At 39.6% G+C, this 67,056-nt stretch overlaps 1 protein-coding gene across 1 annotated transcript; it reads left to right on the top strand.

The window, feature by feature from the left end:
* The first annotated feature begins 26,469 nt into the window (after positions 1 to 26,469).
* Positions 26,470 to 58,818, top strand: ELOVL4 (ELOVL fatty acid elongase 4). The gene is made up of 6 exons (XM_030447456.1): positions 26,470 to 26,832; positions 44,559 to 44,746; positions 48,454 to 48,534; positions 55,120 to 55,291; positions 57,330 to 57,457; positions 57,926 to 58,818. Exons 1-6 carry the CDS (start codon positions 26,733 to 26,735, stop codon positions 58,199 to 58,201), a joined length of 945 nt encoding a protein of 314 aa, XP_030303316.1. The 5' UTR covers positions 26,470 to 26,732; the 3' UTR covers positions 58,202 to 58,818.
* Positions 58,819 to 67,056: the final 8,238 nt, after the last annotated feature.

Raw genomic sequence — 67,056 nt, 5'->3', positions numbered from 1 at the left:
TCTGAGAAGCTGTTGAAAGCTACAGAGCACATTATGAAAGGTGGCTGGATCTCACCTGTGGTTATAGGGATGTTACAGGAGGAACAGCCAAACTTCACAGGTGTTTGATTTGAAGTGAAATGCCCAGTAAAGGGCATCTTTTTTAGAGTAATTGTACAACACCTACCTAACCACATCAGGAGTACCACCACCACAGAAGTAAGAGATCACTTTGGTTATGGTGCCAGACATACAGTGGAGAGAAACTAATTGGAAGTAGGTTCTGTGTTTGGGAGGAGACTGGGACAGAGAAAGGGGGGCACTGGGCAGGAAACAACAGCTGAGAAGTGGGAAAAGGGATGATAAGTTCTGGGAAAGTGCACAATTTGTTGCTTTTCACAGTTCAGCTAAGGCTTGTAGTACAATTTGTTTAGTGTAACTTACTCTGATCATTAGTAGAGATACTACATGAACATTTCTAAACTGTGCTAAAAAGAGATCAGGCTGGATGATCCAATAGTCCTTTCCACTTCGAACTCCATGAATCTACAGGACAGGGGAGAGACATACCCCTAGTGTTCAAGATTTGATCAGCATTCTTCATCATTTGGAAAGTCTGGATCTCCTCCTACAAACTTTCTTTTAGTCTAATTTGTTTCTTCACAGCGTTTGTTTCCTGGGAAATTAGAGAAATAATTTCTGATTAATCTCCACACCCCTTATATTTTTCTTTTTCTTCTGCTTTCTGTTCTTTTTCTCTCTTTGTTTTTCTGCTTCGCTGCTTAAGGAACACTAGTCTTAAATAACATTCAAAATCTAGCAAACAAGCGTTGCTTAATCTGTATATAAACTTCTGCTATTTGCAAATAAAAAGCCAGCAGTTGCACAAGAGCGAGCTATGGAGAAGATAGAGTCAATTATACTTCATGCACAATAAGGACAGAGCTTTACTCATGGTGGTGCAATGTCTTCCTTACTGCAGTGCCAGGTAACTGCTAGCATTAAGCTTTTGGCTACTGTTGAAAAATACCAAAACAGGAGAGTAGGGTTAGTTTTACCTCCTGAACTATCTGAAAGTTAGATAGCCAGACAAAGCCAGTGATCCATGTTCCCTTTGCACCCACAACAGGGGATATCTCTAACCCTATGTCTTACCATGCTACAGATGAGGTGAGGGACTCTCTGGAGGTGTCTTCTGTCCCCTCGGGTGACTGTCGATCACATTTTGTACTCTAAATGCTTAACTTGCAAGCTAATAAGGTAAAGTGAATTCTTTCTAAACTGCTGCCTTCCACAAGCAACACCATTTCTCCTCATCCTGTCCTCTGCTGTATTTCCTAGCCTCATTTGTTACTAGCTTCCTGCCTTTGTGGATATACTTTTCCACTGGATATTGTGTATTTTTTATTTTTAAAACTGAATGGTTTTAATTCAGCTGATTGCCTGCTTTCCAGATTTTATTTTACTCCCCTTGAAAGTAACAAGGCAGTCTGTATTTCTCCATGATGAACGACTACATGATCCATACATCTATTTTCATTCTGCCAGTGCCTTTTCATTTTCAAGTACTTTTCTGTACATTGTCATCTCACCAAAATACTTTGAAAATATGTGAGAACTTTGTTTGCAGCACCTGAGAAAGACTAAAAAGTATTATTCACATCTAGTAGTGGAAAAGACATGGAAAAGTGAGTGGCATCCCCAAGTCACACAGAATGCCCAAAATAGATCTTGGAATCAACCCCAGAGATCCTGATAACAGTTCCATCTCATTAAGGACTTTCTTTGAGGATTTCTTTGGCACTTACTAGCTGCAGTAATCTTTGAGGAAAAGTGTATTATTATATATACACACTTCGAACAGTGATAATTGTAGACCTATTATAGTGTCAGCCTCTACAGGTTGGCACTGAGTACAACAAACAGTGATTGCTCACCTGGATAATTACTAATCTGCCATGGATGACTTTTGAACTGGAGTTCTCCTGTGATTTGTTCTGTTACCTGGCCAGTACAATGAATGTATGAGGCCACACAGGAAATCCACAATGATATGAGAGTTGTGGTACCTTCAGTAGGAGGATAATACCCAGCTGCACATGTTGATTTCAACAGATCCAGCTGGTGCTGTTTAGCAGCTTATTTTATATATGGACAAACTGAGTTACAGATTCATGTGGACTGGAAATAACTAGAAAAGATCAGAGCTGAGAAATTATCTGAATTGTGCAGGTTCACAGCTTCAGGTCAGGTTGGATCCATAGTGTCTGTTGGATATCCATGTAAGAACAGACAAAAATATATTTTGTAGATAATATCTATCAGAAGCTTTCTTCTGAATGTCCATCTTACAGCAGTTAAGCATGGTGCACTTGCAATGGTTACTGCAGTACATTTTATATAAGTGCATTCCAAAATATTTCTTAAAATGTCAGGTATAACATATTAACTGCAATAAAACCTATTGAATTTGTTACACTGGCTTCTACTCAGGTCCTTAGTGAAATCTGAAATCTGAGTTTTGACCTGTAAAAAATACTGACTACAACTTCTGTGATCACAGCGCTGGCAGAAGTGATCAGCTAAGGGCAATTAGTCATACAGCTACAAGCTACAATCTTTTTTGCCCGCATTTTGGCCCAATTGGATATGGACTGGGCCCAGTTCAGAAGAAACATAATTGTGTTTCTGAAATCTGAAAGCTGCCTGAGAAGCAGCACATGATCGTTTGTGCAGAGCATCCCTCTGTACAGCCCTCAGACTGCATTTGGTTTCTATGTGAATAGCTTAAGCTTGGATTTATTTTCACCTCCCTTAGAAAGCCCTCAGAGGCTGCAATTTACTTTTTAATGAAAATAAGAGGTGTGAGCAGGAGGATATCATCTGTGAATGCTTTCATTTTAAGAAATCTGAGACGAGTTTTCTCAACATCTATTCTTGACGTTTCCTCATAAATCACTGGCTGGAGACTGTATTATTGCTAGGTTTTGGAGAAAATACTTAATCTATCAGAAAGAACCAAGTAAAACTAGTTTTACTTGGGCAGCTCAAGGTAGTAAATTTAAGAACGTGCATGGGTGAAAGATGCACTCGTTCATTATGCTAGATCAAGGCCTAAAGTGATTACAACATGTTACCATTGTTCCCTGCATTATTACAGTATTTCATAGAGTAGGTGGCCATAACGCAATGATGTTCATCAGTCATTTTAACATATACCTTTCAAAAGAGGTGTAACAGACATCTAAACAGCAATCACCATTATAGTTTTAATATGACATGCAGCTATGGTATCAGACAATTCTTGCTTCAGTGTCTTAAAATAAAAATAAATAAATAGTGAACCGCATTTGTTTATTGTCAGATCATAAGACTCTTTAGGGAAAACAGGGTATGGATTTGGTTCTGTTCATTCACCAGTCTATGCAACTGTGTGGGGTCTTTACAAGATTGGGAGATCTATACAATACATGGAGTGTGCTGCCCCACAGACTGCATTAAGCTGAGACCATTGCAACTCTCCCTTGAACACTCCTTCACCAGTGAAAGCAAGAAAAGATACAGCATGTAGTCATGAATTCAGTCCTGAGGAAGTGACTACAAAAGCTGGGTTTGGGTAATTAAAAAACCACTCTTAACCAAAAGGACACCAAAAGTGTTAACCAAAAGTGACTTCTAAACATTTAACCACAAGGACAGTTCTTACCAGACTGGTTTCATATGCAGCTTCTTTAAACCTATGGGTCTATGATATTTTGGAACAGGGAATAAAAAAGAACAACAGATGGGCTGATATTCCAGAAGTCATCTGCTAGGAAAAAGAGCAGACCTGGAGAAACAGAAGGTCTTAGAGGATGATTAAATCCAAGAAGACACAATCAAGGTCCAACAAGCCTAGACAGTGCCAGGCCTACACACACTAAATCCAACAAATGGCAACACTTCCTTTGCCCCTCAGAGGGACAAAGGACTAAGTACAGTCCCACATCTACAGCACCTCTTACTTGCCAGGTACTTCTTTTCCTAGCATTCCTTTTCAGCAATTTTATAAAAACTGAGGTGATGAGAAGTTAATAGGGAAGAGAGACGTGTTTTCTTCTTGGGTCTTCCACATCTTACAGACATTGAGCTAAGGCTTAGGGCTTTGGTTTTTTTTCCTTATATATGGAAAGTGATGATAATAATGGATTTGTAATCGTTGCAGTTCCTCATGTGGAAGATACCATTATAAGAATATAAATATAGGTATTGTTATTATTGCATAAATAATAATATATTTGTACTGGAATGAAGTGTCCGGACATGACTAGAAGCAGTAGGGTTCAAAAGTTATTTAAGTAGCCAATCATTAATACTCCACCCTTTGAATTATCAATGCATCCAAACAATGTATCATTATGCCACGGAGATTGCATTTCTGACCCATCTTTACCTTTATTAATGACCTTAAGAAGGAAGTAAATAAAATATTAGTGAAATTGATAAGTGAATGGGAGGAGCTACAGTAGACATGAGTAATGTATAAGAACCTTGGGAGAATAAAAAACAGAACAAAAAACAAAATTTGAAAAAAAAATCCTACAAGTGTTCCAAAAGGTTGACTAAATGGGCCTTCAGTAATGCTGCAAGAGAAGTACAAAGGATGTTACACAAGGACATCCATATGTTGCAACTGCCCCCAAAAGCCATTGCCATTTTAAGTACTTGATGATTCTGACAGAGTTCTCATAAATCTTGCTTTTCACACTTTACCTGTTTTCCCCCTTTTTTGCTGGAAACTACTACTTCCATAATATAGATAATGGCTGCAGCATTAACCCAAGTGAAAAACAGGATGCTTGACTGAAATGGTGCAGGGCAAATACATGGGGAGTTTTCATGCATTTTGTTAGAGGGAAGGCAATGTCAGGCAGTGGGATGAAGGGAATGTCTCAAACTGGTTCACTTATTTTCTCAGCAATATGATCAAAACGTTCAGGCCAATTACTCTGAAAATCATCTCCTACCCATGGAAATGCAAAAAATAATTTCTACCTTGAAAATTCTCACTGGTTTTGTGAAAATTGCAAGGAAACTTAATGTTAATAACATGCAATCTTTGACACTTGTCTCACAGGTGGTATTAGTGGAAGATTCCAGCAACACGAGGCATTCATCTGCTCACTTCAACAGGAGATTTTGATGCAGTAGATGAAGTGTGAGCATGCACAGATCACAGCTATACAACTAATTGATGATCTGCTAACAAAGAAACTTGTCAGTTCTGCCAGCATAGCAGGGACATGAATTCAAATACCTTTGCTGACAGAATTAGCAGAGAGATCAGACTCAGACTTTCCTATCTTCTCAATAGCTCTGGACCGACTGCATTAAAAGCATCACTGTTATCCCAGGTTACTACGTTGTCACAAAGTCACTGTGTTACTACAGAGCTATTTATTAATTGGAAAGATTTTGGAAAAGCAATGACATGGGGAGAAAACTGAATGAATTATTTGTGAAGCTGGACAAGAAGTAACGATGTATCACACTATAATACTCAGTCGGACTGATAATTTAAATTACACACATAAGCAACAGATTCTAGTACCGTAGGTACTAGCTTAGTGTTGCATCATCTTGATGTTAATGGCTTGAGAACTCTTTGGAGGTACATTGTAATTATTATTCATCATTATTGTTGAGAAAGCAGACCCTGTTATTTCTAATCATATTGGAAACAGGGATTATTCAGACCTTGTCGGAGAAGAAGATAGAACCTGAGATACAAACTGTTTGCTGCAGTTTCAGAAAAATATCTGGTTATGGATGCTGCTTAAACTGAAGTTTGTATGAAGTAGATTGTATTTTGATTAAGAATAAAAACATGTAATCCAATCAACACTCTGCACCAAATGCACAAGAGTGCAGAAACTGTTTTCTTTCATTTTCTCTGCTGTGAAGTTATTTTCCTCAATTTATTTTCATCTGTATTTTTTAGTCAGTCGTTTCCTTGAGAGAAGTTAGTGGGTTGATTTTTAATTTATCAAGAAAATCAATAAATATTTTCTCTGCAAGTTTTTAAGTGTGATTGATTTTAAATCAAGGCTCATTTTCCTAGATCTTTTTAATGAAAAAAGAAAGCATTGGTCAACTGAAGAATAAGCATTTAAGTGAACTGAATATTTCTTTGGCTATATTTGGGATACCTTCCAGAACATGCAAATAAAGTACTTTTTTGTTTTCGTAATGTAAACATACATATATGTATACATACATACATATAGCATATATACATATAAACACATGTTTATGTCACACAAACAGTGAAGGATTATAAGATTTGAAATATCAGGGATTGTTACCACTGCTGGAATTAAAAAACTGATTCTGAACTTCATCAAAGGAGAAGCAAATTGAAATTTTAGAATAGACATAAAGTTGATTGAAATTATGTTTCTGTAAAACAAGAAGGAAATTAAAATTGAAGCTAAAGGAAAGCATGGTTTACAGTGCTAAGTTATTAAAAGGGGTTAAAATAATTACACTGGATGATGTTTTCCCACAAAAAGAGCTCACTTTTTGAGCTGAAAATGTGATTCAAGATGACACAATGAAGCAAAGCCAGTGGAAGCTGTTACCAGGCACATTGCCCAGCACAGAGCCTCAGGAGCCATTTAGAAGAAAAAAAAAAAATAAAAAATTGATCTAAGCCTGCCAAACATGAAATGCATTTAAAGATCTTATTACTAGGAATAAATATGTAACTGATTTTTATCACAGCTGTAAATAGCAGCACGAGAGCCAAAAGATCTACTTCAGGACATCCTCGTTAGAGCTCTTAATTTTAGCTCATCTTAGATGAGCTAACCTGGTTACTGAAAGCAGCCCTAGGGAGAATGTGGTCTCCCAGGTACTGCTGAGAACTGTGAAGCTGAGAAGCAGGGCTCTGTCCTGCACAGTTCTCCATGCTGTCACTGTTGTTTCTGGTACCCAAGTAGCACTTTTTAAGGAATACCCATAATGTGTAGCGGGATACCAACTATTGCCTGATGTAGCAGAGGCAAATTGTGATTTGTACAGAGCCAGTTCCTCTCTTCTGACCCCACAGGCTTGCCAGAAAGTTGATAATGAAAAATCAGGTTGCTTTCTTTGGAATCAGACCTTGCATGCCAAGCTGCTCACTATTTTAATTGATGGGGTATGAAAGGAGCAGAAAATTAGGAAAGGAACCTTGGCTTGGGTAGCAAAATGTGCTTGTGTTCACTCACTGCAGCAATGCCTCTTCACTAGGTTTCTCAAGGAAGGAGGTTACTCAAAAAGAAACCCAAAAGATAATGGCATAAAGGAGCTAACCACTGAGACAGATGAGGTACAAGAGTTGAAATTAGCAAATGTCCAGACAGGTGATGCTGATAAAAAAAGAGATTAGAAGGCTTTGTCCACCCTACTTTCCATTGGGTGTGTGACCAGCATGAACAGACATGCCCAACTTAGCTTTAACCCAGTAAGCAGAGGTAACACAGCAGGGAAGACGTGGCAGCATGGCCAGTACCCAGTGTATTCTGTAGTCACTGTTTAGCCTCAGCTACTGCTGATGTTACTATTATCAATGCTGCAGTTACCTGCAGAAGTCAGATTACAGCCCGCACAGTAGTGTTTACCAATGCTGCTGCTGCTATGCATCCCATTTGTAGGGAGGCAGCAGGGTATGCTACCCAGAGGCCTGAACTTGCCCTTCTGGAAGAGCTGATCTATTTGCTGTAGTCTTGCAGTAACACTTGGTTTCACCACACATGAAATAGGTACCCACATGTAAGACAAAACCAAACTTTTTGTAACAGCAAAGGCACAAGAATAACCAGCTATTGGATGCTTAAAATGTATCACAGCAGGACTTGCTCCCAGGGAGAACAAATCATAGAATCAGTCATAGAATCATAGAATCATAGAATCATAGAATCATAGAATCATAGAATCATAGAATTGGGTTGGAAGGGACCTTAAAGATCATCCAGTTCCAATCCCCGTGCATGGGCAGGGACACCTCCCACCAGACCAGGTTGCTCAAGGCCCCATCCAGCCTGGCCCTGAACACTTCCAGGGAGGGGGCAGCCACAACTTCCCTGGGCAGCCTGTTCCAGTGTCTCACCACACTCACAGGAAATAATTTCTCCCTAATGTCTAACCTAAATCTCCCCTCTTCAAATTTTAAACCATTTCCCATTGTCCTTTCTCTACACACCTCTCTTCTTTACCAATGTAAAAAGCCCTACTCTAGCAAAGTCATCAAGGCAGTGCATATTTCTGAAGCTGTCTAGGGGAAAAACTACTCCAGTTGTTTGTTTATTCCTTTTTGCCCTTGGGAAGCTGAAATTCAGATTTTGACATCTTAGAAGACCTTAAGACTGTTGTGCTAAGTGAACAAATTATCTTAAAACTGCTGATATTAAACGCTTCACAAGTGAAATAGAGTCACAAGCACATAAAGTCGTTGATATTTTGACCCTACCTATTCTGACCAGTTCATATATAATAGGAAAACTTGATTGTTGGCTACAGTAATCACTCTGTAGGATATTGTCACTTAGCCTCATTCTCAGTGAATTGTTCCTTATGCTGATGTGACCAAAGGGTGCTCCAGTGTATGCTTATGTAAATTAGTTTGAAAAGCTTGTGCCTGTTTTCATTAGCAAGAAGGGAATTTAGTTATGACCAAATTAAATATCTTGACTGTCAAAAAGGAAGATTCTGTATGATCAAGAAAGCACTGAAAGGATTGCTTTCCAAAGAGAGAAGCCTGCCAGGAACCCTTCAAGCTTAACATTGTGTTGGAATCTTCAAGCCATTAGCATCTGAAATCCCAATGGATGTTTAGAAAGTACTGGACCCGTAGAAGATGGACTGAGTGTTGAACAAGGTAGGAGCAAAGATCAAGGAGCTGAGCTAGTGTGGAGGAGAAGTGTGCAGAGGAGATGACTGGGATATGTTTGAATTAGCAATTAGTTTGACTTAACAATGAGTGATGCAAAGGAAAACTACCCTACAGATGTTGAAAGTGGTTTCAGTGCATGATCTCTATCATTTCTGTAAAGGGAACTGAGGTAAAGGCTCATCCTGAGTGTTTACAAGTACTCCCACCTACCCAGTCACTAACCAATACACTCAGGTCTCATGTCCCAAATCTTTCATATGAAAATGTAAACTAGTACTTTCAAGAGGCCTTAGAAATTACAGATTAGAGCAAAAGAAAGAAGAAAGTAAGGTACATTACAGAACTACTCAGAGCTGGAAGAACTCCCTAAAGACTTCCAAAGGTATACACAGCATATTCAGTCCCTTTTCTAACATACTTCTAGGAAAGTTGGGTATTGCACTCATAAGAGAAGCTACAGTCAGATTTCCTCTGCCCTCCTCTTAGATGACAGAACAGCTCAAAAGAGCACGGCTATTGTGACAGGGGAACAATGCTGAAGAGACTCAATGTCATTATGACCCACACAGGCAAACATTCTTCATTGTTTTAACAAGATTCTAAAAGTCATCAAAGTGGGAGTTTTATGGCATACCTTTTCCTTTCCTCCAGGAAAAGAACATGCACATGTCTGTAATAACACTTTTAATACTGGAGCCTGGTTCAACAATGTTACCATTAGTTCACCTTTTTTTCCTTTTTCCACACTGAATTCTCATCAAGTTTCTATGCACACTCCTATCTGATGCCCCAGCAGCTTGCAATGTTTTGACAATTTCTTCTCAAACATATCCTATTTGGAGGATCCCTTCCCAACCCCCCATCATAAAATTATGGTCGTATTATCTCTTTCTTCAAATAATTTTTCCCAAACAAGAAGTTCTATTCATTTCCTTATGTTCATCTGTCTTTGCATAAAGATCCAGCTCTGCTACCACATGCTTCACTCCTATTCCCTTTTCTGATTAATTGGTTAAAGTAGTGCCATACAAAGTCAGGCATTGAAATGCCACCTCTGGGTTATAGGACAGTTCCTCAAATACCCCTGAAATAGTAGCTGTCTGGGTTTTGGCTTTCCCAAATGTCAGTAAGGTGATCAGTGGTCCTCACATGCACATAAGTCACCCATTAAATGAGCAGGTGGAAAGTGAATTGCTGAGGCTGCTATTCCATCACTCTCAAGTGGTACTCAACATGTGTCTATGTGTTTCTATAAAAATACTGGAAAAAGTAGATCTTGTCACACTGTTGAAGAAATCTGATGTTTCCTGTTTGGGACAAGAGAGACTTTATTCTCTTACTGACAAGGTAATTGAAAAAATGTGATTTCACTGTTGCTCCAAAGAATCCCATTAACCTGCTCCTACCATGATGCACAGTGGATGATGGAAGGGATGTGCAGGCTTGCAGTGAAAATGTCACTGTTTAGGGAAATACCTGGATGTGGTCCTGGCCATGCTGTAGCTTCCATAGTGAACTCTTCCATGTTTCTCATGTTATCATCTTATCTGAGAAGATAATTACAGGATCTGGTCAGAGACATTATCCCAATACACACTCAGCTTGTAGATTTGGCACACACAGACAGAAATCCTGTCTCCTTCCTCTGAGGCAAAGGGGAGGCAATCAGGGAAAATGAGGGATGCTTCCTGCCCCCACATCCCTTATTTCAGGGTGACGTGGGTTAGGAATGAAGGAATGCCAGGTGACCGTGGGTCATGCCATGTGTTATGTGATGGTGTGGCATGCATATCCACTCTCATGTTATGAACTGATTTGATATTGTGCATCAGAGACTTTTGATTTTAAAGAATCTTAAAAAACTACCTACAATAAAAGTTTTGGGTGCAGCAGCATGTTTCTCCATCACTTTCCAAGCATGTAATCCCATTTTTATGGTACTCAGCCCATATATACCAAAATCAATTGTATGCGCAGAAAAAAACTATGTGTGAAACAAGTGAAAATATTTTTAATAGAAGAGGGGAAAAAAAGCAAAAACTAAATCCCAGTTAGGATTTGTTATCAACATGACGTAGGTTTATTCCCATTTGAAATAGTGTATAAGTCTTTAAAGCTGAAGAAATCTGGGCCAAAATAAATAAACAGAAATGATGTTAAGAATTTCTTTTTCTTTTCTAACTTGTAAAAACTTTTAATAACAGGAAAAGTGAAAGGAAGATTTTCTAGGGAAAATAATTATATCATATACTATGGCACCATGATCTTATTACCAGAAATGCCATCACAGTTGCTTTATACTCAGGAGGTTCTTCAAGGCATAAGTATTGGAGACTGAAAAAAGAGACAAACTGTGGAAAGATAAGCATAATTCCACCTGTTTGTGCAAAGAACATTTTTTCATTACCAAGTGACTCAGCAGAGTATTATGGACTGTAATACATGCTAGTTACAGAGGTTGCCATTGAAAACATTCACTCAGAAGCATCTCATTGACCACCTACAACTTTTCTCATCTGAAGTGTTCTGAGGTGCCACCTGCCAGCTAAAGGGAAGCTTTAGGCAAACATGAAAAGAAGCTGGACTCTGAAGGGAATTCCAAAAAGCAATTTGTTTCATGTGCCTTTCCCCAAACCTCTCAATCAGAAAAAGCTAACCAAGAAATAACACAGGTTGAAGAATATAACTGTGCTGGGATCCACAGTGCATCTGTTTGAACAATTCTTGCACGTTTATTAATTTGTCTCAATCTGCTGCTGGGATAGATCTACAAAAATATAGGAAGAGATGGGCAGTCTTGCTTACTATACCTATATTTCTTATATTTCTGCACATTGCAAAGATAGTTTAAAACCATCCCTAGTTCTGTGTTTGAATCACTTCTACCCTCCACTGGAAAAAAGTCATGTAAGAGAAATACTTTTTCTCCCATGCAAACTCTCAGTTAATTTCACCTGCATCCTCCAGGAAAAGGATGAGGAGCCTCCATTCAAATTTGTGTCATAGCAGATGATGTTGTATGAAGGAGCTGGCTGTCGGATGACCACACCAGCAGTTGACCCAAACCATACCATAACCAAGACAGCAGCAAGAAAGGTGACCTGGCATTTTGTTGGCTGGAATAACTGAGCTGAACTGTGTAGAACACAAAGGGAGACATATGGAAATGGAGAGTGAACTGTTGTACTAATATCAATACATCAGGAAGAGTAGTAAGGAGAAAAGAAGGGAAAATAAAAACACTAATGGGACTGATTTAACAGCATCTGAAGTATCTGTGTGTTTGTTGCTTCTATATGGCAATGTTTCCTGTACTCAGCTCTGGTAAGGCTGCACCTTGAGTACTGTGTACAGTTTTTGGGCCCCACTACAAGAAAGACATAGAGGTGCTGGAGCAAGTCCAGAGAAGGGCAATGAAGCTGGTGAAGGGTCTTAAGTTGCACCAAGGGAGGTTTAGATTAGATATTAGAAGAAAATTCTTCACTGAAAGGATTAATAAATACTGGCATAGGCTGCCCAGTGAAGTAGTTGAATCACTATCCCCAGAGGTGTTTAAAAGACCTGTAGATGTGATACTTAAGAACATGGTTTAGCACTGGACTTGTGAGTATTATACAGTTAATGGTTAGACTCAATGATCTTAAAGGTCTTTTACAACTATAACAGTTCTGTGATTCTGTGAAAGTAGGGAGGTAACCTCATCATGCAATTTGTCCTGCAGCTCTGGAAATGCACACACTGATGATGGTAGGTTTAGACACACACACGAGAGGTGTTGGGCAAGAATAGCTTTCAGGGGATGAATCCAGGAAGGGAGAAAGGTGGCGTGGAGAAAAATCTGCAGCAAATTCATAGTGACTATGACTTTGGAAATCATGATGTGAAGCCTACTGAAGTTGTGAACAACATCTGGCATTAGTAGTGCCTGTGTCCCACTTACAAATTGGGGTCAGGGAACATTTGACAGTCCTGAACCGAAATAATCTATGCTAGCAAGCTCCCAAATTCTATTTCTTTGCTGAATGGTTGGATTATGCAGAAAAGCATGGACATACAAATGTCTCAAGTATGTGGAATAGGTCTTTGACCCTTGCCCTGTCATTCTGTCCTTAGACTGGCTATATCTGTACGAAGCTGAATGTATGACTGATGCGAACACATCAGGAATTACCCTGTTCACACCACACCACACCTCAACCTGTTTACTTTGAGTGGAGCGGAAGCAAGTGCCACGTTACACTGTTTATACAGATTTGGGAGCCACACCTTATGATTACCTTATCTTTGGGCTATGATTGTGAGGCATCCTCTGGTAGTTACATTTATGCCACCGCTTTTCTCTGCAATCTTGGACAACTTATTTAAACGTGCTATGGCTTCCTTTCTTCATCTCTAAATAGGGGGAAATTCTTTCCTCATGAGATTGTTATGAAGGCACATTAATTAATGTTTATAAAGCACACAGGTTTTCCTGGGGTGAATGAGTTAGACACATGAAAAATATTCTTCTTATTCATAACAGGACAGCACATTCTGTTTGTATACATATAAACAGAGAATGCACACACTGGCTCAAAAGAGATGAAGTTTATGTAAACTATGTATAAGGGTATATATGTATAAAATTCCTTCCCTTTAGCCATCTAAATCTTAGATATCCCACCTTGGTCACCACTCTAGGCTCTTAATATTATTGGTAGAGACAGAAAACCTCAGGCAATGTTTTTTTTTATCTAAGTGTGGTAGGATGCACCTTCCTCTGCCAGTGTCAGTTTCTCCCCATGGCTATGAAACCTGAAGTTCATACAAGATACCCAGCTCCCAGGTGCACTAAGTAAAGTGAGATAGATCACAGACCATTTTGCTCAACCAACTACTGCTGTGTATTATTTATTCATAAGAATGATATGGGTAATGATACGGCTGTATGATTATAATAGGCATTCTTCCTTTAAGTCAGGTTGGACAGCCACATAATAAAAATTATACAAGCATGCACCCAGCTCTATTATTGCACACGTGGGTTGTTATTACACTGTGTTGTTAGTGTACAGACATGACACAGGAGAATCACCTGGAAACTCCAAGTCCTGCAGGCATGAGCTCAGGTTTCTTTGAATGCATGGCAAGCTCTAGCCATGGAAATCAAATACGTGGCAAGAATCTATTTAAATTTAACATCAAAGCTGAGCTCATGTTTAGAAGAAAGAAAGGAGGTGTAGAAAGAGGTGAAGGGAATGGAATCACCTCAGGTACCCACTGAAACATCAGTAAGATCAGATAATCATTATTATAGGACACTATACCTATTTAGGAATATTTTCTTGTCAGTCTCTACCCGTAGCATGGACCAGACGCCATTTTCCCAGCCTCTCCTCCTATGGCCAAAGCATTTTTCATGCAAGCACGTCACAGTGTTTTGAAACCGCCAGTAGCCAACTTGTCTACAAGATATTCTTATTGAAGACTCTGCTGTTACCCTTTCTGTTAAGGGCAGTGTCCTTGCTGTAGGTGCAAGTTCCAGAGTTTATTCATCATAGACTCAGAATACCAGATTGGAAGGGACCTCAAGGATCGTCTGGCCCAACTTTTCCTGGTAAAAGCATAGTCTAGACAATATGGCCCAACACCCTGTCCTGTTGAATCTTAAAAATGGCCAATATCAGGGAACCTACATCTTTTCTGGGAAGATTATTCCAACGGCTAATAGTTATCATTGTGAAAATTTTTCCTCTTCTGTGCAATCAAAATATCCCCAGGAGTAACTTGTAGCCCTTACGCTTCGTCTTTTCTATGTGACTCCTTTTAAAAGGGGATTCTCCATCTTTTTTGTAGCCACCCTTTAAGTACTGCAACCTGGTGATGAGGTCTCCCCTAAGCCTTTTTTCCCATGGCTGAACAAACCATATTTTCTCAGCCTTTCCCCATATAGAAGACTTCCCAGGCCTTTGATCATCTTCATGGCCTGAGTTTCCCATTGTATGGCATTACAGATAAACTGTTATTATTTGCAATTAATAGGATATTTTTAAAACATCCTATAATCCATAGCTGTTATACACTGGATGCATTCCACTCATGGATGAAATTCCATTCATACATGTTCTAGACATACTGATTATTTACATTTTAGGATATACTGAAAGATAGTCTGACTCATCTAATATTGTCATGCAAGGAAAAACCCTATATATTCATAGGGAATCTGAACTCAAGTGGCAGTAACAGTTCATATATACACTGCATATGGTTTAGTGACAAGGATACTTTTGCACATATCAGAAAAAAAAGATAAGACACAGCTAGGAATAGATTTCAGTTTTAGTTGCCATACAAAAACTTTCCTGTAATTTATGACACATTAAATGGAATACACATGAAACAATATAATTTGCATCCCACCCAGCTACTTCACAAGTCACCAAGTAAAGTTATCACACTTGAAACACTGGAAGTAATATAATAATCTACTGGGCACAGATCTGTAATTATGTTGGCAATATTTTTAAAAACATAGGATTTACATATTTGGTTAAATAGTTTTCTTAAATATTCAAGTTGTTGTTTCTTTAATCTTGAAACACTCGTGAATTTCAAGTGCATTAGGGAAAACGTCCAAGTCCATTGGTTGATTTCAGACACTTAAAACTCATTAACATGGCATGGATTCAGGACTCAATTAAAAGGGTAGAAATAGGATTCCCTAAGAAAGAAAATGAAATGTGTAAGCAAAAATGTCAATCAACCTGGTATTATGAAATACAGATGTATAGATAGACTTGCTATCTGAAGATTAGAAATCTGACCAATAAAGGTAATTATATCAGCATTAAAAAAAAGCTTCTGTAGGCACCTGAACTGCATGAAAAAAAGTAGAGGTGCAAAAATTGCTTAACTTAAGTTATACGGATTAAGTAGTTAAGTGACAGAACAGAAAGAATAACTGCAGACAGAAACATCAGCTATAAACAAAAAAGACCATTTCTGAGATACCGAGGACACATCCAGCATTCACGTTTCTAAAAAAAATGCTGAAAACTTGTTAAAAACTTCAGAGAATTGTACAACACCTGGAATATATGCTTGATAATAACAACAGGCAAAATAAGAATAACTTGGTCTGCAATCCAGTGAAAAATCAAGAGGTTACAAAATGAAAACATATGAATACCTACATGGAGACTATTGACAATAGACTGGTCTATGCAGTAGGGCAGAGTAAGTATAACAGGTAGTGAAAAGCTGCAACAGGATATTTAGGCAGGAAAAAAATTATCATAACAACTTAGAAATATTTACTTCAAAACAGAAGAGAAATGGAATCTCTTGCATGCCACTGAGATAAAAGATATGACTGTCCTTTTGCTTTGCTGCAGAAAGTTAATGGGGGTTATTTGATGGGAAGCCAAGCTGGGATGAAAAGCTTCTTGGCATAATAACCATGGTCTGAGGACCACGACCTCTGTGCTGCAGCCACCAACCAGTTCTGGGCTAGCACTGGGTGATGTGTGGACCTGCACCTTGGCACAATTATCTGGTGCACTCCCTTACCCCTGTATCAGCAAAAGAGAGAAGACAGGTAAGAAGACAGAAGTAAGATAATGTCCTAAAGGGGATCGATCTTTAGGTACCAATATTGTACTTTGTAAAATTTTAAAATATCTGTAAGTATTATTTCTTTTCTACAGCTAAATAGCCCCTGGAGTTTGAATACACCCCTGGACCTAGCCCTCTACCTACAGATATTCTTACTCTAAAGCATGCTGGTATAATGACTGTTACTATATACTGTACGTACACCTCTTAACTTTTGACTGTATGGTAGTAGTTTTCGTGTTTAGAGTTTTCTGTTCTTTATTAATTTTTTTTTTCTTACATGGTGTCTGATGTATGTTGTTATACTGCATGATAGCAACCTTTTTTTTAAGACACTTTGACAACTGACCTTTTTAAAGGATTCTGGAAAACACATATAAATTGAGTCATCCATAGTTTCTCTCACATACTAAAAAATTTCTTAGAATAGCCAAGAGACTATTTTCCTTCTCCAGAAAGTTGTGCTACCAAGTAGCTACAGTCTTAGCATATTCTGTGATTTCTGAAATTTCTTTTTAATGTGTCAGACAGAGTTTTTTGGTGTTGAAATACCTCCAACTGTTCTTTCATTTAAGGATGGCCATAAAACTCATTTCAAATAAAGATCAAATAGTCACAGATTGCTATCAGCTAGGAAAATTTGTTTGAGATCTACCATTCATCATCATACTTTCTGTCTTGCTGTTGCTTTCTACCAGACACAGCCTATGCATGCTTGAACATTTTTACATTCTTAAAATAAGTACATTTACTTTTTTTCCAGGGTGTACAAATTACAGTCTCTTTTCCTGCTGCTACATAGGGTATGGAAACTCAGAAATTTGAAGTGAAAGCAGAGACACAGAAAAAAGACTAAAATGAAGCTGCAACATGCTAGCAAGAGTGTGCTTTACTCCCTAATAATATCATCGTGCATTACCCAGCTCTTCCTTAGGCTGTGTTCTTAAGAGTAAGTTCAAAAGCTTTCAAAAGTGTTTATATACACAGAAAGTCTGTGTATATACACAAGTCTGTGCAAGCTATGATGTGAGAAATGGTACCAACCTCACCTCACTATCAGTTTGCTTAGGTTGAAGTGCTGAAACTTACTAGAAATTATGAAAGTTAACATCTGGAGTTCAAGGAGTGAAGATTTAACTTGTGGAGTTGAAGGTGATTCACAGAAAAATTTAGACTAGAAGTGATTTCATGATCAGCTTGTCCATACTTCTGCTCAAACCTTGGACAACTTCAAAGTCAGTGGAGATTGCTCAAGACCTTTGGTTGGGTTCTAAATATCTTTTTCTCAGCTGCAACTCCTGCCCATTGCCTCTGACTCTCCCCCTGAGCATCTCAGAGGAGTGCCTGGCCCTGTCTTCTCTGCATCTTCCCAGGAGGTAGCTGCAGACAGCAGTAAGCTCTTCCTGAAGCCATCTCTTCTCTGGGCTGGGCAAACCCAGCTCCCTCCTTTCCTTCTTCTTCTTCAGGCCCTGACCATCTTGGTGATCCTCCAATGGGCTCAGTGTGCCCAAGTCAGCCCAGGGAGCCCAAAACTGCACACATCACTGCAGATGCTGTCTCTCAAGTGCCCATCCGAGGGAAGAAGCACATCCCTTTTCCTGCTGGCTGCACTCTTGTTATTACAGCCCAGTATGTGTTTGGCCACCTTTGCTGTGAGTACACTGCTGAGTTATCTTTGGCTTGATGTTCAGAAGGGACCTGAGGTCCTTTTTCAGCAAAGCTGCTTTCTGTCTCAGTCCCCACCCTGTACTGTTGCATGGTGTTATTCCATCCCAGCTTCAGGACTGCATTTTCCCTTGCTGAATTTCATAAAACATTTGCCCACTTCTCCAGCTTGTCCAGGTGCCTCCCACTGCAGCAGTGACACCCAGCACAGTGACTGCTCCCCCCCAGCTGGATACCATCTGTGAACTTGTAGAGGGGACATGCTGGTTCACTGTAAAAGCCATGAATGGAGATGTTGAACAATACTGGTCCCAGAATGAATGCCCAAAGAAAGTCACTTGTAAATAGCCACCACAGCACTGTCAGCCTGTTGCTCCAGCCTTTTTTCACTCACTTTGTAATTCACCCAGCTAGTCCCTATCTCTCTAATTTAGCTCTGAAGATGCTGCAAGAGACAGTCAAAAGCTTGCCAAATTGAAGGTAAATGACATCCACTGCTCTGCCCTCATCTTCAGATCCAGTCATTATATTGTGGAGGCAATTAGGTTGGTCAAGTACAATCTGGACTCGGTAAATCTTGGTAAAACTTGCAGTTTTTTCACAATCACTTTCTTCTCATTAATATGCCTGGACATGGCTTACAAAAGGATTTACTCCATAACCTTTGCAAGGACTGAAATACTGTCAACTGGGCTGTAGTTCCTTAGCTCTTCCTCTTTGGCCTCTGGAAGATGGGTGTGACATTTGCTTCGGCAGAGACTTGGGAACTTCTGATCACTGCAGCTTTTGAAGAGATAAGAACAGCCTTGCAGTGATATCAGCCATGCATTCTGCTTGGCTCTGTGTTCAGGTTGCTTGAGTAATCTCTAACTCAGTCTTCCTCTAACATTGGCTGTATTTCATCAAATGCATGGGAAGCCTGAGAACAAAGTTTACCAGTAAATAGTGGGGCATAGAAACTTCATCCTTTCCATCTCCTTCATCACTAGGGCATCTCTCCACTTGGCTCCAGTCTTCCTCTTGCTCCTTTTGTTCCTCCTTTCTTGTAACCCTTCATGTCCTTCACCAGTTTTTACTCTGGCTAAGCTTTGGCTTTTCTAATTCAGTCTCCACATGCTTGGGCACTCCTTCTCCATTCCTCCTGAGCAGCCAGTCCCTGCTTCCATCTCCTGTAGGCTTCCTTTTTCTATATAAGCCCAGTTAGGAGGTCCCCTAGTTTGGCCTCCTCACATCTGCATCATAACCTGCAGACAGAAGTGGATGCTTCTCACTCTTTGAGAAGGTTGTCCCTGAATATCAACCTGCTCTTCCAGGCTCCTTTCCTTTCAAAGCAGCATCTCCTGGGAACTAGCACACCAGGAATCTCCCTGAAGTCCTCTCACTACAGGGTCATCACTACTTACCTCTCTTGCTTTCCATATAGCTTACTGGGAATACACCAAACAAGCCCAGGAAGAAGTATTTCTTCCCAAGAAAAAATCCTTCCCAAGCTAGGAAGAAATAAAACCAAATTTTATTATTCAACATGTTTATTATAAAAAAAATTAAAGATTTTATTCATGTCTTATTTAATTGATCCTAAGATACTCGATATCATTATAAACATTTTATTGTGCTCTTTTAGTGCAGCACTTTTGGACTCCCTCACATTTCCAGTTGCCACTTTCTCAGTAAAAAAAGCAATTTTTTATGTAGATAAGACCTAAAATTTTTAGACAAGACCTGAGGCAAAATAAAGATCTGTGGCAAGATGCAGGGTTGATAAAATGTGCATGTCAGATAAAATGTGGATATTTTGTGCACCAACCCATACACAATAGCTGCCTTTCAAAAAGCACTACAGTTTAGGGTGTCACCTTCCCTTCTGGGAGTCCCTTTAGCTGCCATGTAGGGTTGTGACTCCTGCCTTGGGGAAAGGCGATTTCATTCCCATCAGAGCTTTGCAATCCTGGTGGAATCTTCCTGAGTATTAATTGCCTCTTGCACTAAGAATGGATGGCTCACAGGCTAACACCAAGCCCAGCACCACAACACCCTGCAACAGGCAGTGCAAACCCCAGCAGGAAGCATGATGTGCCTGCAGAGCAGCCCTCCCTGGGGATTCCCCTCCCTATCCCCAGACCTGTATGTCAGCTTGGGCTTGGTGTGGACAGGAGCTTGTAGAAGACAATTTCAAGGTCCTTTACAAGGTAATGGCTGTTTTTCTGATCTCAACAATGAAATATTCTTAGCTTGTATTACCTCTTCCTGCTCTTGTTTTGTTCTTTTAAAACACCACTGTGTTATACACACACACACACAACTACTACAGAATTTTCTGTTGAGAGCCCTGCCAACTAGAGAGCAGCCACTGCATGAGAATGGTCAAGAAAACTCTGAGGTGTTTTGTAAGAAACTTGGAATTTCACTATACAGTGTAGGAAATGTTATGTTTTAGATATGTCTGTCTAGCCTACAAATACCTAGTCCATCTTCAGGTTCTTTTCAAAGGCTCTGAGGCTCATGCCCTAACTTATCATGCCTGAATATGGCACTAGAAAGACCAGTGAACCACAGGTTTATACCAGTGAGTGGCCAAGACTTAGCTTATTTAAAGAGCATCCCAATATATTTGCTGTATTCAGTTCTGAAGAGCTGGAACTGGCAATGCTTTTCTCCAGGCTTGATTTCACCATACATAAAGTGAAGTTAATAATACCCGCTTATCTCTGTAGGGTGTTATATGGCCAACCTGCTGTTTATAAAATGTATAACCCTGTGGCAAATACTTCCACATGATCTCCTGAGGATAGGACATGAGCCTCTAATAAGGACTGGCATCCAGCTTGTCCATCAAGAGCGTGCATATCTACGGAATATCCCCCTGGCAGAGTAAAAGGTGGAGTGTGCATCAGGTCGCACAGGTTCAGAGGCCCAGAGGCTGACACAGCCTTTGTGTAACTCCTTTACTTCAATTTTGTCCTCCACACATCCCACAGACAAAGGGTATGCCCCACACCAATGTTACCACCCATAGTCACAGAGTCCCAGCTGCAGACAGTGTAATAGCACACAGCTTGTGTAACCTGCACCCCTCCACCTAAGCATATTGCTATAAACGGCTTCTGCAGGGGACCATGCCCTACATTTCAGGCCATTACTAGTGCAGAAGCAAAGGTGCAAAATCATCCCTACAAACAGCTACACGCCTTCAGGAGGCCGACACACCCAGTGAAGTGGGTGCAGTAAGCAGTGACACACACCTATGGAAAAGGCTGGATTTGGTAGTCAGCGACGTGCTGCAGATCTGACTATACATGTTGCTGTCGTTTCAACATAGTGCCCTCAAAACATCAGCTGATAGTTTGGCAGAGCCCTTCTCCAGCATGTACACATATGAAGCCCTCATTGCAAAAGCGTGCTGCCACACCTCACAAATGATAGATGCTGTGACAGATAGCACTGCAGATAAAAATCTTAGCTGTGTAAAAGTATGAGAAACCATGTAAGAAAAATATCAGTAAGACAGACCGGGGTAGTGGGCATGCAGGCTTTTATCATCCTTGCACCTGTTAAGCACTAAGTTTTAAAAGGAAGCCAGAACACAAGCAAAGCTGTGAACGTGTACATGCTAAGTATACAACACATCTCACAGCCCATACACATTAGCTCCTTGGTTAGGAAAAAATCTCCCACAGAGGAATTAGTTATAATTGAATGTCTCAGAATGGGGCTGGGAAGCACTGGATTAATGGCTCCTCTTCTGGACCAGAACAGCAGCAGTTTAAGCTGGATGCAGCCCAGCACTGCAGTCCAAAGATTACAGTCACCGTCCAGATTTGCAGCAAATGGGGTTAATTCTACCGTTTAAAACCTCATGGTCTGGAGTGAAGCCATAGTTATATTTATTTGGGAATAAAACCTGACATCACCTGGGAGAAAGCTGTCCACCACTTCCCTAGTCTTCTTATCAGGAGCAAATTCTGGGGTGAAGATGGTGATGGAAAAGAAATGTCAAATGTCCTGTGGAAACAGAAGTTGTATTTACTTCACTAGTAATTATCTCTGATGGATCTGGCCCTTGAGCATTTAAACCAGGATATTAAACATATTTTAATTCTGACATTTCAGATGGAGCCACAGCAAAAATGGCTGATGTTCAAACCATGACGGTGGTACAGACCAAAAATCAGTTTCAGTGCTGGTGCTGGCAGATACAAGTATGGTGGAACCTGGTGGGAATTTACATCGAAGGCAGGTTTCAGCCAAAGCTTGCAGTGAGTATTAACATCTAAGGATACTTTCTGGTGCATCATTCCAATGCATTTGATTTGGAAAAAACCTGTTTTGATGCAGTTGAATGTATGAAAGGACAGATGGCATCTAGCAGACGGTTTAGAAGACAAAAGAGCTGGACCTGTTTCAGATCCTACAAAAGACTTCCTGTGCAAAAACTGTGTAATCCCTGTGTGCCTGAATTACCCCACCTCAAATTATGGAGTTAACAACATGTTACGTAATAAACAAAAAAATTAATTCGTGCTGAAAGATACATTGTTGGTTTTAAAGCCATTATTTTTAAAAAATAAAATAGCCTCTTCTAAGCATGTGTAGTATAAAGCTGCCTTAAGCCAGCCTGTACTGAAACAGGTAGCAGTTGTGCTGTTGCATATGCATATAGTTAAGCCTGTACCTGTTGATTCAAAGATCAGACAAGCTTTTTTTGGCACAGCTCCCAGTCTTGATAAGGGATATCAGCTAGGAAGCCTCAGTGCAAGAAGCATATAAAATGAATGGGCTGTACAACAAAATCCCATACACTGCAAATTCATGTCATTATTTCATCATTTTCCCTCAGAGAACACTGATGGAATTAAATGAAAAAATATGATAGTTCCACGGTTAATCAAAATACATACATTTCTAAAGTTAAGCACTTCTGAATTATTATAATTTGGCCATGCCTAGTGCCTATCATATTTTGCATATCTTCTTTATTGGTAAAGGAATAGGTTGTCCTTTACCACACAGTGTAACATTTAGATCTTCTGTCAAATGCATTGATTTTTTATGGTTTCTCACCAAAGAAGTTCCTGGTTGCTGTGGCTCTCTTTGTAGCTAAGCACAGTTCTTTTACTGCTGATTTTATTTTGTGGTGAGCTGCCTGGAGGGATTGCTGGTGGCATCATACAAACACCAACTCCTTTCTTCCTACTACACTTTACAAATATTATCCAGCATGCCTGTATTTCACTTCCCTCTTACAGCAATCTCATTGCTAACCTGAAGCAAAACCCAAGTGGGAATACTTTCAATTAGTGCTAAAGCATCTGCTCATTCATCAAACATTACAGTAGAATATGCTTCACTGAAATTAATGAATAAACGCTTTCACATGCATTACTAAACCCATTGATCATCTGGACTTTGTAATGTTTCTACTGCTATTTGTTTGTGTCACAATGAAACAGAAAATGGCTTGAAAGAGTTCTGAAATGAGATATGTAACTGTTTTTTTACAAAAAGGTCTGGAAGGAATAAAAAAGGTCTGCATCTCAGAGTATAAGCAGACCTCAAATGGGAGCTGGTAGGAGACCTTCCTTGGGGCAGGCTGTCCTACACCTTCCTGTTACCTTCTCCACCTTTCCTGAAGCACACACACACGGGTTTCCCCACTGCCAGCACAAGCACCTTGGAGCACTGGGTGTTTGTGTGCTCCTCTGGGGTCAGGAATCACAACCCTCCATTTCCAAGATCAAATTTGCCCATCTGAGCCATCCAAGCTTTAGAAACACGTAGATTATCAAGCAAAAGCTGACAACACTGGCTCATTCATGATAATAAAAATTCAATTTTTCTGAGTACCATGCTGCACATTTCCTTGGAGGCTGCTTCAATGCTATGCCCTTGGGTATTTTCCTTCTTCTGCACTCTTTAAAGACATGGGTCTCAGCTTTCTTGGAACCTGCACATCCTCCTAGGTGCACAAATGTAGGAAACTAGCTGAGATGTGTTTGGAAGCCCTCAAAGACCTAAATTCAAAGCCTTCTCCATATGCTTGCAGGTTAAAAGTTAAAATTTATTAGAACAGTTTGTATTTTTCATCTTCTCACTGTTCTCCATAATCTGCAGCTCTGTTGTAGCTCTTCTGAAGACATAATTGCTTTGTAAAATTATCTATGTACAATCATATTGCCAATATAAAGGAATTAATTGCAATGAAGGAAAAGTAATCTAATCTGAAATAGATGAAACAATAAACTGGCTTGTGTAAATACTTTATAAACAATAATTATCAATGTCCATTGTGCAAAAAAGACTTCCACAGAACAAATAAATAATTGTTTTAATAAAGAAGTGGGTATATCTAGGGTATAATATAAACAATAATAATTATCAAGACTTGTTAGTATTATTAATATGTCCTTGTTTTGGTGTTATGCTGCTTAGTCCACATCTTGCCTGACATCAAGGAAGGGAAGTGTAATCCTTTGCCATGTTGATTTATTCATTAGCCCATTTTTTTTTCAAACGTGTGGCCAAGGCAAATGGCCATGTACCAATCTGAGGATTATGACTCATTCTTCTGGTTTCCTTTTGATTTAAATGATAGCATTAAAAAAAAATAAATTCTGAAGCTGTGCTTTAGAGGATTCCAAACGCATGTCAAGTTTCTAACTGCCCACAATCTGATGCAGTGGTTTCACCTGAAGGAGGGAGGCACAGGAACCACAGCTACTGCTACACTGTCTGCTTGCGGCTTGGGAAGCAGGATGGTGTTCCCCATGCCCTAGCCAGGGACAGGTCCATTTCAGAGCTCTCCCCAGACCTCCTGCCACGATCAGTGTCACCAAGATAAAATGTAAGTCAAGGCAGTGCAATTTATGCAGGTTTTTGATTGTGTCTTCTCACACGAGAGAAGTGGCAGCTGTCCATGCATCAGCACAGGGTAACCTTACTTTGGCTCCAACTTTTAGGCAGCACTGGGATAAGATGGGACTGTCCTGTCCATCCAGGGGTTGACATAGGTCCTCTTCCTTTTCTCTGTGCAGGTGATCCCTATTCCCAAACACCTGCTGGTTGTCAGGCTCCAGGTGTAGCAGCTCTGCTGGTGGTGGTGTAGTAGCCAGTCATGGCCAGTGTGCCTCTCCTGTCCATGGGGCAGTCCAGGAGCTGGGCTGAGAGTGACTCAGCCAGGAGGAGGAGTGGGAGCTGTGCTCACCAAGACCAAGTGACAAAGAGTGACACAGGTGCTGGTGCACTGGGGGAGGGAGAGGTAGATACCATCAGACCTGTTGTCTGCTGGGAGGAAAACTCGCAGTTCGGGTGGAGCAGCTCCCCTCCTGTCCCTCAGTGAGGAAACCGATCCAGAGGGTGTCATGCAGCCACCCGCACACATGTGTGGATGGTGGGAGAGGGAGAGAGACACGAGGTGGCAGAAGGAGATAAGAGGCAAAGGGTGTGAGGAGCAGCTGATGTGCCCACACTGAGCAGAGGAGTTTGTTGGGGCGGTAACGGGAGGTGCAGGACGGACAAACGAGGACTGCATCTGTAGCCATGCCGGCCTTTGTCACAGAAGCTCCATCTCCTTCAGCCCTTTAGCCTCGATCCGGGCAGACGAACCTCTCCACGCCATGAAGCGGCCATAAAGGCTGAGGTCCAGGAGATGGCGTGTGCGAAAGGCACCTGGGTGGCCCCTGGAGGGGCTTGGTCAAGTTGCTGGTCAGAGGGAAATGGCCCTGCCCGCCGCCGGTGGGGCAGGGAGATGGCGGGAGCAGTGCCGGGAGGGCAAGGGATGGTAGCGGAGGCTGCTCGGCGTGGTCAGCCCAAAAAACACCACATGAGTATGCGTAGCTTGAGGTAAGATGAGCGAGGGATAGCGAGAGGGAAAGGAGAGAGGAATTAAACCCCAAAACCGCTAACAAGAGAAAAGGAAGAAAGGAAATAAAAGTTGATGGGAACATTTATCCCCTCGTCTGGTAAAAAGAAAACTCTTTGAAAATAAAAGGCAAACTGAAGTAACAAGCACTTCTTTTCCGATTCGGACGCCCGCTAAGAGAGGAGAGAGATCCCCAAGGGAGCTCCCAGGTCCGGCCCAGCCGCCCCGCACCTGTTCCCCTCAGCCGGGCGGCGGATGGGCGCCCGCACTGCGCCTGCGCGCTGGGGCCGGCCCGGGCTGCGCACCCCGCGGGGCAGCGGCCGGCGGGCAGCCAGGCGGGGGTCACGTGACTCCACCGCACCGCATCGCACCGCACCGCACCGCACCGGGCGCTGCGGAGGCTGTTGCAGAGCCGCGGCCGCCGAGCCGGGCTTTCCCCCTTACTCTCCCTTCCCCCTCCCCTTCTCCATCCCCCCTCCTCCATCCCGCCCGCCTCCGCCTCCTCGCTCTCCTCCCTGCCCGCGGGGTACGGGAGCCGGTGACGGGAGCCGGTGACGGGAGCGAGGCGGAGTCTGGAGGGAAGATACCGAGAGATAGAGATTTAAATCACATCCCCGGCTGTAGAAGGGAAGCAGCAGCAGCAGCAGCCCCGGCGCAGAGGGACGGACGCACGCGCCAAGAAAAGGTCTGCCGGCTCCGCCGCTGCTGCTGCTGCTCACCATGGGTGCCGCCGCCGCCGAGCCCCCCCGCGCCATGGGCCTGGTGTCCAGCGTGGTGAACGATACCCTCGAGTTCTACCGCTGGACCTGGAGCATCCGAGGTAACGTGCCAGGGCAGCCCCGCCGGTAACCCCGGCACCGCCATCGCCGTGCTCGGCGCATCCCCCTTTACCCCCCCACCCGCCTCACCTCCCGCTGTCACTGAGGCGCAGCGGTTCAAAATGGCTCCGTCTCCCGGGAGACGCGGCGGGCGCCGATGGGGGCTGAGGCAGCGGGCGGGCTTGGGCCTGGGACCGCGGTGGGGAGGCAGGCCCCTCCGCACCCGCTTCTCCTCCTCGTCCTTCTGGGTGTTCTGGGGAGCTTTGCTTGTTTATTTCCCTTAATCCCGTGTAATGGCTCGGGGTGCGTGGGACATCTCTTGGTGGCAAGGTGAGGGTGTCACGGGCTGGAGGTGGTGGAAACCCTCATCCCGGAGGTGTCGTTCCTCGGGCCGCCTCTCACCGCAGCAGCGGGCCTTGGGGTGGTCGCACGGGAATCAGGTTTGAGAGGTACCTGAGGCCCTGGGTAATTCCTGCTGAAGCTGAGGCAGCCTTTGGCTTCTGCGGCAGGTGGGAGTCCTGTGACAGCATCGCGTGGAGTTCAGCAAACTAAATGAGGAAATGGTTGTGTCCGTCAGTGCAGAAGCTTTTCTTTCTATGTTTAAGTGCATTTGGGTTGGTTCTGCTGTTTTCCATTTTCAATGTGCTCCATTTTGGTACTGGCACCCCATGGCTACAGCGTGGAAGATGCTGAAGGAAGAGAAAAAATTTCTTTGGAATATGGAGAAATGTGGAAAAGCAGCTTTCAGTACTGGGACAGTAAACGAGGTGGTAACTTGCCACAATGGCCAGTAGCTGTGGAAGTGTTGGTCAGCCTGAACATCTCTCTTGTTGGTCAGACACAATGAGTTGGTCAAACACAGAGTCGCAACTTTCACAGTTGCTGTTGTCAGTAGCCCTGGGCAGTTGACAGAAGAATCACTTCTCTGGATGTTTTCTTCATTTTTTTCCCACACAACGATGAGGTTTAGGCTATCTTGATTTAAACCTAGAAATATATGGAGCAAAACTGTGGAGTGAATGCACCTATGGATGTATTTTGTGGCCATATGATAAGTGAGAAAGCGCGGCCTTCATTACAGCCGGGAAGCTCACTGCATCAGCAATCTTTTCCACCCCCCTCCCTTCTGCCATCTGTCAGATAACAAATTAATCTTATGTTATAGAAGGAGGGAGCTCACTTTTTTCACAATTTCTCTTCCCAGCTTATCTTCTGTTTGTTGTTTGGGGTTTTTTTTTTGGCCATATTTTAAAAATTAAGCCTGCTTCTTCTGTTTTTAAAACCTCCTGGAATACGAGATCAAAAATGCTTGCAGCAGCACTACATTGTAATCTACTGGTGCTTGCTCTTTCTCTTCCTCTTGCAACATACAATTGTTCATAGGCTGCCAGGTAGTGCATGAAAGAGATCCTATTCTAGGTAATCAATAGCATTTTCAAATGGATATAAAATAGATGTAGGTACAAAGCTGATAATCTTTATGGGATACTTGATTTGGTTGGAAAAAGAGTTCTGATTAAGTTTCATTAACTTCAAATGTGCCAGTGAAGGCTGTATATAAACCATGTTAGTTGTAAGCAAAAATGACTGGAGGAAAAGGAGGATGACAAGACAAGTTTATGCAAGGAATGTAAAGATAAGTAACTTACATTAATACTGAATCTAGAACAAACTCTTAGTTCTTCCTCCTGCTGCTTTGGAGAATGTTAAGCAATAGTAGTAGGGTGACATTGTGATGGCATCTTAGCTATCCTTAAGTCTTTTATTAATTTGCTAATACAAAATTTTAAATTTCTGCTCTGAGTTCAGTTGCTGTTAAGATTCCACTCTCATGAAGCAATCAGTTGCATTTTGCAGATGTAGAGTTTCTTGTTCAGGTTCTGGATTTAAGTGGATCCCTGCAAGGATAGTTTTGGATAGAGCCTAAGTCGCATCAAAAGTGTGTTAATTTTATTACCCTTGTAAAACAAGGTTTTCTTATAGTTTTTTACAGTCAGCTATGGACATCAGGATTGTACAATAGCACACAATGTAGTTACAATTGTAGTTACAACTTTATCCAGTAGCTCTGGATAAAAAAGTGTAATTTGTGAGGGAATGCTGTGTTGCTTTTTAATTAAATCAAATCTTAATTCCCTAAGTTCTGCTTAAATACCTGATCACTTTGCTGCTTTTCTGCATGTGTCTTTGTTAAAAAAAAAAAAAAAATTGTCTCTGTTTGCCATCTGAGTGAATATATGTTAAAGTAATGAATTCAGCATCATTAAGAGAATTCATGCAATTCATCTTTGTGTCAAGAACTATGGCAGTGATGTTGCTCAACAGAAAACACAAATTATGGCATGCAGGACCATTGCCTAACGTTCAATATCATTAAATAAAAAACCACGCAGCAAAGTTGCTCAACAAATGATGCTATGCAATAGCATTACACAATAAATCATACTGAAACACTACTACACAGCAAAATTACACAATAAAATGTGAAGAAATTTTATTCTCACTACTACTCCTACACAAAAACTTCTCATTCATATAAAACCAAATTTACTTATTTTTTCCAGTTCGCTCTTTTATTTGTTATTGGACACCCAAGTCTATCTTTAGCTCTGTGCTCAGTCTTCAGCAGCACTGTCCTGCCAGCAGGTGTTTTCTAGCACTGTCCCAGTCTCCTGTGATGAGTCTTGTGTAGAACTGTGTCAGAGCTTTCCACTGAGTCTTGTGCTGCTTTATTTTTTGTGCTGTAAAGATTTCACCTTTGCTTTGTGCAATTTAAAAAGCTTATTCTCTGCTTTGTGCTATTTAAAAAGCTACCAAATTTTTCTGAAATCAAAACGAACCCCAAAAGACCAAGTGTATGATGAGCCTAACTGGCTTTTTTTTTTAATGATGTCACATTTTTTAAGCATTAAGCATGCTATCTAAAGCTGGTTTGTTTGATTCATTTTTAAAAAATCTTGTGTCTGTGAATGACAACGGTATTCTGTGACTTTTCCCCTAAATATGTTATCAAATACATTAGCAGTTTTAGCTTAATGGGTTTGCTTGTTGATTTGTTGAAAGCCTACTCTTTTTTTCTGCCTTCTGTGACTATTTTTTGAGAACCCTGTAATGAAAGCCTAAATTCTACTGTAGCCTGAAAAGGGTGAAGATATAGGAAGATATAATAAGAAGATATATAAACAAAAAAGAGAAGTAGAAAGGAAAAGAAACGTGATCTTAGTGGTCATCAGAAGGAAAAAAGGTGGTTGGTGGAACAGTTACTATCAGGAAAGTTGATCTAGGAATTCCATGCTATTATTTCTATAAGGGACCAGTTACATGTAATACATAGGGCAGGGCTTCCTTCTTTCTCTCAGCTTGGATAGCTGATTGGGGTTAGATCTGCCAGGAAGGATTAAGGGTATGATTAGATGACTGAGCAAGTGACTTAAAGGGAGGTTCCAGGCTGAATCTGGGGGAACTATTAAGATGTATAGCTCAGGACACAGTCCAGGAAAGAAGAATGTGGAAATCTCAAAACAGGTGTAAAGAATTAATTGGTTGTTGCGGAAAAGGAGTAGGTGGCTGTGGCTCAAAAAGGGCATTTGTGAAACCTTGTATCAAAAATACTTATTTTAGAGGAACTAGTAATTTCGAATGTATTGAGCTGAAGAACAGAGCCTTGACTGACTTTGGGTGAGAATGATTGTTCTTGGAGCTCAAAGTTAAAAGGAGGTAGGGCCATCCCAGGCCACGTGGGACTGCTTTGGAACAGCAACTATTTACAGCTGTTTCAGTTAATAAGATTAGAGATTTTTTCCATCAGGAGGAAAGAAGAGAGGCGAAAGATGCAAACTTTCACTTCAGTGGTAGCAAAGTCTTCTGCATCGTGTCTTCTTGAGGAGTAATATCAATGGTAGCTTTTATCAGCTGAGGCAAAAGTGTAAGACAATGAGGATGAGAAACACAAGAAAGGTACAGCAGCTTGCCTTAAAAGTCAACCAGTGGAGCAGCTTCCATGGGATTACAACTTGGCATAATTTTTTTTCCCAGAGTGGACTTGGGACTACATTAAGAACATGCAAAAAGTTCAGGTTCAGTTTCTTTTTCAGTCCAGGGAACAGAACTGGAGAAAAGAATATGTTTTTTTCTCCTTCTCTTGTTCTTTTCCCCATGCAGAAACTAAGTGGGGCCAAAGGATCCTGAATCCTTGTGCTTCAGGGAAGCTCACTGGGAGAGATTAGTCTGAGGGGAAATAGTACCTTGTTGTATTTCACAATTTATGCCAAAGCTGGAGGTAAAATGCCAATGAAAGGTCTTCAAAGGGTCATGATGGGCAGAGAGAACAAAGGGTAAGGTAAAGGCTCATGAAGTCTGTTTCCCAGAAACAAATCAGAATGTGTTCCTAAACTTTTTGAGAACCAGCTGAGCATCCATTCAGTGATTTGGCATGGTACTTGTCTTGCAGATACAATTTTCTTCTCAAGGGAACAGATTTTTTTTTTTGAATCTGTGACCATGACTGGGTAAAACACAGGGATTAGATGGGAAGAAACACACCAGAAACTGGAGAAGCTAGTGTAATAGGGCTTGGCTGTCTTGGAGTATAAACATAAAGAAAAACCTGTGGCAGAAGGAGAACTTGGAGAAATGGATTACAGAAAATATTAAAGGCTAGATCATGTGAGTCTACTGGCTACCAAACTGAGCAATAGGAGCATCCCAGTTTACTTGATTTGTTTCCTTAAGCATCCCATTTAATTGCCTTTCAATAAAGGGAGGGACTTTATTAGTGAAGAAAAAGGAGCTGTCATTTTTTCAGTTTGCTGGGTGTTTGAGGGAAATCCCACCCAAGTTTTGACACCAGGAGATTTTATCAGATTGCAGAACTTGAAGGACAGATAACCAGAACAAAACAGATGCCAAGTATCTTTGGAAATGGAAACATCATTCAGAAAAGTATATTACTAGAGTGGAAATATCTGCTTAGAGATTTTGGATCACCAGGTTTCAAAAACACAAACTTGAGGGAGTAGCCTGAAGCAAAGCTAATACTGTGGACAGGGAAATGAATTATGAGTTAAAGATTAAAATGGAGGAGGAGTTGCAGGTAATTACCTACAACTCTTAGCTCCAATAAAGGGATGAAGCAGAAAAAAAGCCTTTAAAGAGCACCAGCTACAATGTGATATGAACTTCTGTTTGAATACTCAGTGGCATATTCCAGAAGCAAAAGAAAATGTTTGAATGAAATGGCAAAAATACAACTTCTGAAAATACCTTTTAGGGCTGTGTAGATGGAATGTATTCAAGTCTTTGGGAGTGAAATGTTACAAATGCTCTTAAAGCAGATTCTTTGGGAAAAGATTGGGAAACTATACAGAATTTAACCAAGCTTGCTTGACATTAGTATCATAGAATGGTTTTGACTGGAAGGGGCCTTGAAGCTCATATAGTTCCAACTATATGGAACTATGGACACCATCCACCAGGACCAGGTAGCTCAAAGTCCCACAGAACCTGGCTTGGAACACTGTCAGGAAGGGGGCAGCCACAACTTCTCTGGGCAGCCTGTTCTAGTGTCTCACCACCCTCACCACAAAGAATTTCTTCCTAACATCTAATGTTTCTAATATATAATCCAAATCTGCTCTCTTTCATCTTAAAACCATTACGCTTCATCCTCTCTCTACATGCCCTTGCAAAAAGTGCCTCTCCAGCTTTCCTGTAGTCTCTTTCAAGTATTGGGAAACTGCTGTAAGATCTTCTATAGCCTTCTCCAGGATGAACAACCCCAACTCTTTCAGCCTGTCTTCATAGGAGAGGTTCTCCATCCCTTGGATCATCTTAGTAGGCTTCTTCTGGACTCTTTTCAGCAGGCCTATGCCTTTCTAGCACTGGGTGCTCCAGAACTGGACACAATACTCTCAAGTGGGGTCTCACTAGACCAGAGTAGAGAGACAGAATCACTTCCCTTGTCCTTTTTGTGCACGCTTCTTTTGGTGCAGCCAAGGATACTGTTGGCTTTCTGGGTTGGAAGCACACATGGCCAGCTCATGTTGAGTTCTTCATAAACCAACACCCTCAAGTACCTGTTGCAGAAGGCCAAATGACCAGGTATTGACAATTACATCACACTGTAAATTACTGTAGTGGACTTCTCAGCAGGTAGTGTTTCTCAGCTAAGCCATTAGTGAGGTGCAAATCAGAATGTTGCCCTGGAGCCACTTAACTGCAATGGTAGGTGAAGAACTCTTGAGAAGCTGAAGCATCCATGGCTGGGAGCAGATGCATTCATCTCCAGTGGTTACGTAAATTGATTGAGCACTGTGCTTGAACTCGGAGGTTGCTGTCTCTAGTTGAAAAAACTTGAGTAGAAGTTGACCATGGTTGTCATTCTGTGTTGATGCTGTGCTAGGGGTGAAGAGGCATGTTAGCAGAGCTATGGTTATAGCTATGGCAGACCAGAAGATGCTGTACTCAAGGCAGTTATGCTACACTATTCTGTGAACTACAAAAGATTGTCAAAAGCTGTGTAAGGACCACTGAAGCTGTATAAGGACCATTGGAAGAGAAAGGTGCAGGAAACGTGGGATGTAGTTCCTCTTGACGTCTTGCAGATCAGGAGCCAAAAGGAGTGGGTGAGACGAGACTGCTTTTTCCAGTATCAGTGCAGTCAGGTTTTTGGAATTATTCAATTCACATGGAAAGGATTAAGGGAGCACTTGGATGAAGGGTGAAGTGAAAGGTGAATCAATGAAAAGGCACCAAGCAGACAGGGAGATAACTACTTTGGAAGGAAGAATTTGCTAGGATGCAAATGGGGGGGGTGGAACCTTGTGGAAACTGCAGAGTTTTTTGAGGTAAGGTAAATGGGGCTAAACATGAATGCCCTCAAAGAATGGAGCTAAATGACAGATCATTTGGTAAAAAAGAAGTGGCTATAGAAAGAATGAGAGCTTTAGCTTTAAAAGAGTGTTGGGATGAGTGAAGTGTACCTGGAGCACAGAGCTGGGACAGTGGACTTGTGAATGCAAATCTGATCCAGCTGACTAGTAAGCTGTTGGATGACAGGCCTTGCTTTCTCAGGACAGGTTTGAAAACAGTTGAAACTACCATTTCATTTTTTAAGGAACTGATGTGTGACATTATCTGACTGAGGTCTCCCTTAGGAAGATGTAGATGAGGGATGCATAGTTTCTCGTTTAAGTGGCAGGTGGATGCAGCCATGCTCTATTTTGTCAAGACTCAAATGCTTTTGAGTGTATAGACTTCAAGGTCTTGTGGTATTTCAAGGACATAAATGAAGGCAGGTCTGAAATTCAAGCCTGCTCAGACTAGGGTGTTAGCTCTGGGGATTTTCAGGACTGCACTCTAGACTGCAGGTAAAGCAATAAGTAGCTCCAAGGCAAGCCTTGAGATGAATCCAGTGAAACGTGTTTTGTGTGAATTCCCATTGTGTGTGCTTGGATCTCAAGATAAACGTGAGCTAGTTTACCTTCCTGTCATGGAAGGTGAGGGGGGAATAAGCTACCTCAGTCTGGCTTGTGTTTGATGCAAGATAAAGGCATGCCTGTGGGCATTAACTGCTCTTGGTTGTGTTAGGTTAACTCACATACCTGCAACTCAACTCCTTTCCTTATGTACTTGAATAATTTCAGTGGTTTGATCCTTAACTCCTGCCCTGGAGTGCTCCTTCTCTCTGTGGCATGGTGTCTGCTTCCCTAGTTTCACGCCATTCATCCATCTCCCACATTTCTTACTCAGTTTCAGCGTAGTCATGGACTCTTGACTGTTTGGTTTATATCCATCGTATTTTCCTATTCCTCTTATCTCTTTCAGAAGTATCTCAGAGATGTCTTCTTCCAGCTCTTGTATGTCTTGTGCTTTGGATTCCATGCTTGACCATGATGGTGTTTTTTCTCTTGCCTTTTTTTTTTCCTTTTTTATCTCCAGATAGATGTCATCTCCTCATTTCCCTTTCTTAGTTATAACAAATGTGAGAGATGGTTTTATGCTTTCTACACCATGCTCACAGAATGTTTCTGGAAGAAGGGAATTTGTAACTGATGTCTTTCACTTTTTTGAATTTATATCTGTCAATCCTTAGAGCATCATTGGAACACCTTTTTTTTTTTTTTATGGCATAACATACTCTAAAGAAAAAAAAAAGAACACAGGTGTCAAATTGAATAGATGGATTTTAAATAGTAGACTTCATAACCATACTTTCTGGGTTTTCATTTACTGTTTAGTGGTTTACTAGGAACAGGTGTGCCCAGTAGAAAAACTTACACATAGAGTACCCCAAAATACATGCATATATAGGTCAGATTTCTACTGCTTTGTCTAATCTCATTTTCAGTGATCCATGAATTTTTGATCAAGAGTGAGAAAATATATTGCAGAAACCATTAGAGAAGCTTAGATGTGTGGGCCACATGTTACCATGTAAGGTAAAACAACTGAAGTAAAGAGACTTCATTGTAGCAGTCATTTGGTTTTTATATTATCTAGCTGCTAAACCTGATGATTTTACCACTGTATACTTAGTGAGTGAAAGATTCAGACCCCAGGTATAAGAGCATTTTTATTATTTAGTTCATGTCTTGAATTAGTCTCCTTTTTTGGTGTTCATTGCCCCATCCACCCCCTGAATTGTTGTCTTTGCTGATGTTGAAGGCATGTTGAGGAAATAAGTTCTAAATGTGTTGCAGTGTTATTTTTCTTTGGAGGTTTTGACTGGTGTACTTGTGTTAGGCTAACAGGAGAGCTAATGTACCTCACAACTGTAAATTTTACTTCTACCCCTGAGCTTTGAAGATAAGAGCAATATTTCAATAATTTTTTTTGTAGTTTTTACTGAAAGCAATTTCCACCTCATTCATTCTTCTGTAAAACCAAACTGATGAGCTGCATCCTTGTGCTGATGCCAACAGAAAAAACCATGTAGTTTATCAGAGAGATGTCTGTGCAGCTTCTCACAAATATTCTTTGGTAGGTTTCTGGTATGATTTGAAGGTAGATTTCAATTGCCATTGCTGGTTTTCTTACTTGTTCAATGAACTTGTTTAATGCTCATCTGCAACCCCAAATTGTTCTGTGCAATGAGAGCAGCAATGTAAGTTTTGTACATTTGCTGTGTTAAGCTGTAGTTAAGCATCAGAATCCTTCTCCTGTGTTAGGACATTAGCTATATATATATATATATATTTATATGAGTGCTGAACTTACTGTCCTGTATATGCTGAACATCTCTCTACAGCTGAGAAGGCCTTGCAGAGTTATTAAATCATTATAATAATCCTTCACATTTTTCAAGGATGTTAGCTTCTTACTAAGGGAGTCTAATAAAAGAATCTGTCTATGTAGCAGATTTATTCTATGATCATCTCCTTCAGTATTATAAAACCCTGAATCATAGTTGGTATGCCAATAGTCTAAGCCGTTATTGCAACACTGAATGTTCATAAATCTTGTGTTTAAATCCCTGCCTACTGATACACTTGCAACTATTTTCACAGTATCAAAACCCCACCACTTTTGTGTGAAGTAGTGACATCTATCTGAACTCCTGGAAAGAGAGTTTTGGCTAAAACCAAGGAAATTTGAATAAAAGTTTCCATAAAGAAGACACTGCAGAAGGAAAGTTTGTTGAAGTGTCTTTTATGCAGCACTTTTACATCTTTAGAAATACAGGAACAGGGACTGGATGGATAATGGAGTTCTGCAACTAGTTCATAAAATTGTACCCCACGGGTTTGTGGGGAGTTTTGTTTGTTTCTTTTCCCTTTCTTTACTCTGTAACTTCTAAAATATAAGAAAACCCATGCAGGTATAATAATTTGGATTTGTGATGTTTGGAAAATTAAGATTTGACAAATGAAAGCATGCTATGTGCCTCAGGGGCCTACTATCTTGCAGATCTTGTGTAAGCTTCAGAGAGGATTTTATTTTTTTATTCCTTGAAGCAGAGTGTTTGCATTGTACTTACAAATAATCACAGTCAACAGAAGAGGTAAACCAAAACCAATTTGAACAAGGCCATCTCTTAGACTTGAAAATCCTGAGACTTGATGGTGAATCAGTACAGCTCCTGAACCTCATAATAATTCCATTATCATCCTTGTCTTGAAGCAAGTGTGTCCTGTAATTGCTGCATACAGGCACAAAACCAGCATGGTATTAGTGATTAAATGATGGGAGTTCCAAGAAGAGTAGAATTCTAGCTAGGATAATGGGGATAATATTTCAAATACATCTGACCTTTTAACAACAAACTGGAATTAGGCATTCCTGGTATTGTAATGGAAGTTTATGAAACACATGCATATTACACAGATGTTCATCAGCTGCATTAGATGTTCTTCTTAGTTGTGTGGTATTTTGATTTTATGTTGCTGTACAAAGTTCTAAAGAGTACACAGTCAATTACAAAGCCCTGAAATGTAAAAAGCCACAGCTGGTGATAAGCATTACCTGCTAGTCTTGTCTGTAGTCCTTTTTGATTTGGGGCAGGCATCTCTCATTTCTGAGTGCAGCAGGATTTGTACAGCTTCATCTGCAAACTTTTAAAATCTCTGGGTTTTGTTGTTTTGTTTTTCAGAGTATGTGCTTTCATTGTGGAAAATTTTTATTCCTGCATCTTAGCTTGTTGTTTGTTAGAAAAAGAATTCTTCCCTGTACAGTTTTGATGTCTCTTGTTCTTGCCCCCCCCCAAAATTAGTTTGTTCTTGGATAGTTAGAGCTTGAGGATAGGCAAAATACCTGATATTTCTGTTAGTTGCTAAAGATCATAGTAAACATTTTCTCTGTAGTGTTCTGTACTTTAAAAAATTACTTAAACCAGGCCAGCTGTTGTGGTTTTTTTTGGTGCTAGGTTTTAGGAACTTTTGTCCATATAGTACATGCATGCTAGACATGTATGTCATCATCACTTTTAGCAGTAACATACCTCTGCTTTCTTGCAATCCTAACCATCTCTGATGCTCTGATGCTATTGAGATAATAGAGAAAATTTTTTTGTGAGGGAAAGTGTCAAGGACTTGATTGGTGTAGCTAATTTTCCCTGTCAAACATGTGCAAGGCTGTCTCAAATGTTTGTAGAGTATCCAGACAGGAGCCATGAAAATGATTAAAGGACTGGAAAATATGCCTTCAGGTGATGGAAGCAAGGTATTTATTTAAATAAAATTAAAAACCAAAAGCAAACAGCTAGTGAGTCACCTTGTAGGTGTTTATAACCACCTAAATAAGGAGGGAAAAAAAAAAGATTCAGGAATGATGGGTGTTACTTGTTTATCACAAGTTGATTAAAATTTAATCCTAAATCCTTTAGATTTAGGGAGCAAATTTATGTATTGTGTCTAGTTAACATTTTACAGCAAGCTGTTATATGTTCCACTGGGTTGCCTGCCTCTCAAAGGACATATCCTAAATAAAATGGGAAATTCTAAGGGCAGTCTCTGTGCTACAGCATGCGTTAAGGGAAGTGTCTTGGCCTTTTATTGCAGATTATACAGGACTGCAGTGTTCCTGAGTTAGGTACAGGTGGTTTTGACCCTGTAAGTCTCCTTAGAAATACACATAATGCAGAAGATCATAGAGATTGACAAGTATGGTAGGTGAGATAAAGATGAGAAAGAAGTATAAACTGGGCATTCCTTGTGTCCCAATCCTTTTGCTTTCCTGCAGCTCTCTTTCTGCACAGTGCCTCCTACACAGACTTTTTTCCCATTGAAACAAGAGTGAGGCTATAGGCATGTTATTTTATTTTGTGCACTAGCATCAATCCTCTGTCATAGGATTTCTCATGAAACTTGATGAACCAAGATAAATGAGGATCAGAGTGCAATATGTGCAAATGAAAAATCAATATCAAAGCAGACAAATTAATTCACGCACTGGATTCCTTCTAAAAGAATCACTCATTTTGGGCCCTGTAAACAGCTCTATTAAAATCAAAATAAATAAGTGAATAGAAAATTTTAAATAGAAAATTTTATATTCAAACAAAGCTATATGGCCTTTTAATTTTGACTCTGCACTGTTACTTCTCTAACAGTCTTCATTATAAAGCTGTGCAGCTCATTTACTTAGCTCTGCGCTGCTTTAAAGGCTAAGTTTATAGCTTCAGCTGTTCCATTTGTATGTTTTGGTTTTAGTCCATTTGTATGTTGTAGGTTTTAGTCAAAGACTGAGCTTTTTTCATGGAATCTCTACAAATTGTCAACAGTAAATATACTTTCAAGTGATTCTGATACATCATTCCATTTAGTTTAAAAGCCTAGGGTCTAATAATGTAGATGCTTATTTGAGTTTACTTTTAACTGAGCCAGGCTACAGTGATTCTATAGCCATAGTGAGCCTTATATGCACTTGTAAATATCTACATGACTGAGCCAGTATTTCTAAAACAAATGCAGAAAGACAGAGAAGTATATTGTATTTAATATTAAAATGTAACCACAAAAGAGGGAGACAGGCACTCTAAAATACTGCAAATGAATTTAATGTGAAAGTAAATGTGAATATAAATGTTTTTAAGCTGCATGAAGTTCCTTTTCTCACATTGTTCTTCCATGACAAGTTTTTATTTTTTAGTATCCTTCAATTACAGTGCTAGTGGAACTGACAAGTGTGTGAAATTCTTAGGTAATTAAAACAGCCTAATTCATAGCAATGTTCCAGTTAGATAATACTGGTTCACCTTTCTTCTGTTGTACAGTTAACATTTCACTCATTTAAGGAAATCTTTCTTAAACTTGAGCTTGGGCTTTGCAAGGGCTTCTTGTTAAAATAGCCAGTGTGCTCTGCAGAGAGCTCTCTCTGTTAAGAACCACTTTTAAACAGTCTGCATCATTTCTGCAGTGTCTTTAGAAATGTAATTGGACAGATGGAGGTGCTGGATTGGCACTGTAAGTGTCTTTGCGCTGAGAATAGTATCAATAGCTAATAATAACTTTGAAAGGCTCTCCAGATAAATTAGTGACTAGTGACCTTATAGCTAAGGAATGTTATATGTTGTTAAAGTAAAATAAGAAAGTACAAATAAAGACTTGGTAGGTATTGCTTTTGAATCTAATATGCATGCAGGAAATTTCAATAGTCATGTATTTTAGTTCTGTAATATTTTCTCTAAAGCAAAAATCAAAAGCAGAGGTAGTCACCACTGTGCTGTTGCAGAATTTCTGCTGATGAATGTAGGAGTGACTGCTGTGCATTTGTTTGGGGTTTTTTTGGAAGTTTGTACTTCTTGAGGAAATAAAATTTAAAAAATGCATAGGCTTGGTAATATGCAGGAAACCACCACTTAAAATCTATGTTGGAAAGGAAATGCTGAACCCAATTCCTCAGAAGCATTTGCATATTAAAAACACTGAGAGTATGTTTCACAGAAGTTTCCTCTGATTTTTATCTGCAGGTCACTGTCAGTGCAGCCTTACTTGTAGAAATTTTCTTTTGCCTCCCATATTTCAATTTAAGTTAACCATGTTCTCCTTGGACACTACCAAGTAATATACTCAGTCATTTTTTCCTCATGTTCTTGCTTTGGATGAAGTCAGAGAGGTTTATGTGTGTGTTTCCTGTTAATTGCCCCAAGTAAAGAATTAAATCCTGCAAGGCAGGGCAATTTAAATTATTTTTATATATTTATATATAAATATGTATGTACCTAATGTTCTTCTATTTCTTTTCTTTACAATGTGAAACTTTAGAATAGATATATACATGCAAAATAACAGGGAAGCTTTGAGTATGTAAATATTTCATACTCTTTACTTACGTAAGAGTCATTTTCTACCAGGTACATGCAGATGCCTTTTTCTACCTGAATTCACCTTTGCAATTGTGTGCAACTTTTAAATGTTTATTATAAAATGTCCCCCCACTTAAAAAAAAAAAAAAAAAAGCACTATACTACAGGTTGTGCTCTCACAACAGACATTTTATTTGTGATCAAATTAGAATCTGGGTCTTAGGATTTGAAAGACAAACGCATTAATCCCCTGAAAGATTCAGTCAGTCTCTGTCAATTCTAATCAGGTAAAGGCAGTGGTCATTTTGCTTCAGAGCAGTTGGAGGGATTTTTTTTTTTTTAATTGAGGGAGCTGGACTTTTTATTTCAGGCTTATTTCATCTTCCAGGTAATAACGTACCTATTGTGTGTGAAGAAGTACTGCAGGATTTAATACATTCACATGTCCCCTTAGCTATCACAGTTCTCTGTAACTTGCAGAAATCATTTGTAGTCATCAGCACCAGCTAGGAAGTAGGACACAAAATTATGCTGGTTTTGATAAAATGGGGTGGGGGATAGAAGGAAGGGGGTTGTTAGAGTAGCTTGGGAAGTTTATTGCTTGAGCAGATGACTTAAGAAAGTGAATTTATTGTGGTTTGAAGGAGAGGTAAGAGGAGAAGTAAGAGGTTTGAAACATCAGTCTGCACATAACTGTGTTTTCCAGGTAGAACATGGACAAATAGGCTTACATGGTAAAGTGAAATGCACTTAATTTCATAGTACTTTCTGTGCAACAAGAATAATGTGTGAGCTGATTTAAAACTGAACAGTTTACTTTGCATTATTCAGCAAGACCTTGTACAAGTTTCTAAATCTAGCAAGTTCTCAGATGAACAGTAGTATGTTTTCTGATGCCACAATATTAGTAGAAGATGATAAAACATAGTCTCCTAAATGCTGCTGAAATACATGCAAGGGGTTGGTTGTTCTTAGTTTGTCCAGCTGGAATAAGAATAAGCTTCTTGACCATCGATACCTTTTTGTTTTGGCCAGGAGGTACTCCAGATCTGAATTTCCTGCAATATTCTTTCTCATACAGGCATTTTGTGTTCAAAGTTTAATTCATTATTCTAGGAGAGTTCAAGCCCCCAAAAACCCAGGCAGAGAGATTCTCTGGGCAGTGTGTTATGCAGTCTGTATCAGCAAGCTGTGCTTTCCTTGCAAATACTTGTAAGACTTGCCTTTGACTCACTGTCCAAAAAACACTGTGCAAAGAGAAAGGAGGAGGCTGAAACTATGATACAGGTATAGAAGTGTAATTGCAGCTGCCCATGTGCTTTTATGGTGTTGTCAGAGTTAGTTAAATATATATCCTGGTTTTCTTCAGTTAAATTCCTCAATTTGTAGTATTTGTGGAAAGTAGGTAAAAGAATTGTTTACAGTGGTGAGGAAGCACAAAGCAAAGTCTGCTTGTAGCTGGGCTTTCATAAAAGTTATCCCTTTGGCTTTCACTCTATAATGAATTCTTATACTTCCCTCCAGAAATCTGTCTTCAGTCTTAAAAAGAAATCTGGAATAGGTCACATTTTCCTATTTTTCAGCAGTGAGTGGTATCATTCAGCTTCTGGATAAAATTCAAATAATTTTTCTCTTTCAGATTTTTCTTATTGACACTTTAATGTTTAGGATACCATGAAGCATTGGGTTAGAAAACAGAAGAGAAATTCTCTAATATGCCCTTGCCTCTTTATATTGCTTAGCATGAGAAGGCTGGGAAGGCAACTGGGTGTTTTGGCTCACCTTGGGCTCTTAACTCTTTGCACACTACAGTGTCTGAAGCAAGATGCAGATTTGACTGAAGTGTGCCACACACTGGCTATTTCCAGAGCTGTCTTTTTAATTAAGTAGTGACACTTCTTGCTTGGTGGAGATGAGTCTTTGTCCCTTGCAACCTAGCTGGTGGATGATGAGCTTCTCCATTTCTCTCATCTTCTAAATGGAATTTTATTTTAAAATGCAGATTTGTTGAGCAGTAGCTAAAAGCAAGCAGGAACCAAAATGTAAGGGAGCTAGCAGTGTAATAATTGCAATGCAGAGGTTTACTTTGAGCTTCAACAGGTAGCATTCTGTGAGACATGGAAAATGGGGTTGTTCTTTAGATCCCAAGACGCTATACTGTACTATAAAGCAATCATTCCTATGTTTTACATATATTTTTTTTTACATTATATTTTAATACAAGTGGCTGTTCCAGGGACTTGCTGAAAAGTAAGAGGTCTTTCTACTGTCTTTCTACAGCCAATCTATTTTTGAATTTTTTGTCATTCCTCCCAATACTCCTTGCCCTGTCTTGCCCTTGGCTTCACTGGTGGCTGCAGTTGCAAGAATGACTCCCATCATCCTGGCAGCATCAGCCTTGCTGGAGATTTCATGCATTGGGATGACTCCTGTCTTCTGGTATTAACAGCCACAATGGAAGCAGCCTGACTGGTTTCTCTTTCTTCTTTTCCACTTCTTTTCAGACCTAGCATCATACTTGCAATGTGCAGCTCAAGTATTGTTAAATCAACTGGAAGTAAGAAGAGTCAGTGCCATCCATCCACACTATCTTTCTCCAGATCACAATATGTGTTTTAATTAGAGGGTCTCATGACATCTGCTCCTAAAATAAGGACCTAATTTATGATTTTAAGAGCAACCAAGGAGACAAGAAAGTAGCAGAGGAGGAGTAATGGCAGTGCTGTTCTGTACTTTTCTCATTGCATAAGAGTTCCTTATTTTGTAGATGAAAAGGGTTTCCTAACTTACCTGTTAGTATTCCTGGAATCAGGATTTACTTTATGGTATAGGTTTCTTTTCACTGTCTTTGAATTTACCATGAAGAAAAACAGTTCTCCAAAACAGTTCTCCAAAAGAAACTTGTAAGTCTGTGGGCAAAAGCATTGCTACTTGTGAAATTGGCCACAAATGACTAAAGGGAGGTTTAGATGTCTGAGGTCTCCAGGGAGCCCTGTGGTGTGATTTCCATCTGAACTCTGCGTGGCTTAAGCAACTAGAAAATAATCCAGTTAGTATGGTAGAGCTGTGCAGTATCTGAAGTATTGATAGTTACAGAATAGTAACCTTTTCTCTCTTGTTATAACTAAAGATCAACCTTCATATGGGGGAAGAGGCAACAGAGAGTAAGGCAGTGTCACTGCAGTCTCTCCCATCCCTCCTCTGTAGCAAAGCCACCTTCTAATCCTAGGTGTCACTGGTTCATCAGGCTAAGAGCACTTTTTTGATACAGATCCAAAACTTAATATAGTATATTCTGGTCCCTAGAGTAGCTCTGGGTCCTGTGGGTGACTGAAGGAGAGTGCAAATAAAGCCTTTATCTGACATGTGGTGGCACAGATTACTCTAACTAGAATCATCCCTTTTTTTTACACTCTTTTATTCCGCTGTTTTCTAGTAATGGTGTGAGCATTCTGCCTGCAGGATGAGACTAACGTACATCAACTAGCAAAAGTACTTCATTAGCATCATGCAACCTGTATAAAATGAATTGGAGGCTTTCTAGTGCCTAATTTTAAACTAGAAAAAGCTATTAATTTTATCAGTATGTTGCTAAAAATGTTTATCTTTCATTTTCAGTGTTGAATATTTTATTATGTTGCTATTGCAGTCACTGTTCATCATAAGCAAAATAGCTTTGCAAAATTGTTTAGTGGGTTGTGTTTAGCTCGGGCTCACATGATCCTGTTGCTTAATTGTTTTGAATTATAGAGCTGGACAATAGAACTTGCCTGATATAGTGAATCCCTGTGTTAGGTGATACAGTGGTGTTTTTTTTAAACTGTGTTCTTTAACCTTCCTAGAAAGAATGAGTGTATTGTGTTTCTGCTACCTGATGCAGCTGTTCCAGCAGCTAATAATAATACTTAACAAATGCAATGCTTAAAATGATGAAGTATATTTTGTTCAGACCTTGTTGACCCTTTCTGTTTGCTTCACTCCCCCCAGACAAACGTGTTGATGATTGGCCCTTGATGCAGTCTCCATTTCCAACACTGACTATAAGCACTATTTATCTCCTCACTGTCTGGCTGGGCCCCAAATGGATGAAGACAAGAGAGCCCTTCCAGATACGTTTCCTGTTGGTTGTTTACAACTTTGGAATGGTTCTACTCAACTTCTTCATTTTCAAAGAGGTGTGTATGCCCTCTCACAGGAGGGAATTCCTATTTAACTCTGAGGGTGTCTGCAGGTTGCAAAATGAAAATAATCTCATATATTCACGTTGCCTGGTGAGGGCGAATGTGTTGCACACACTTTTAAAGCTGAATTTGCCTTTCGTGTGAGTATTTCTGTAGCCAGGTACATTCTGTTTGAGAATAAATGCCCCAAATGAGTCTAGAGAGAGAATCTGTGTACAAGCTATTCCATATTGTTCTTAGATTTATATTAGTGTAAATAGTGGACAGATTAACTAAATTGTGCAAAGATTTAACACTTGTAACTTTTTTTTTCTTCTTTTGAACAATCCTAAAGTGTGTCAGAAGGTTTCCTTTTAGAAATTTAGCTGTTCAAGATGCAGACATCTGTTGTCTACAGTGAGGAAAGTATTTTGTCTGTAAGTTGCCTTTTAGAATAAGAATAAAAATTAAGTGAACTGTATCTTTAATAACAATAAAAGGATACAGTCTTATATTACTTGGTTTGCAAAGTTCTCAGTGTATTGATTTTAACAGATTTCAGTGTTGCTGAGGTTTTCCTTTGTTAGATTTTCTGTGCATAGGAAACTACTAGTAACAATGCAGTGGATCAGCTCCTTAGCAGTAGCTAATTGGGATTACTTAAGAGTTTGGTAATCATTATTCAAGGATAGGTCTCCAGAATACATCTGATGCTAAGGAAGGGTTTATGCTGCTGTGACTTTGCTCCTGTGGATTGAGGGTCTTCTTCCTGGAAGATCTTGAATCACAAATTTGCAAAATCCATTTCCACAAGTAAGCAAATTAACACAACAGCTAAAATTACAGCATTGCAGAGCTCTTTCTGGCTGGTCTGTTCTGTACTTTGGCTAGAGAAACATGGCATATCTGATGATGTTTTGCATATTGACCCTTCCCCAGAGTTTCTGTGATAAAAATATTAACTGATTTCAGCTTTTTTAAAGATGTAGTTCAGTAGAACTGTAGCCATGAGACCTCAGTCATCATTTTGTGTATTTTTTCCTTGCACTTTTTAACTAAGTAATAAAATACTACAGGTGAAACACAACTTAATGCTGACATGCAAGAATAGTTGTGGGAATGGATGAAATCCAATAATCTTGGGAGTTTAAAACTGAAACTCCTCTTAAATGAGTTCTGCACTATTTTTGCCATGTCTGTCTTTTCCACTTACTCTTTTAAATTGGTTAATTTTATCCATAAGCTACACCCATATGGCTTGTGGTCAATTAATTTTGAATCTGATGCTGTTTATAGGATAACACATGTGTTTGACCTTTCCAAATCAGTGAATTAACATAAAAATTAACAAGACTGCAAATATGCAGGTTTTGCTGATAGGCTGAAAGCTCAAAATTTTAGACACAGACAGAGGTTCTATTTTCCTGCTGTTTCAAATGGTAGGTTGTTATTTAATGGATATTAAGGCTATGGATACAATCTTTACAGTAACTGTCTTTGCTTGATCTTAGAACCTGTAGAAGGAAGGAATTCAAGTTTCAGTTGTTCCCTTTAACTGGGCAACTTCTGCTTCAATCTGTGGGAGGTTTTCAGTCACAGTGTGCCACTGTTGTAATTCACAGTAGTATTGTAATTATTATGAGTAAAATGATATGCAGTTTGTGTTTTGTAAATGGCTGTAAAGTTTCCAGGTGTTGCTGAGACCAGAATTTGACTGTGAAATGTGTTAAAATGCTTATTTAAATAATCATCCTGATGGCAAGATGCATTGTTCACCTGTGATAACTTACATTAAAATAGTAAGACCATTAAAGCCTGGTTAGGCTGTCTAGTTCAAGACTCCATGTAGTGGACACAAATTCAGGTTCAAATCTGGAGCAAATTTTGCTTAGAACATGCAGAAGTCCTAGATGCCCCTATTTTGCCACAAAATGTTGCATTTCTTATTCTTCTTTGAGGCAGTCTGCTGAAGTCAATTAATTGCCTTTTGCCAAATGAACCTTGACCAAATTACATGGCAGGTTGCTGTAAAGGTTGGTTATTTTCTCTAACAATACAAATTAAACTGTTCCCTGCTCTTCTCTGATATTACCAAATGTGTTTGTCTCTGCGTGGGACCACTCTAGAGACCAGTGGTGTTACAGCAGCTTTTAAATCATAGAATCATAGAATGTCAGGTTGGAAGGGACCTCAAGGATCATCTGCTCCAACCCTTCTAATATTATTTTTCATATGATATGTCCCAGCACCCTGTTGGGCTCAGACTTAAAACTTTTCAAAGTGAGGGAATCCACCACTTCAGCTGGGAGACCATTCCAATATCCAACTGTCCTCAAAGTGAAAATGTTTCCTCTTGTGTTCTATCAGAAGCTCCCCAGGAGCAACTTATGGCCATTACCCCTTGTATTATCTGTGTGACTCCTTGTAAATAAGGAGTCTCCATCTTTCCGTCTTCTTTGTAGCCACACTTCAAGTACTGGAACATCATAATTAGGTCTCCCCTAAGCCTTCTCTTCTCAAGGTTGAACAAACCAAGTCTTCTCAGCCTCATGGCCTTGGATAATAGAATTGTTTTAGTTGGAAAAGACCTTTAGATCAAAGGGTGATGCAGAAGTAGTGCAATTTCTTCCTTAGGATCATTTCTGTGGACAGTTCTTTCACTTCCCTACTTTATTAGACATGTACAGCAACTAAGTGCAGGGTTTCACAAGGTTCTGTACACTGGCAGTATCTGGATGACACTTGTCTCTACATCTGACTGCACTCCTAGTGCAAGATGAGATATCAAAGTAAGCTTGAATTCAGTCTAAGTAAGATACAAGTCAGGATAGCATTAAGAATAGTGCCTACCCATACTTACTATGGACATCTTTTTGTATCACCCTTTACTTTTATAGCTAACAATTTACAGGTTATGTCTGCTTCAGTGCTGTCTTAGATCCTTAACAGGGTGAGATAATCTGACTTTAAACAGTCTTGGATCATAACATTGAATGTCAAGATCAGAAATATTACTTGAACATTGTACATCTCTAAGCAAGTGTTCTTCTTCCCAATAGGAACCTGCTGAAAAGTCAAGTTTATCTTCTGTTCAGGTTATTGCTTTATTTGGAGTGGCCCTACAGGAGCACTTCATGTGCTCTATGCCATTTCCTTTGGTATGAAATGGGGAACTTTTCTTCACCTAGTTTCTCTCATTATGTTTTATGAGTGCTCAGTATTGGCTGTTCAGGCTTTTTTTTTCTTTCCAAATGTTGATTGATGCACCATTTTAAGAAGAGTAGATCCAAATTATCTAATCCCTGTCTCTTGGAGAGAGTTCTCTTGAATCCATCATGAGAGTAGCATTTCTGTCATTCACAGTGAAAGCAATTCAGTATTTTCTATCTCTGAATCTAGAGCCAGCAGAAGGAATATTCCTGTTTGAACAGCTTGAGGTCATACTGGCATTCTTACTGGTTTACACAGGGCTCTAATTATCTGGGTAGACACAAGCAGGGAAAACCGAATACTTTCTTTTTAATTTACAAGAAAAAAACCCCAAAACAACAGGTTGTTAGAACTGAACATTAGCTTTCTCCAATAGTATTCTCAGGGCTGATAGGTGTATTTTAAGTATTTATGTTCAGGTAAATTTGTTGTAGCAAGAAAGTTGCTGAGAATTGTTATGAACATGTTATCTGTAGGATCTTTTCCCTCATGTGTGACTTTGATATTTTCAGCTGTTTTTGTCATCAAGAGCTCGAGGGTACAGCTATGTCTGCCAGACTGTGGATTATTCAGATAATGTTTATGAAGTTAGGGTGAGTATTTCTTTTTTGTATTTGTATATGAATGTATGTAATATATAGCTCTGCATGATGGTTTAGGTCTTGTCTGAAAATAATGTTTGCCAAGTTCTCCTGTCAGCCATGACCATATCCTTTATTATTCTCACAGACCACTTCAGGTTGGATGACTTAGCACATAGCAGGTTTAATCAAAGTGCATCAATGTACATGCATTAACTTTCATCTGACTGCTACAATTAGGAGTGGTCTTAAAGATACCATCCTTGGCTTTATCTGCAGTTGTACCAACCAGAATAAACTTTGTACAGATCTTTTTGTTACCTAGACCTTGCTGAAGTTTATGATATGAGGGTAACCACAGTAAAGGCACAGTGTCACCATCAAAGCAAGTGAGATTTGCCAGCATATACTGTGGTTGCACTTCCCTCATACTGGTGAGACAGCTTTTTATCTCCTTTACCCATGTTTGACTTTATGAAGTGTTTCTGGCTTCTGGCAAATGTATTATCAGTACATTTCATTGTAGAAACATTTCAAATGTGTAATTTTTTTGGAATGCATTCAAATGAAAATCAAAGTGCAGATGCTTGTTAATTTCCATAATGCTGTTGGTTAGCTTATGTACTAAACCTTATCTTCCAGCAAAGAATCTCTCAACTATTCTTGCAAGTTTCACATACAGATTAGAACATGTTCCTGAAAATGTAATGAAAATTGTGTTATAGTATCTGTCTACAAGGTGGCTGCTCTGCTAACGGGTAGTATTACTCAAAAGCTTGTGCTCGTGGCAGGGTTGGCAGTGAGAAGGATAGGTTTGAGTCTTTCATCATTTTGAATCTATTGGCTGATATTGCAGAACAACTCTGTGTGTAGATTTTTATTGGGCTTATGGTAGTTACCTATCTTTTACCTTTGCCAATACTCTATACTCACTATTTCGGTTCCTAGAATGCTTCTGTTAATAATTTTGTTTAAAATATATATACATGTAGCCAAGTATAAAAATGCTTGAGGGGGTTTTCTTAAATAGATAAGCAAAATAATTGTTCTTCTACTCAGCTGTGTGACATTGAGAACTGGTATGGTACATACTGAAGGAATTTTTGTATTAGTCAAGCACAAGTTGCTGAAATTCTCTTTTATAGACTCACTTTTAGGTCCACTTGTTTGTGGATGGCTGTGAAGGAGCCAGACCTGCTCAAAAGAATCATCTTCCATTTTGTTCATTACAACAACCAAAGCAGTATTATTATACTATGAAATAAAGGCAAAAAGCAAAATGTATTTGTTGCATATGCTATGTCCAGAACAAAGAAAGGTTGCTCTAACAATATCTACTCTGATTTTCCTGACTTCCTGAAGTTTTTTGCAAACTTGTGGATTTATATAAACTTTATATCTAAAGTTTTAAGTTGTAATGTGCTCAGTTTGCAGCTGAGAGAGTTGAGGAAGCAGGGAAAACCAAGTTCTCTCAAGTTGTTGCAGCAACTGTATAGTATGTTATCAGTCAAAACCCTGGTCTTGATCCTTATCTGGTCATCCTTTTGAATGAATTTGCAGTTTAGGTAAGTAAGTCCCAATGACTGAGGCAGGAGTAGAAAACCACACTTTGCACTTTGTCTCACTCAAGAGTCTGGGATACGTTTTTGGACTGCTTTACAGTGCATCATGCTCTGCATTTGGAAGGTATGTTGTTGGGTTTTAACTCTACAGGACAAAAAATACCCCAAAATCTCATCAGGATGCCTTTCACCCCCATTTTTCATAATACAGACCTGAAAAAAGCAATTTTTATCTGTAGATAAATGTGGGCTTCTTTTTGCAGCTTTGAGTTTAGAATTGATAAACTATGTAGCAGATCTCTCACACCCTTTTAGTGGCTCTAGATGCTTAGAGCTATTACTCTTAGATGTTGGATACTTAGACCCAACAGTCTTGGATCTGTCGTTGCTGGCTTTTCGTTGAAGAATCATACTGCACTGCAACAGTAGACTTAATTCCTGGTACAGTCACTTTATTTGTAAAACAAAGAGTGAATAAGTCAGATAAAAGAGACTCTGGGACTAACTCGCATGGAAACAGCACTGAGCCCAGAAAACATTATGGAACATGTTCAAGAAAGCAACACCTTCATGTGGGGCTTAGAAAGCTGGAACAAATATTGAAAAATGTGAAATTAATTGCATATGGTGGTCTAAATGGAAACTTAGAAGCCCTATTAGGACCTCTGTTTCTGTCTTGCCTGGAATGGGCCACTATTTTGTCACATAGTGGCCCCTTTGGACCAAAGCTCTCGCTCAAGATGAGGGGTTGAGAAACCATCCTTTGTTCCTCAGAGGAGTAAAGTGAGCTGGTGATGGTGATCCTGGATGCCAGATAGTGTCTCCCCTCTCCTCCCCAACCCACATCATGTGTCAAGGCAGAAAGCCAGTGGGCATTTCAAGGGAACAGTTAAGGGTGTGTGGTGGCTTCTCCCCTGCTCAGTTTAGCACAGGGATCTGGAGCTCACAGACCTCTTCAATCAGACATAGCCTCTTTGTTTTGCCAATTTTTAAGGGGATATTCTTCCATGAATTTTTCTTCCATGAATTTTTCTTCACCTTTACTGAGCTTCTGGGTTTCACTGACAATTCTGCCAGTAATTTACACATCGTATGAAGAGGTTGGTCCTCCTGCTCACTGTTTCAAACCTCCCTCTGCCTGTTAATCTCATCCAGACTCTCCTGGCTGTTGTTCTGCAAGAGGCAATGGATGACTGGAGAAAGCAGGGATGGAAATGAGATTCCACAGCTGTAGACATATTTGTAGGAATTAATGCATGTTCAAGTACTTATCTTCTGGGTGCAGTAGGTAGCTGCCTTACTGACTGCTGGAAGGAAGTTGAGGATTTGTGTTCTGTAATTGGCTATACACAAAAATTAACTGTTCATAATAGACAAGAAAGGAAAAAGGGAAGAAATTCCCCAAGAAGGTATTTTAAAGGAGCTGCATCATTGTATAAAATTTTTTTGTTTTAGTTTAGGAGTGGAACAGCTGAGGTGTTAAATCCATGCTTTATAGTACTCCTTTGAAAGCTCCAGTATCTGTACAGAACAATTTCCTAACATTTTCTAACTTGTGGCATGTTAGTATCTGTGAGTGGTCACTTTCACTCCTCTGCTTAAATCTGTGTTTCCAAGCTCAAGGTTCAACTATTTTATTAGCATTTCTGAAGAGCTGAGAATGAGGAATTTAGGGCTGTGTGAGTTAGTTCCTAGCTTGAAGTGTCCTGATTGTAATGGTAAAGCTGAGCTATGCTTGATTGTAATTTACATGGTTTTATTTGTCTAAGCTTGAGTAGTTTCCTTTTATGAAACAAAGTAATTCTTTACTTTAAATTTCTGTGAAAAGAAAACTTGACTTAACAAAATAGACTTTGTGGTCCTGTAAACAAAACTTCTATAACTGAAGCAGGGCAAAGAGTTCTCTTTAAAAGCCCCTTTAATTTTTCATGTTACTATTACCTTCTAAGAAGTAGTTGCCCTTTCAAACCCTTAATGGGTACCTGTCTCCAACCTGAAAACAAAGAAATAGGGTGTGGGAACAGAGTCCCATGTTAAAACAGCCCTCTCATCAAAAACTCTGCAGCAGGCAGAGGTCATGAGATTGAACCTCTTGTTGACCCCCTTAATCCTAGGCTGTAATGTAATCTTTCTGTGCCATCTGGTGTTTTAACAGACCTGGATTGGCACCTAACAAAAAATTGAAAAGTGGTAGAAAAGGTATGGTTGTGACTAGTATTATTAATTCCAGAAATAAATGTCTTTTTAAAGCATATTTTCTTTTGCGATAAATCTTTCTTGCTGTGTGTGATGAAAGGCTACAGGTTAGGTGCTAACTTCTGATGCTTTACAGTTTAATATTTCCATCTAGTCCTGACACAGCTTACATATCAGTGTCTTCTTTTGCTTTATTTCTGCCCTCTCTCACTGCTTGCATGCATGGCTTCAGGCAAATCACATCTGTTTCACTTTTTTCTCCATCTGCAAGCTAATGATCAAAACATCTGCATGAGCTATTAGGAACACTGAAGTAGATCATAATGCACAAACCCTGTCAGGCTAGAGAATATCAGTGGTAGTAAAATTTGATAGTAGGAAGAGAACAAAAGAGCTGTCTGGCAAAAATCTACAGGAACAAAAAAAATTAGCAGGCATAATCCTGCAAATAAACAGATGCTATTTTTGTTCTTAAGTGATGGGAAACATTTTGGCCAAAGGTCAACTGATTTTGGTCCATGGGCTGTAATTGCTTTCTGTGCAAGGCAGGGGGAATTCAAAAGAGGAGCAATGAGATGTGTTAAATGACTCTTCTAGGGGCATATAGTGAAACTGTGAACTTGGGCATAAAAGTTTTTTTCCACTTCTGCTCTGTGTCATACAGTAATTTGGCTACTTTTTGGCTATTTACCATATTTGCTTATGGGCTATTTGGCTTATTATTCAACTGTTTCTTTGACAAAATGCACTTTGGCTTTAAAAGAAATTTTATGGGAGTTTGCTTGTAATCACCCTATTGATCCTTTAAAAGTTTCTGGGAAGGAAGGACCTCCAGAGAGCTCACTTTTTGTACTTCTGGCTTGTCATTTCATGGGTATGACCCAAAGTGTTTATTGTTAACTCAAAAGATGAAAAGATGTTTATCTTAGTTTATTTAAGAGATGCAACTTTAGCAAAGATCTGTAACAGATTCTGGACTGTTATGCTAATTCATGGGTGTGAGACAAAGCCATGATGTGGGTGTTATTAATCACCTGCTACCTGTCACAGAAGCAGAACCATACTGAATATTTAGCAATGTGTGTGTGTATATATATTCACATAAATATATATTTATACAAATATATATTTATACAAATATATATGTATAATTCTTGCAGTTTGCCATGTGTCTGGGAACGCCAGGAGCTGTAGGAGTCACTTTTCCCTTATTAAGGTTCTCTCCAGCTTTGACAGATGTTAGTAACTTTTTATATCAAATTGACAAAATCTGCCTCCTCTTCCTGAAACGTGAAATAAACTAAATCCCATCCAAAGAGTGAAAAAGGTATTTATTAATGGATGCATTGAAATCTGCTGTTTGGCAACAGCAAGTTGTGCAGTCCCTTTGGGAAACTGCAGAGCCTGCAATGCAGATCTGCAGCATTTTTCTGCTCTTGTGCTGCTTTTTTGCTTCTGCTGAAATCTCTCCTAGAATTTTCACAAGTCCAGCTATGGCTGTGACAAACTTAACTCTGAGGAGAGATGTGTTCCTTTCCTGCTAGTTTGGAGAAGTGGAAGAAAACACCATACAAGGCTGCAGCATTGCTCTGTACAGCATTGCTTCTGACTCCCCTTTATCTCACTTGCCTAATAGTTTGTGTGTGTGTGTGTTTGGGAGGGGAAGCTACTGCTGTCTTAATTTCTGTCTCCCTTGGGGACTGAGGGGGTGGTGGCATTATTTCTTACCATGTGTTAAGGTAAGAAAGTCTGATTTCCCATCAGATGAGTCCTGAAAGACCAGGTGAACGTCTTACAAGTCAGTGTGTTGTGACACTGCCTGCTCTCCTTGCTGGTGGTTCCATTTCCAAATTTTTTTTTTCCCTCTCTCTATGAGTCACCATCTGGGATATGTTTTGGTCCCACCCTTGCATAACAAGCTGGATGACTTGCCATGCCAGGAGCTAGACTTGTTACTGTGCTTTGGCTTCTGGAAGGGAATTACCACCATACCTCTGGATCATAGTATTAGCAAATTGCTACATATTGCTTCTTGGCTTTACCTGGTACAACAATATCCTGCTTTCAGGAGGAAGCCGTATTTATGTTGCATCTTGGGCAAGATTCACTGCAATGGGTGGATTAGAAAAAGAATTTGGGGTGTGTAGCACTTCCCCATTGGATAGATGGCTTATACCTCTGCAGCCTGTGTGGCTCCCATGGTTTTACTTCTTTTACTCCCTGAGTGACACAGAGTCACTGGGGAATTGCTGCTTCCCAGAGGGGTTTCTGGGCAAACCAGAAGAAGCTGAGGGGACTTTTGCTCTAAGGGCTGTGAAATCTGTACTGCACCCAGCTCGTAAGAGTGATTTGGAATCTTCCCACCCATATTCCTGTGGTACTGAAAGAACTTTATATAAGGTTTCAACCTTTGCAACTTCATTTTATCATAATATTTCTGCCTCATTTGTCTGGCCACATCAAAGTGTTGTGTCATTAATACGGGAATCCCTCTGGTGTTCTTCTCCCTCAAAGCTTAAGTCAGAGAATGAGGACACAACTCCTGGCATTTAACACCTTACGTAAACTGTTCAGAGGTGGCAAAGCTTTTAATTATATTGGCTCTTTTTCACTGTTGTGATCTGTGAGCAGTAAACTGAGAATAATGCTTCCATGTCCAGAATAGGTGAATGGAGTATTGGTTTGTTGTTCTCATACTGTCAGAAGTTTGACTCCACCTCAATATTTACCAGAATTTGGGGAAAGAAGAGGTATCCTCTTGCAGCAGATAGGTGGGGAGAACTTTATTCCATTCAGCTTGGAATAACTAAAATTTTTGTTTTCCTTTTTTTCATTACAGATAGCTGCTGCTTTATGGTGGTATTATGTCTCTAAAGGAATTGAATATTTGGATACAGTATTCTTCATCCTGAGGAAGAAATTTAACCAAATTAGTTTCCTTCATGTCTATCACCATTTCACCATGTTCACCTTGTGGTGGATTGGTATTAAGTGGGTTGCAGGTGGACAAGGTGAGTTCCATGCCTCCAGTATCCTTTTGACTGGACACAAGGGAGAATTATGATTGTTTGGGAACAGTGGAAAAACATTTTCATAGATAACATTATAATATACATTACTGTCTAAATAACACTGAAGCAGTGTTTAATGCATGCAGTCTTCCTTTGTGGGAAACGTGGGGGAGGAAAAGATAACAGGGCAATAATCTAATCAATTGCAAAACATTTTTTTTTCCTCATGGGCATTAATTGCAATCCCAAAGTTCTGTCTTCAAAATTATTCTTGTTCTGTATGAAACAGAGAGATGAACATGTCTTGCCTAACTTTGATTTTTGCAGAGAACTGCAAAATGTAATTACAGGCCACAATCTGTGTGCAAACGTAATGAAGTTAATGGACAGGTTACTTTGCATTTGTCTGAGTTTGGGGTTTGCTTTCTCTTTTAAAAAAGAGGAATGTCTAAAATTCTGAAACCTTCCCTTGACAGTGACACAGAAGATCTGTCAATTAGGTTTTAAAGCCTATTCATAATGGCACCAGACTGTAATTCATTATCAGCCTTATTTTTTTCTTGTTTCCTTTCTAAAGCCCTCATCAATTAATTGTATTCCATTGTACTTGAAGCTTTGCCTACCCTTGAATTGTTTCTGTTATTTTGCCTCATTTCTCTCAAACTATATGCTCTACAGAGCTAAGGGTTCAGGGCAAGTACCCTGTCTTCTCTGTAATGTGCTTTGTAAGTTTAAGACACCAAAAATAACATACAGTAAATAAACACCAAACTAGTATTTTGGGGGTTTTGTGTCAAACCACACTAATACTTCATGCATGGGGGCTTATGATCTCATTTACCATAGATATCTTGTACTGAGTGTTTACTTATATTCAAATGAAGAAATATTTAAAATTAGTTACTGTGTCTGCCCTTGAACTTCTCCCAAGTCATCTGCAGGATGCAGGTACTTTGCCAGCCATTTCATGATCTTTATTGGAAATTAAAATAAAAAAAAATAATAAAAAAAAAAATATAAAGTTTAAAAATTTCAATTTTTTGTATTCTTGCACTGTTTTTTAGTTTTTAGCCCCTGCAAAAGTAAAAGCAATAGTTGCTCTTCTGTATTTATCTGGTACTACTGCATAAATGTGGATAGGTCTGTGTTCTGGTGTTTCCTATTGGACAGCACGTTGCCTGCATAGACTGAGCTATTATTTAGCTAACTGGTTTTAGACCACATGGACACCTGAGCTGTTTGATGTCAGCAGCTATTGTCTGTATGGCCCAAACCTTATACATCAGAGCCTGGTTGAGACTCTCTGGCTGTGTAAGAATACCTTAACAAGATAAAATTTGTTTCTGCTAATGGTTGCTAAACTTGACAGAGCAAAGAGACCTTTCTTTATGGAAATGAAAACTGTCATCTTAGTTGCTAGCATGGATCATACTGAGAAAAGTTATATTATACACTTATATATTTAAGAATGCTGATTATTTTTAGTCATAAATAAGGAAGCTAAAGATGAGCATTTTAGACAAACTCACTTGGTAATGCCCTTAAACAACTTATAACCACAATGAAGTTTTGTTTTGTATGATTTTTGACCTCTTTAACCAGAATTCCACACAAGTTTATTGACTTCTCGCTAAGAAGTGAACATTTAGCATTCAAATATAATTTAATTGATTTGAAATCAGAACCTAAGAAATTATACTTTACATTGTCAGATTCTGCTTTTCATAATCCTTCAGCAAAGCAATTGCACTTAAATTACCGTAACCAACGTGGAATCCATGTGAATTATGTTCGATGAAAATCCTAGGAAAAGCTTTTTCATAAGCAGTTCCATGCAAGATGTGACATTCTACTTGCATGGACAGGTATTTGTGTCACTCCATGTTGGCAGCCAGGTCTATGCTACATTTCAAAGATGGAAAGAAGCCTGGCACGTCCTGTGCTTTGTAATTTTTACTATTGCCAGAAAAAATTACTAGAAAAGACTTGGTTCTTTGCTCAAAGTAATATGACAATCTTCCCTTCTATTCCTGGACAGCTTTTTTTGGAGCTCAGATGAATGCATTTATTCATGTCATTATGTACATGTATTATGGATTAGCTGCCTGTGGCCCTAAATTTCAGAAATACCTGTGGTGGAAACGATACTTGACCATATTGCAATTGGTAAGTAAAATTTCTCCCTTTCTCTCAGGAATCATTGCCTCTGAGTGGAGGCAGAGCTTTGAAACAGATGCTGCTCTTTCCTGAAGTTCTTAGCTGTCTGATACTCACAGCTTAAGTCAGAATAATTCTTGGAGATGAAAGTATTTATATCATTTCTCAAAAAATATACAACATAGTTTAGTATGAGAAAAGTCTAATTCTGCTATACAAGTTGGATCAACTGAATTACAAAAACCTGTTCAAAAGATAGAGGAAATCTAGACCTCTTAATGTCTTCTCATTTTTCTGTTTCTGAAAACTGGTGCTGGGTACTGCAATTAACTTGGTGGCCCTGGTCAAGTGTTACGTGTGCATTCATGATGTTACGGCCAAATAGAGCTTCCCTACCACCTCCCAGCAACTTTATGCATCAGTCAGACCTACAGAATACAGTCAGACCTTTTTGATTCTCTGTTTTCTGTCTTTCAGGTGCAGTTCCATGTGACTATTGGCCACACAGCCTTGTCTATTTATATTGATTGTCCTTTCCCTAAATGGATGCACTGGGGTGTAATTTTCTATGCTATCACCTTCATTTTCTTGTTTGGTAACTTCTACTATCGGACATATAAGCTGCCCAAGGAACCTGTAAAGAATGGCAAAATAGCAAATGGTGCTGTTGCAAACGGAGTAAGCAAACCAGAAAATAATGCAGTGGTGGAAAATGGAAAAAAGCAGAAAAAGGGAAAAGCAAAAGGAGAGTAACTTGATCCAGGCCTTAACTATTGTTGGCAGTGAGGAACCTCCAGTTTGGTCTGTAAACGGAAGAGAAAAACACTATCTGTACCAATTAACCTTAGGTTACTGAAGAGCTAGAACACAGGTATTTTCATTATTTATGAAGATTGTTTTAAGAACAACACTAAAGTTGAATTTCTATTGTAATTATGTAATTACCATGCATTTGGTCTCTGTGTAAACTTGTAGACTGCTGGTGTTGGTGAATGTAAGGAAGAATTGCAGTTGATCCCATGTTTAGCAGTCCAGAAGTTAATACTACCCTTGATACAGGCAGTTTTGTTGGCACCCACGTTTCTTGGGGGGAGGGAGGGGAAGGAAGTAGCATTTGGATACTTGTGTTTTCTTTGCAGAAAATTATTAAATTTCAAATCATGATGTATTATCTAAACAGAATGCTCAACTTTTCTTGTCCTCCTTGGAGAGTATCTTCAGACACATTATGTTTATGTGCTGTCAGAACAGTGTTTGACTTTTCAGACATTACTTGATTTAAGTATCTATTACAATTGTGTTTTTTTTCTTGTGTGGAAATATACCTACCTCTTCATCTGCTGAAAATAATATTGAGCATTAAATAACTGGTTTCTGATATATGGAGTCCTATAATATAAATACCCATTAACACTAACTTGAGAGGGAAAAATATTTCCTGTGGGAGTAAAAGGGATTTTTGGTGGGTTTTTTTTTTTGGTCAAGTCATCAATAAGCTTTTCCAATGTAAACTTAAATTTTGGAGTGGTACCTTTAGTATAGCTAAGTGAAGAAAACTTTTTAAGAATTTATAAATATGAAACAATACATTGTTTGAAGCAAGCAGTAAAAGTAAAAGTAGGTCTGCTGCCTGTTGTCCATGACCTGCATTAAAGCTGTGGTGCTGAGACTGAAAATGGTAAGGTGATATTATGGTGGAGAGAAAACAACAACTTGTAATTCCATTTAGAAATGCTGTGTGTGGGGGTAGTCATGCTAGCCACATGACAACCACTTTATTGGAAGAGAGAATTTGGTTAAAAATACTAAATACAGCAAACACAAAATGTTGAAAATGCTGCTACTGCCTGATACATCAGATTTCCATTCGTTGGAATGGAAAAATATTTAAAAAAAAAAAAACAAACCCAAACCTTGCAGACAAAGTATTGCTAGTATTCAGGCCACCATTTTAATGTGAATGCCAGAGATGGGCTTCTGAATCTCCATTCCCAAAATATTCTTGGCTCAATTCGACCTAATTGACAAAGTGGTTCTGATAATCATTTTTTATTCAAAAGTGCTAGAATAAAAGTAGAAGCCTTTTAGACAGCTTTTCATCTTATGTGATACATTAATGGATTTCTTATGGCTCCTTTTGTGAAGAAAATATGGAAAGAGTTTTTCTCCTTCTAAATAATACGATTACTAAGAGAGATGTTTTGAGCTGCTCAGCACGCAAGGAGTATAAGACAGGGGTGGAATTAGAAACCATATCCTGCACTCCCATTTTACTTGGTCATCACTGCAAGAGCTGCATTGTTGCCATCTAATCAAAACCATAATTCATAGTGACCTGATCAAAAACACATTCATAGTGACAAACTTGCATCTGGCAGGTGACACCCTTGTTGAAAGGAAAAAAGTACCTGGGGTGCAGGTGCAAAGTATGTGACACATTCAATAGCTTTTTGCATCTTGATTATCCATTTATCTGTTTGTAATATGCAAACAGATCACATATCCTGTATTTCAGGTTTGTCTGTTGTTTCTATACTAAAATCTGTGTAAACTCAAAAGAAAGAGGTTGTAGGAAAAAAAAAAAAAAGCTTTGGATATAGTCTGTTGTATTCGGAAATAATTCCTAATGCTGGAGTTGATTCAGCTGGAAGATGAAGCCACCACTGTGGATTTTAGGGCAGAACATGGGATTGTGAAAGGATGTCTCTGCTGAACTGTGATGCATATGGCCATTACGTTTCCTATCTGCTGTGTCCTGTGCTTCTTCCAGCCTTGTACTGATGCTTTTTGCATTTGCAGAACTCATATATATTCATGCATGGCATGGGGAAGAGGGACAGAGGTCTGCCCTTCCTTTCTGGATAAATGCCACTACATTTAAACAAGCCAAAATGCTGGCTGACTGGGTGACTTTGGACTGGCTAAAGGAGCTGGTAACTGCAAAGGAAGCTCACAGACTGACAGCACCCCTGCTACTCCCAGGGTAGTGGCTGGTGTGAGTACACTGACCCTCCTCTACATTCAGAGTCTGCTGGAAGGGGCAGCATCTTTGTGTTTGCCATGGGATGTGGGCAGCTAACTTGTAAATCTCTATCATTCCTCCTAGGGTGTTAGACCAGTTGGTTGTTCTCTCTTTGAGAAAGCCAGATCTGATAAATTGATACTCTTAATGTTGTCCAGCTCTGAAGGAGCATATTGAAAATTATTCCAGTACAGGTTCAGTTGTGACTTTGCTACACTTTGTAGAATAAGAATTATGCCTTGCATGTTGGCAGATATTTAAGTAACTGAAAGTCAAATCTTCTTTCCCCTCATCATGCATGGAAGCTGCTTTAAGTTGACAGCAACTTGAACCTTATTGGCAGAATTGAGTAGAATCCTACCCTCAAATTCTAGGGCACCCAGTAACAGGTCAGGAAAAATGAAACAACCCAAAGCACTTGAGTACATATCCATCATGTTGTCTGGTGCTGTGGGTAGACAGCATTAGTTTGAGAGATTGGTATTTCATGGGAAAAATCAGTTATTAAATTGCTGGAGCACTGCAGGTTTGAGTCCATCTTCTGCAGTATGGCTCTCCCAGGTCTGTGTATGATCTGTTTGATTGTTCATGTGACTTGAGTCCCATTATGATCTTGACTATAATGGCCTTACTAAATGTGCATTTTTGTAGGCATGGTCCTTAGTGCAATACTTCTGATTCCGACTATGCAGCCAGACTCACAGAATACAGGGCTCAACTTGTACAGCATTCTCTTTTTCGAAATTTGAGGCATGATGCATGTCTGAGATACTGCCAGATTCATTCAAGTCATCATTATGGTGAGTCCAAGGCACCTCAGAATTTTGCTGTGAGCAGCATAACAGAATATGTGTGTAAGTGTGTGTGCTTGCTACACACAGACCTGAAATTTTAATGTCATCATCTACTTTGTATAGGCTTTTTTTCTTTTTTATTTTTTTCTAAATATTTCCAAACTATTTAAAAGTGAAATTCAAGCCATTTGGAACTTTTCCTTTTTGCCAATGAAAGATAATTTTTTGCTAACAGTTCTGAAGCTCTCGGACCAGAGTCTCCTAATTATTTGATGCCATATCAGTGATACCATTTCATTTAGCCTCATCTCTAGCAGTGGCAGTTGTTGGATTCTTTCAGCACTTTGTCAGTGTAAAATAAATACAAATTATCTATATATGTGTGTGTGTGTGTGTATATATATATGTGTACACATACATAGGTATGTGTGTGTATATACATATGGGTTCTTAGCAGGTTCTTTCAGTATGTGAAGTAAATTATATTTCTTCAATGTGAAGTTGGCAGGAGCTATTAGAACAGGTACTACAGCTCGAGCAATAAACCCAAGCCATTTTTATTGATCCATAGATCCAACGTCAGTCTTGCAGACATAGATAGGATTTGTCAGTCATTTTAGACATAGGATGACAGACAAGACAGAGCCATTTCTCCTGGTGTAATAAATATTTTGAGGCATCGGTTGTAGTTTCTGAGGGGAGGAACCTCAGCTCATAGGAGGTGAGGAATTACACTGGTTTATAGGAAGGATCATTCTAGGAACTAGTATGAGTAATTTGCTCCAGGTCTTTGAATTTATTGCAGTCAAATTCTCTGTTTAACAAAATACTTTTTTTTAAAAAAATAGATAAATAAATAAGTAACTGTTTCTGTAGGTTCAAAAGGATTCCCTGTTTGATTATATGATCGTAACTACTTCTAGCTCCAGATCAGGGGAAAAAGATGAAGACAAAGTAAAAATTCTGCACATTTTTTTTTTTCACGTGGAAAAGTGAAACTTAATGCAAGTCTCTTCAGAGTAATAACTTGACTTCCATGTGCTGGGGAGGCAAGGAAGAAAGGAGTAAATAGCTCTTGTGCTGAAAGGTCTCAATAATAAAACAGCTTATGACCACACTTGCTGTCTCAAAAACAACTTAGCAAAATTGTTCATGGTGCATAAAGTTAAACCTCGCATGAAGTTAATGTGGGATGAGAGTCCTAATGTTTAATCAGGTGTTTAAAATTAGACTTGTTTCGGTTAAAATTGAAAAGAATGGGGAACTTATTAAGTATCTGGATAGTGTATTCATCTGGATTAGAAGCAGATTAAATCAATTGGGCACCAGAGCAGCTCACACGTGTGACATCTCCTTGTGTTGTGGTCTAATGAGTTGGGCCCTTTGCTGATGCAAGGACTCAGAGCTCCATGGAAACCCCTGAGGTGTTTCCCATTTACCTCAGCAGAGTACACTTAACCCTAAAGAACAGAGAAAATGTTTGCTTTCTATCAGTATCCCAGGAGAATGAGGGAAACATGGTTCAGGATGTGGCTTTTGCATAAGGTGTTTATGCTTTTGTAAACAATAAAAATAAAAATTACTTTTTTCATGCTGTTTGAGTTTGTTTTTCTGCATTCCATAGGATGTTCTTCAGTGCCCTAGCTTGCTTTGAGAGCTTGCTACTTTTACCATGTCACACAGATTGTGTTGATGTAGTCTGTTATGTAGCCCAGAAGCTTGAGAGAAACACTTTTGTTGGCACATCCTCCCATTTTAAGGTTTAGGAACCTCTCTAATTTTTTCTATTGCCCTGAAGGTAGTATTCCACTGGCTCTGAAGTCACACTTAGGGAATCACTGAATATGGGATGTCCACTTAAACAAAGAACAAGAGTCCCTGAATATATTCTGGCATGTATCAGCATCATGTTTGGTCCAAAAGTCATCTTAAGGTTGGGAGAAACTGGAAGTGTCAGGTGGAGTTGTCCTTTGCTTCTCTCCCAGTATGGTTTGTACCTTGGATGTGCAGGAGAGGAGGGAGGGATCAGCAAAGTGAGAAATGGATGTAACGCCCCAATGTAGTGGTTCTAGCAAAGAAATCTGAATCTTCTTTTCTGAAAAGATGGTGACAAGTGAATCTGCACCCTGTCCTCAAGGGTCCAGATTGTTTGGTCTTGGAAACACCAACAAGTGGGATTACAATTAGCCACACGGTTTAGCTTTTGTGGTGCTTTGTGTTGATGTGATGTCTCTGTCACCCCAAATCTGGTGCTCTCTTGGGCAGCAGGGGTAACTCAGGATTACACAGTGCTGTGGTGTGTCTGATAAGTTCCTTCATTGCTAGTCCCCAGAATATGATCTCTGGAATTGACCTTATAACACTGAGCTGAAGCTGTGTTGGACTCCTGAGTGCAAATGGCCACTTCAGCTGTCAGAGAATCAAGTTTGCCATCAGAGCAAAATACTGCTCAGTTATCAGATACTGCTTAATTATCTCTTGCATAATAACTTGCAGCTGTTGCTTCAGTTCATTGCTTACATCCTCCCTGAAATCAGAAAATACACCAAGTATTCAGAGCAAGATTTTTCCTTTGGGTGGTCAGCATTTGCTGGTGTTAGGCACTCTGTCCAGGCATCTTTTCCATAATTCTTATTCCCCACCAGTAATTAAAAACAAGCACATGCAATCAAGTTGGATTCATCAGACGACTGGATAGAATAGAGTGGATCCTTTGTTTTTCAGGTGTGGATTTCTTTATTGTACCACATGCTCCTTGATGCCCAGGAAACTGAGATTGGGGGAAGGGTTTTACTTCTTATTCCTTGCTGAGCTCAAAGCCCTGGAATTACCAGAAGGGAGCAGGTGCAGGCACGCTGTAGTCTTAGACACCATTGAAGCATGTGCTCCCAGACAGTTTTAAAGGCAGTACTTTGTTTCTGTGGATTAGTGCCTTTTGGTGTCCTTTGATGCTCCAGACTTCTGGGCAGCCTCATAAATGCACCCAGGCTTTTCTGTTGATTGCCTGGTGCCTCAGTGACAGCACAGTGGACTTAATTACAAAGATGCTTCTTGATGGGCAAGATTGTGGCTCTTTTGATCAGCCCGGTGCCAGCTGTCCTGGCCCTGATCAGTGCAGGCTGGCCTGGTAGTATTAAAACGATGCCAGTAGCTTCTGCCAGTGCACCACACAGTCAGTACAGCTTTTGAGGGAAAAAGCTTTTGAGGGGAAAAGGCACTATTTTGCATTTTGATTCAAGTTGTGGGAATTGATCTGAGCTCGTATGGCAGCTCTGCTATCTGTGAAATCAATATCAGGTAGGTTTTTGTCTGCTACATGAGAAGAGATGTTTGATTCTTGAATTGATTCAAAGGTAAATGTTGTCTGTCCTTTTCCTTAGATTGAGAACTGTTATTTTTGCAGTAGTGTTAAGTTCTTTCATGAGAAGGCCACCTTTATGCTGGTATCTTTTGGAGGGTGTTTATGAGGGAAAACTAGAGAAATACAAGAAATAGCTTGAGCTAAAAGCTAGAGAACATGGAGTGGGTGCTCATCTAGTTTTTGCCCTTGTTTCTGGATGTTGCAGCATTTAAATGACTATAACTGTTACTGCTATGTATTTATTATTTATAGATGCTGTAGCAGTACTTAAGTAGTATACTTGTGCTAAAGTAAATTTTGAAGTACACAATAATTGCTTTGTCTTAAATTGCAATAGAGAGAGCTATTTATCTAAGCACAAATGCTTGTAGTAGATGTAATGACAAACAATGTAGCCCTGCACTGGCAGGACTCACAAATAATTGATATTTACTTGGTATTTTCTGATTAATAATCTTCATCAGAGCTTCTGAAGAGCTTCCTGCAGTAACACAAAGCTCTGAGAAACTGAAGATTGCTATGGAACTGCTAAAACCCTATTTTGTAGCACTCCTACTGTTGCTTTGTTTCTTTTTTTATAAAGGTGTCTTCAGGTCTGGTGCTTGTTCACTAAATTATTCCAGAGGGTGATGCAATTCATCAGAAGATCTTGTAAATGCAAGTGAGTAAAATACTAAGATGGGCTCAGGGGTGTTGTACAAGCAAGGGTTTCAAGCTTGTTACACTGGCTGTGCCTCAAATGCTGCTCTTGAGCTCAGGGAACAGCAATTGGGGTCCATCCAGCTCATTTTGAATTTTCTTTACTGGACAGCAGATTCTTACCTTAGCAGATTTGGTGTCTGACCTGGTTTCCACACACTTGGCAAAAGGAGCAGGAGGAGTCTGGGAGCCAAAGAGGAAATGTGGTTTTTTGTAGTTCTGCCTACTCTGAAATCACCAAACTTGGCAGGAGGTATTTGAGAAATTTGCGCTGACAGCTTGAGGTATGGAGCTGGAATAAAATGTGGTTCTGGATTCAGTACTCATAGAGAGCCTGGCATGCCTTTCAGTTCTTCTTAGTTGCTTGACATAAACCAAATTAGGTGGAAATAATCCAGTTATATAGAAAAAGAAAAAAATAATAATTTAGAGTTTCTTCAGGAAGCGAGGCTTTACGTATTAGCTAGTTTTTTACTGAAAATTCCCCCTTTTTTCCCCTTTGCTCTCTTTAACCACTGTGCATGCCTTTCTGCTCTGCTAGGGTGGCTCCTTGGCCAAAGATTGCTATGTGTGTTCAGGAAATAATTTACTGCTGTAACTTTTGTGTCACTGGGGCATTGAGGTGACTTATCTTACAGTCTGAAATGCCCAGCAGCAGCCGCACAGTCTGCTGAGCAGTAACAATACAATGGTCTCAAAGCATCACTGCAGAACTGGGTGTTCTGGATACCATAACCTAGAAAAAGGAACAGCTTTTACTAAGTTTTGTCTGCGTGCTTAACGAACACAGGGCTACATGGACAAACTCCATTTTTGTATTTTCTGATACGAAGCCGTATTGTACACTGGTTATGAGCTTATGGCTGTGAGAAATGGAGGAATTTACTGCGCTATAAAATCACTTTGTTAGAGATTTTATACTGAGCTGTTCTCCTCTGTGATCAGAGTTTAATAAAAAATGGATTTTTATATAAATCTGACTTCTGTTTTTTATTTCAAAGCCAGGTAACTAGTACAAATAGCACGGGTAGAAATTCTCAGCCTGACGTTTTGATGTTCTCTAGCTGAAACTTCACCTCTTGCAGTGAGAATTTTCACTAGCTCAGGACACTCTGTGATGCAAACAGAATTTATAAGAGCTCACTTGCTGTCTAGACCTCACATTGCATACTAAGTTTTTTAGAGAATAATGGAAAAATAAATGCCAAAAACTTCAAATATTTTCTGTTTAGATTTCTCTAAAGACTTCACAGTGAAGGTATAATCATTTCAGTAGAACACTAGGAGAAGTGCCAATGTATTTTGAGCTTAAACAGTGCTGGCTGTGGCAGATTGCATACTGAGAAAAAGCCTGCTTTGTGCTGCAAATGAGTGCATGAAAGAAATTTTTCCCCTTGTTTTCTGACACTTTATTTAATATGCTTTTGAGATATGAGATTGTGTGGACAGCACTTGTAGCTCAAACTCACTCAAATGCTTCTGGTCACACCAGCACTACAGAACACACCTCTAGTACCAGAGTAATAAGCACACAACATAAATTTTCTGCTTCACAGGCGTATAAATATCTTGGGAGTGGAAAGCCCCATTGCAAGGTTGTTGAAAGCTGTAGAGGTCATGGAATTACAGAATGTCAGGTTGGAAGGGACCTCAAGGATCATCTGCTCCAACCCTTCTAATATTACTGTTCATCTCAGCACCCTGTCAAGCTCAAACTTAAATAGTTCCAAAG

This window comes from Calypte anna, chromosome 3 (genome assembly GCF_003957555.1).
Source record: "Calypte anna isolate BGI_N300 chromosome 3, bCalAnn1_v1.p, whole genome shotgun sequence".
Lineage (NCBI taxonomy): Eukaryota > Metazoa > Chordata > Aves > Apodiformes > Trochilidae > Calypte > Calypte anna.
The sequence above is the reverse complement of the archived record's forward strand: the minus strand, read 5'-3'. Positions and strand labels throughout refer to the sequence as shown.

Bases quoted from the DNA above. Each gene is read 5' to 3' on its own strand.
- ELOVL4 (XM_030447456.1), top strand. From the start codon at position 26,733: ATGGGTGCCGCCGCCGCCGAGCCCCCCCGCGCCATGGGCCTGGTGTCC. The intron at 26,833-44,558 runs GTAACGTGCCAG...CACTCCCCCCAG, and splicing joins CTGGACCTGGAGCATCCGAG to ACAAACGTGTTGATGATTGG. The intron at 48,535-55,119 runs GTGAGTATTTCT...TTTTCATTACAG, and splicing joins ATAATGTTTATGAAGTTAGG to ATAGCTGCTGCTTTATGGTG.